Source organism: Lygodium microphyllum, chromosome 5, assembly GCF_053477565.2.
Source record: "Lygodium microphyllum isolate KBCC chromosome 5, Lygodium_microphyllum_v1.1.10, whole genome shotgun sequence".
In the NCBI taxonomy this organism is placed as follows: domain Eukaryota; kingdom Viridiplantae; phylum Streptophyta; class Polypodiopsida; order Schizaeales; family Lygodiaceae; genus Lygodium; species Lygodium microphyllum.
The window spans coordinates 18,243,059-18,315,147 of NC_141139.1; the positions used below are offsets into that span (position 1 = coordinate 18,243,059).

The window sequence follows — 72,089 nt, forward strand, 5'->3', positions numbered from 1 at the left end:
CTTTATGTGATATGGGCTTATTGTCTGCTCTTCCCCATGCTACTTGCCCTCATTGTACTCATGGTCCGTGCAGAGCCTCTTTGGCTTATGGCAATCATGTGAGGCATGCTCCTCTAGATCTAGTCCATATTGTAGTATATGGACCTATGCCTTCCTAGTCACTTGGTGGAGTGTCGTATTTTGTGACCTTCATGGATCATGCTACCCACCGTGTTTGGGCTTACCCTTTGGTACGGATTGAGGATGTTGTTACTATGCTGGACAGGTTTATGGATTCTGTTGGTAGCAGGCCTAGATGCTTGCAGATGGATCATGAGAGTCATGCTATCTCTCCCAACTTACGAATCTCTTGTCAGCAATATGGCATTGATTTCTTATGCCCACGGTATTATGGGATTTCTCATGGCATGTTCCTGAATTTATAAACGAAGGTTGCTACTATGCTTACCACAGCTGGATTGTCTTATGGATTTTGGGATAAGGCCCTTATGACAACAATCTACTTGGTTAACAAGATGTCGTGCTTGACTTTGGACGGTATTACACCGCATGAGGCATGGAGTGGTATGAGACCCTCCTATGATCACTTGAGGATATTTGGCTACTAGGCCACTGTCAGTATGCCACATGAGTCTATGTCACGCAAATGTCTTCTCCTTGGTTATGGAGGTGGTGACTTTACGGCTTATAGGTTTTGGGATTTGGATGCCCAACAGGTACTACACAGTCGTCATGCTGTCTTTTATGAGACGTAGAAACCTCTCAAGCCTCTTGATGCATGTTCAGTGTGCTCTATGGCTGATTCTATAGTCATATGTCAGTCTTTCACTTTGCTGAGGCCGCATACTGTCTTGAGACCCCGTTTGACTTGTGTCCGGGATGATGGTCCTCTTTCAGTGATTGACTCTGGAGAGTTTGGATGCTCTCCGTTGTCTTGTATGCACCATGCTGGATGCTATGCGCTACTCTGATGATGATTATGTACAACCTTACACTCATGAGTTGTGCTGGATTGCTCCGTTGTATGGAGCTGCGAGATCACTTGCCTCCTGGATGTCTTGGACTCGGAGATTCCCGACACTTATTGCATAGCTCGCTTTTCGATTGGGCGTTGGGTGAGATGTCATGATTCCTCACCCTGTCTCTTTTCTTTTGTTTTGTTTTTTCACTCCCTGGCCCATTGGCCTTTTAGTGGAAGGTTTTTGGGGTAAAAGGCCATTGGGCCTGTCCGTGTACAGTGACTACCCATATTCTTTATTCATATATATATGAAAGTGTAATAAGGCTGTCATAATATTGTTGATAGCACCTACATTGAGTGTGCTCTTCTCTCCTGTGTCTCGTGCACCCCTTTCAAAGATGAAGACATAGTGCCACCTACTTATCTTAGGGTCAAACTCACCGCAAAAAGAGAGCATAGTATCGATGCTCTCATCATGAAGGAGAAATTTTTAATATCTTGACCTATGAAGCATGGACTCTACTAGGCCAACCAAAGCTCACACCAACTCATGCAACTCTTAATCCTTATGGGGGACACCCACAAGCACTTATCGAGAAGTGCAAAATCCTTGTAACTATTGAAATTGAAAGCTTGCCTATCCTATTCCATGTTCCTCCAAATAGTGTTAATTGTGGAAAGGAAACCCTCCTAGGATGACCCTTCAAAAGGGCGATGAAGTGTGAGGCCGATTACGTAGCACAGAGGATACACTTGACATTACCGGGTGTGAGGATAATCACAACCTTTAGTAAGGGTGACCTCATCAAACCTCAAGGGAAAAACAAGGAACATTCTAACATACCAAGCAAGCCTAGTAATGAGGGCAAGGACTTGTTGAAAGAGTTGATACAAGCGCATGTTGAACAGAGAGAACCAATGAGTGAGGCCATGCTTGAAACCAAAAGGTTAGGAGACAATGCCGAGGATAGGATTTGGACTTACAAATATCGTAGAAGGCCACAAAAGAAGCCCAAGCCATATAGACGAAGGTATAGATGGAGAGCCAGCACAATGCCGCAATGGATATCCAAATCATTGCTACGTGCTCAAGGGTATTACGTAGAAAACCAATGGATTTAGGTGCCAAAACCCCCGGCTAAACCACCTCTGTCAGTTGAAGGCCAGATCGTATAAAAAACAAAGAAGTGTAGGAGGAAATCTAAATGAAAATCCAAGTCTTCACTCAACAAGGTTGGAGTGACTAAACCCCTCACAATTGAAATCAAGAAACCAAACACGACTATTCGAAAGGTAGATCCTCAACCTAGCATGCTCAACAAGCAGATATTAGATGTAATTGTTGAGGGTGCATAAAAGTCACTAGTGCCCAAGGAGCCTTTGATTTTCCAAGAGGATAACGAGCATAATAGGCACAACATTGCTCATGGTAAGGTTGATTGCTCAACAAAGCAAATGGCAGAATCATCTAACAGCCACAAGCAAATCTCCCAGCCAGTGCCAGGTCCACCTAGGAGTCCCAAATCTCCTATACCCTCTTCCCCTAAACAGACACAGGAAGCACAACAGCAATCATCAAGTGCAACTACTCAATCCCAATCTCTATCTCCATCTAAGTTTCCAAATGTCCAAGAGGTGGGACATGACACCACCCTTAGCTCTCAGCCTAAGGATAGGCCTGTGCAATCCATTGTGACTAGATCAACTGATGCTCTACACAAGTGAATGCACAAAGGGAAACAAAAGAAACTGCCACTTCTGATCTGCTTAAGGACTTGACACTGCAGTCTACCAATAGTGGCTAGTCCGTTGAACTAGTCATTACTACTTCCAATCAGGAATCACAGTAGTCATAGCCTTTGGCTGTGACGACGCCCCTTGCGGAACGTGTCCTTAGAAATTCACCTATGGAAGAGGTGTCACAACCAACATCCTTGATACCTCCAACACTTTCGAAGCACCTAAAGCTAAGGCCTGAGTAGAAATCTCTCAAAATTTTGGCTAAGGAGATGGCACATCTGACCAATGAATTAGAGATGAAGTGCCTAATGAAGCTTGATCACAAGTTGAAAACCATTACACATGCATACATCCATGTGGACATTGGAAGGCCAACACCAGAGCACACAAAGCTCATAGCTGAACCCCTAACTTGGGATGAGCAACAACATGTTTGCTCCCGCTATGTAATTGTTGCTAAAGAAGTCATAAAGGATATCCCAAAGGCCACAGCTAGAGAATTGTGCTTGATACCCTCACCCTATATTGCTCAATGTGAGATAAACAAGGAAAAGCTTGAAGCAAGCAAACAGAAAGGGAAAGGACAAGGCATCTTTGTGCAAAAATGGTACTCCAATCAGAGTCTAGTAGCCAAAATTGGCCATCAACTGATGACACTCACTGAGCAAAGGAAAGCCCCTTGGACATCAATACATGATCCCACGTACGTTGCCCCAACCTATTACGAGTGTTGGTAGCAGTCCATGAGGTCCTACTTTCTACCATTGTCTAAAAACATCCCTTGTACGATAAACAGCTTCCAGAAGAAGATCTACACGTGGCTAGCAAGCAAGGAGTAGGGAGCATGGTACTTGATGTTAGCGCATATATCTTCTACCTCACTCAAGACCGTGCAATCCTAGATCCCTATGCTTCCCATCAATACAACCTTGACTTCTTCAGTTGGTTTCATCCAAGCCTATATGGTAGGAACCCTAAACCGTCTCTTGGCTCTACATTAGAGTCACCCGAACCCCTAGAGCAAGAGAAAAACAACTCTAAATACAACACCCACTCTGATAAGAAGCAATGGAGGCATATTCCAATGGGTAAGGGCAAGAGCCTAGAGCAAACGCCCCCCGACCAAGAGCAATTGCCAACGCAATTGGATGAGGGGCTAAAGGAAAGAGAATTGGCCAAAGAACTAGAATCTCCACAAAGAGAGGTAGTTGTACCCTCTCAACCTAGCGAGGTTATTCAACTAGCCATGGCTATGTCCCATGAGGACACACCAAAAAAAGAAAATGTTGAGGGCCAACCAAGCACATCAACGGTTGACCTAGTTTAGGGTCCTAAGTCTTTAAAGAATACACCTCAATTGCCCAAGAAAAAGAGGAGAAAACAACGAAAACAACAGTAATTGCAAGTGGCGGTAGACGCTAAGAAGATCGAGACCAAGAGCAATGAAGAGCTGAGGAATAAAACATCAAGCCCATCCACCAATGAACCCATTGCCATCTCTCCTAACAGCAGTGAAACCTCAAACACATACGTGTGTTCTGATAAGTCAAAGCAACCATTACCATCAATGGTTTCTTGCAACACTCAATCCACTGACAACAATAGAACTTGCATTGACCAATCAAGATACAACACTGTCACAATAGGGTGACAAAACTATACCAGTCACATCCGAGGAGAACCATGACACAATAGCAGCAAAGCCTCAGAAGAAACATGGAAACCCTAAGGACGTAAGAAATCCTAGCATTGACCAATCTTGTTTATCTAGGCCTGAGCCCCCAGCTATGCTAAAGCCTAGGGAAACTCCCATAACCTTGCATTAGATAGCAACCGAGCAAGCCCTCATTGAACATAGAAGTGTCACAGAATGCTTAACTGAGTTGGATGCTAAACTCAAATTATTCGCACGTGTCTACATCCTTGCAAACATGGGTACATTCCCTAAGGAGCATCTTGCGGAATACTTGCCATATCCTCTATCCTAGGAAGAGCAAGAACATCTTAACGACCACTATGACAAGCTCCTACATGAATGCATGCAACTCATCTCTGACAAGGAGGCCGACAAACTACGCCTAATTGCGACATTCAATGAAGCAATTTGCCAACTAAATCTCTTAGAGATAGAGCAACTAAAGCGACAATCAAAGGGCCCAAGTCAATTTGAAAAACGTTGGTTTGAAAACCGTGCTACAATGGCCGAACTTGGAGCCCAGCACTCTTAGAGGAGCGATTGGCCAAATGGCGGTCTCAAAGAGACCCAACCTATGTGACGCCAACTTCCTTTTGAATACTGACTGCCATTCAGGGTATGGACTTAGTTGGAACTAGCCAAGAGAACTCTCTAGTTGATAAGATTCTTACTAAGGAGAAGCTACATGTTGCGAGTATACTCGAACCAGGTACCATGCTGCTCGATGTTGCAAAATATCTATTGTTATTGACCAGGCCGCCACGAGTATTGGATGCGTGTGCCACACTCTAGTACAATCCTGAGTTTTACGATTGGTTTTTATCGTCACAAAGTGACGTGGATTCATAAAAGTGTACATGAATAAACAATGAGTTTGTGACTATGTATAAATAATACCAACACACACAAGCAATGATAGTAGAGTGCAGGAAGAAAAGTTCGTGTTTGACAAGCTGAGCTCCTCAAGTCCTCCTCTCACCACGCATCTAGAAGTTGTGTGACCGTTTCCACCTCCAAGTGGAGGGCATGTAGCCCTCATTGTTGCCATTGGAAGCCCTGGGGCCAATACCTCTGAGGGTGCAAATGGGGCATCATCCCCTCCTACATGCTTTCCCCCTTTTTTGGTATATTCTTCTGGGGATGAGCCCTGCTCCATTCCATCACAGCCAGTCCACACAACTTGGCATGAGCGAAGATTTGCTACTGGCTGGAATCTGCCCCACACTTGAGGTAGGACGAGTATCATCATAGGGGCCATCCCGCTACAACAAATACTACACGCCTCGCCTCACCCCTCCTCATCATATGCGCATGTTAACCTACTATTTTATCCCTCTCATGTGAGTAGCTCTATCCTGCCTTAGGGTCTAACCCTTGGTTCACATTTTGTAGGTTCCTCAACAGTCACCAATCATGGAGCACCCCATGCCACTGGTCTGCAAGGAGGCTCTCCTCTGCAGAAGGGAGCACATGGCACAAGCTCCACCGCCGGAATGCTATGTGCCCACCCTGAAGCTGTATTTGCCGAGACACGGCCCAAAGTAGAATCGCCTAGGATGCAGGTCAAACGCAAGAACTCCTCCCCAAACCAAGGCGAGGAAGGCTCAAAGGAAGGTAGCAACCCCTGATGTGTTGACCTTTCCCAGACGCTCAGGCACCAGATGCTCAAAAGAGGAAAAATAAGCAAAAATCAAGAATGAAATTTCTTAACTGTTCCAAAGCATTCTTGATACGGCAATGGCCAGGAACTACACCATTTGGATCCCGATCGACACCTCCATTGCCCTTGGCCGGAATCAAGATGTGCAACTCTCCCCGACTGTGACTCTGGCCCCTAACATGATGGATCATGATGAGGGTTCGCATGCAGTACCTCAGTCGTCTGGTCACCCGAACTCACCCCCCCCCCCCTCTCATACAAATAGAATAGTCCCTATTTTGTATAAGATGCTTACCAAGTGCTATCTTGCCATGACTTTTGGTCTTTAAGTAGTTAAAGGGGCGGCCTTTCCAATTGTACAAACTTTCCTTACCTACTTCTAATACATTTCACATCCTTAACAAAAAAAGATAATCAAGCACTGGTGATATGCATCGAAGTCAACACCATAGGATTTAGATAAGTGATGTCTTTTTACATTGCACTCGTTCATTATAGTTGAAACATGTGACTTGCAGGTACTCTCACGAGTTGTCAAGTGGATACAAGACAACACATGTCTCAGTATGAAAGCATTCAAATGTCCAAGTTACCACAAGACCACCAACCCCACAAAGGGCTATGATGGAAGCCTCACTACTGGAAGAGAAAATCACTTTTGCAAAATGCCCACATTGCATTTGAGCATGGCCCAAAGCATAGTCATTGGCTATTCTCTCTTTCTTGGCCAATGGCTCACTGCAGTTGCTACCTCAATAGTACCGATGTCTCACACATTACAAAGAGGTTTGCAAAATCTCAAGTGTATCTCTCCATCTCAACAACTGTTCCTCTAGCAGCGAGGCTAGTAACACAATCTTCCTTGTAATATCCATTTTTCACAGCCTTTGGATCTCAACAATTCTCAGTCCAAATGAAAGGCTAATTGCCTCAATGTATTGTAGTGGTTGTATTCACACACACACACACACACACACACACACACACACACACACACACACACACACACACACACACATATAAACAACGAAAAGAAAAGAAAAGAAAAAAGCACTTATGATCACAGCACAACACCTAGGGGTTCTCAAATTGGGTAAGTCTAGTGACCTTAGTCGGTTGGCTCCGTCCCTAATCCCCTAGCCCTTTTATACATCCCCCACAATTGCTCAGGGCACATCAAGGGTAGGACATACCTAGCGAGCTTGTCTCGCCTATGGTTAGACCTGTCACCTTGACCCATTTGCACGATTCCTTTTTCACACTCCTCTCAATACCATTGCAATCAATAGTGGTAAGCAATGCATGAACGACCATGGGAAGTACATTGTACTCTTCAAACAATACAATTAGCCCCCGGCTACCAAAAGTTAAGGTGTCAATGAGCTCAATTATGCCAATCATGTTGTAAAAATCACAAATGATGTCTCCACAAACCTTTGGGTGTACTCCTCCTCAACATTGATGACTTTTTCCACCATATTGAACCCTTGCTTCATCCACACATCGCTACAAGGAACTGGACTAGCAATCTTCTAACTAAGTAATATCTAAGTATGCACGGGCACTCACATACTATCTAAACCAATCGATACATAGTTTGGGTCCTCAAGTGCAGGACATTACTCTCAGCTTAGAGTTCAACCTGTCTCCCAAACTAATCAAACTACGTCTTGTGCACACAATAAGAAGACTAGCACCAACCCCTAGGGAGAGACCATATGAGAGGTTTTCAATTGCAGGCATTGACGACTCCAACGAAAGTACCAACAACTCTTCATCACCACTCAACTTTGAACTCTTGTCCTTTCTCATTATGCAAGCCACCAAACGATCGTCATGTGTAGAATCCCCACAAACCAACACTTGTGCCAGCCATCAGTGCAATTCTTAACAACAAATAGCCCTATCCCCAACTCCAACAACCCGAACACTAGCCATCCAGGCCAACAACATGCCCCCAATGACCTTCATCCACACCACCACCAAAACTCCTCCAAGGCAACAATAGATATCCCTTCCCCCACGTCTTCGGTGCATGCCAACGCCTGCTACCTACGACAGTGAATGCCATGGGACTGGCACTTGTCTAGGAGGGGGTAATGTTAACCCTTGAACCATCAAGGTGGAAAATCCAAAAAATCTAAAGTAGAAGTCAATGCTAAGGCGAAAGTGAAATGGAAGACGAAGGCATGCCAAAGAAGAATCTGGAAACATAAGAAGTGCAAAATAGTTCTAAATCAAGGAGAAAGGCACACAAGAAAAGCACAAGTCAATACTTTTGTAAAAGAGTGCAAGGTGGCGCACCATGATTTATTTTAAGAGCATCATGCAAATTGTAAAGGTAGATGGGCGGTGGGAAGGAAGCTAGGAAGATAGGAGGACAATGGGAAAAAGGGCCTAGGCCACGGCTAGCCGTGTAAAAAAGGGGATAAGGGGATGACCGACCAAAAGGGATTTAGGGTTTTGTATATAAAGTTGAAAGGTGAATGAGAATTTCATTCTTGTGTACGGCCAAAAGTAGCTCTCTTCTTCTTCTTCTTCTTCCTCTTATTCTTCTTCTTCTTGCTTGCTTGAGCTTGTGCTTAAGAGAGGGAGTGTGAGAGTGTGAGGAAGTGAGTGTGTGAGGGTGAGGGACCATGGTGGAGAAGCTCTCCATCTTCCCCTCTCTTCTTTTCTTCTCTTACTCCTTGCGGCAATGGAGGCTAGAGCATGGAGCTTGAGGATGGAGCTCACTTGAAGCTTGCACTTGGATCGTGGAGTTACTGGAGTGCTCGGGAGAGGAGGCAACTCGATCGGGCATGGAGGTAAGCTCACTACAGTTATAGAGATGGATAGCACATCGGCTATATGAGAGGTAGCCATTACTGCTCGGCTTGGAACGCTTGAACAATAAGAAGTCTGTGGGTCTTGGCGGTTGAGATTGTGCTCGCCTCTACAGTGCCCTCTCACTATCAATATGATACCATGAAGAAGAATTTAATGATGAAGAGATGATGCATGATGAACTCATGATAAATAACTAGAATATTGACTTTACAATGGACATTTGATGAAGAATATTAACTATTTTAAGACCAAGAATGTTTGAAAACAAAAAGAAGTAAAAGCAATGTATTAATGTATTGGAGAGGAGACAAACCTTGATATTAACAATTTTTTTTCCAAGTACGTTTAAAAACAAAAAGAAGTGAAAGCAATGTATGAATAATGCCTTGGAGAGGAGACTAACCTTAATGGGTGGAAGAAAAGATTTCTTGAATAGATGACACGAGTAAATCTAACGTATCCCTAAAGTAGAGATGAAGGCGATTGAGACTAAGATTTGAGTGGGTCCCAAGCATGGTACTAAGTTCTAAATGCAAGGGTGAACCCTAATCTTGAAGGGAAGAAGATTTTTAATAGATGCATATTATGTTTAAGAAGATAATTGTGAAGATGAACACTTAGAATATAAAGACTTGAAGCATGAAGAGAAAGGCATGAAGATGAATTGAAGATTTAGATGAAGCTATCTCATATATAAGGGATATTTCCAACCAAACCAAGAGTAAGCAATGCTAGAAGGAGGAGTGGAAAAGTAATTCAAGCCAGCAAGGATTAAGCTTTGAATATCAAGTTATGTATGAAGTCAAGAATCCAACAAAAGTATAGAAACAACAAGGAGAAGAAGGTTATCTTTGAACCCAAATCATCCCTTTAAAAATGAATCCAATGAAAAATGAAAATCATGAGAAATAAAGAATATGGAAGAAGGTGGAGAAAATAAATAGAAGTGGATATAGAAGATCGAGAAAGATACACCTTGCAAAAGAAGATGACTTAGAAAAGGGAGATGATGAGAATAGGATTTAGAAATATTGATTAGTTGAAGAGAAAACTTAAGGGTGAAACTATAGGAATAGCACAACAAATAAAGATTAGATTTAGATAAGGAGGCCAACGTGTTGGATAAAGTGAAGATAGAATCCCCAAAATAAGAAGAGATAGACAAACCAAATGGAAGAGAAGATGTAGCCAAGAGGGAGAATAGAGTTGGATAAAACAAGAGACTTGGGAGAGAGTAGAATAAAGAAGAGATCAAGTCCATAGGAAGCTAAAAGAGAGAAGACCCACAAATAGGACCTCAATAGGTCAAACAAGGAATAGAAAAACAAACTAGACAAGGAATTAAGCCCTTAGTTGAACAAGATGCAAGTCTTCTCTAATTCCAAAATATGGACTGAATATGAATAGTCCACCAAGGCAATGCAAACCCGAAAGGTTAGAGAGAAGGAATGCACAAAGAAGTGCCATCTTGGCATGATGTTATTTATACATAACTCCGCATTTTAAGTTTATATGTAAAAGCATATAACCTAAGCGTGCTTCTATTTTATTGGAAGGGAGCCTAAGACATTGTCTGTTGAGCTAGAAGACTTATCGTTGCTCAACATGCCACCTTCAATTTTAACTTTGCGATGAAGGGGCTCCTATTAATGCTTGGATAATGAACTTAGAAATTCTAGAAACGAGTCATAGTACATCCCAATAATGTGTGTCTAAAAACTCAACCAAACTACTTTAAAGGATGACCCATACTAATAAAGAAAAAAGGAGATGCTTCCATTGAGGATGTGCATTTGAGGTGTGGTAAATAAAAGAAATTGAACATGCAAGGGTTTGCAACATCTCCAAGTAATATTCACACAATTGTGAAATTTCAATCAAAACCTTGTTTCTCAAGTGAATAGTATATTAATAGTTGTACAATTATATTGCTCCATCACATAAAGTGTTCCTCTATGAGAGAGCTTATTTACACAATCATATGGCTAAACTCTTACTTGTTTATCATGTAGAGTCATCCTAATAAGTAGGAAATGGTTGTTATCTTTCAAGCTTTTTTGCTATTTGACTCCACATTTTATAGTGAGATAAGAAAGTGTGCCTTAGCTTCATTCTGACTCAATTTTGCTAGGGTTTTCAGCCGTATAACATCTTTTCTTCGAGTTTATAGTCTTCAACCTATTTACCAACATTTCTAGCCAAAATCTTGTTCATGTAATCATCTACATTGCCCCTCTCTCTTAACTAGCATTTCTATAGAGTTCTAAGCATCATTGGCATGGTCTGCAAGTTTTAGTCTCCAATGTTTCGACCATATTATGGCCATTCACTACAAGGGAATGGGGCAATACAATAGCCATTTGCGACACAAAAAAATGGCATCGCTATTAGCGTCGCTATTTGCAGTGATGCTATTAGCGTCGCAAATAGGTTTGCGATGCTAATAGTGACACCGGTTTGAGAAAAAAGTTTCAAAAACCCGAGCATGACATTTGCAGAGAAAACTTTTGCGAGAAAGAATGAAAGAGAGAGCGAGAGAGCTTAAATCTTTGAGAGGGAGAGGGAGAGGGAGAGGGAGAGGGAGGGAGAGAGGGGGAGCTCATCACCACCGTCACCGCTATACATGAAGAAGAAAGAGAAGTGTGCAAGGAAGAAAGGAGGGAATGTGCGAAGAGAAGGTACAAAGGGTTTCATCTTCAGGCCTTTAAGGTAAGTACATTGCCTCTTCTTGCTTTATTTTTGTGTTCTCTTCTTTTCTTTTTTTGTTTTTCTTTGCAAAGAGATTCATGGAAAGAGAGGGAGGGAGGGAGGGAGGGAGAAGAAGGAAGGGAGAGGAAGAGAAAAAGAGGGAGAGAAAGGGGAGAAAGGAAACAAAGAGAAAGAGGAAGAGAGAAATGAGAGATGAAGGGAGGGAGAGAGGAGGATGAGTGAGAGAAACAACAAGAGAGAGAGAGAGAGAGAGAGAGAGAGTGGGAGAAACAAAGAGAGGAAACAAAGAAAGGGAAATAGAGAGAAAAAGATAGGGGGAGAGAAATAGAGAGAGAGAGGGAGGGAAGGAAGAGAGGAGGAGGAGGTAGAAAAGAAAGGTGAGGTAAAAAGAGGAAAGAGAGTGAAAAGAAGAGAGGGAGAGGGAGAAAGAGAGATAAAGAGATAGAGAGAAAAAAATAGAGAGCGAGAGAGAGGGAGAGAGAAATAGGAAAACAATGAGAAAATGAGAGAGAAGGTTAAGAAAGAAAAGTAAAGGGAGAGGGGGAGAGAGAGATAAAGAGAGATGGGGTGACATTTCTTTCAATATCTTTGTTTTTTAAGATTTTTATTTTCTATATTTGATTGTCTTTACAATGAGATGCAATGAGTGAGCGTGGGGAGGGAAGGAGGGAGAGAAATAGAGAGAAGAAGGGAGGGTAAGGAAAAGAGTCTTGTGGAGAAATAAAAAAGGAGAAAGATAGGGGCTTCACAAAAAAGTATCGAAACCCGAGCATGGCATTTTACAGGTTTGTAAACGAGAGAGAGAGAGAGGCCGCCATCACCACCGCCATCCATGAAGAGAGAGGAGACAAGTGTAAAGGAGAAGAAAGGAACTCGGCGAAGGAGAAGAAAAAGGAGGGAAGTACTTCAAGCTTTGAGGTAAGTGCATGATCTCTTCTTTGAGGAAGTATAAAGGGATTGAGAGAGAGAAAGAGAGAAGCTGCTGCCACCGCCAATCCACCACAAAAAGAGAGGGGACAACTGCAAACAAGAAGGAGGGAACTCGTGAAGGAGAAGAAGAAGAAGAAGGAGAGAAACGCAAAAGGATTCTTCTTCAAGCTTTGAGGTAAGTGCATTCTCTCTTCTCTCTTTGTTTTTCTCTTTTCTTTACTTCTCTCTTTCTTTTTGTTGATGAAGAGATGTATAGAGAGAAGAAGGGAGAGAGATCAATGCAAGGGGGAGAGAGAGAGAGAGAGAGAGAGAGAGAGAGAGAGCCGCTACCACTACCATTGCTACCGCATCCACTAAAAGAGAGGGGACAACTACAAATGATAAGGAGGGAATCCATGAAGAAGAAGAAGAAGGAGGAGGAGAGAAGCATGAAATGATTCTTCTTCAAGCTTTGAGGTAAGTGCATTCTCTCTTCTCTCTTTTGTTGAGAAACATGGATCTTGAACATAGTTTATCTATGGAGGCTTGAACTCATAAGCAAGAGACATGAAGACTGATGACTAGACACAAACTTTCACTCAAGTGAATTCGGTTCCAAGATAGATTAACTCGGACTCATAAACACAATCTTGAGTGGACAAGAACATAGACTCTAAGTATAAAGTACAATAGCATTACATGAAAAGTGAACCAAGTACATGTCTTTATAGCTTTCCAGCTTCTCCACTCTCCTCACTGTGCTTATGGGACACAAGTCTCCTCATCATGCAACATACATCATTTGACTTATTTTCCAACACCCCCCCTCAAATGATGAATTCCTATACTTGTTGGCTTTTTCCCCCCCCACATGATAACATGGCCCAGGAGACTAGCTCATGGGCAGCCTAGTCAAATCAAGCTTGACATTTTACATTTTTTGGTAGAGTTTTTTCAATACAAATCCACTATGGGAAAGAAAATATCCTCTATGGGAAAAGATACCAAAATTTTCTTTAGAATAATCTGTCATAGTTTTTTATGGTGGCGGAAGAATCATCTTCTTCTTTTTCTTCATGCATAAACTAGCTTTGGTGGCGATCTTCTTGCACCTATTGTGCTCTCTTCTTGTGGAAACATTCACTGACTACATGGCCAGTCTTGCCACAGTAATGACAAATAATTCGGTCCTTGTTGCTGTTGGTGGTGAATCCTCGACCATGTCCTTATGCTGCATAAGTACCCTTGGTGTATAAAAGGTTATCCCTTGAGCTGGTTTCTTTTGCATCCTTGCTTTTAAATTTGCTTTTTCCATCAAGCAGAGAGTGCTCAATGTCTTTGAGTGAGAGATTGGGAACATTACTTAGTGTTGAAACAAGGTTCTCATATGGTTCATGATTAACACTGGCAAGTAGCATTGCTATTGCCTCATCCTCGTCAATGTTCTTTTTAAGAGTTGCTAGTTGAGTTTTAAGGCTCTTGAACTTATTGATGTGTATAGTCATAGACAAACTATTTTTAGCATCCAACTTATAAAATTGCACGAGTAATTTTACCTTTGAGTTTTTTGCTTGAGTGCCAAAGATCCTGTCAAGCTCTTCCCATTCCTTCTTTGCATCCTTGATGCCAGAAATATGATGTAATACATCATCGGATAGACCCCAGTCAATAATACCTAGAGCTTAGTTGTTCATCTTTTTCCATGCCTTCGTTTTAGACTGGTCTTTTGCAGCATCTTCCACTTTAGCATCTTCTTTCTTGTCATCTGCATCATCTTCCTCAAAGAGATCCCAGAGGTCTTTCCTCATGAGATAGTACATGGTTTTCTCCATCTAGTCATGAAAGCCTTCACCGTTAAACTTTTCTATCTACTCCAATTAAGTCATCTTAGAAGGAGGTCTTACCATGAGAACACTCGGGCAGTGTCTATCCTTTTACAAAGAAATTGAGACTTACAAATGGATTTGATCAATAGGGCTTTAAATCATTAGAAGTGCTGAGAATGAGCTTTTGAGCAACTGAGGTAAAATTAGTGAATATGTTGAATCTCCTTGTTGAGCTAGATGTTGCTCAATGATCTCCTCCCCTTACTAATTTGGAGTGTTGTGGACTAAGCTAGAACTCAGATTAGAGTGGCAACAACTTGCATTAGTTGGAGGAAGTGAGAGACCGAAGTGCAAGATGAGCTTAAACTACACAAGCTATGGCTACCTTGTATTAGGGTTTCTATACCCGCTTGTTGTTTTTTCTGTAGCAGCATGTACATGCAATCAACTGATGAAAGATTTGATGGAGAGAAGGCTCATATACCATATTTTAAAAGCCCTAAGGTGGCAGGATTGATTTCGACGAGATCTATTTTGATGACGCATATGACCATGACATGTGCAACTTGAGACAACCAGGTACAATTTCCTCAATGCCGACCATCAAAGTGACCAATGTTAGGAATTTCACGATAGGAGGCTACGCCCTAAGGTCCTTGAGATATGCCCAAAAGAGACCCTGAAGAGATTATGCTTATCTAGTATACAGAGGCAGAATACTGGGTTGCAGCCTTAGCGGCATGCGAAGCAGTTTGGCTTGTGAAACTGCTACATGATTTGGGTATTCAGTTAGACAGCAAAGTCACATTGCATTGTGACAATCTCAGTAATGTGATGCTGGTTAGCAACCCTGCCTATCATTCTAGATCCAAACACATAGAGATTCATTACCATTTCATCAGGGAAATGGTACTTGCAGGATAGATTGATCTACTTCATGTGAAGACAGAAGACCATGTAGCATATATCTTTACCAAATCACTTGGTAAAGAGAAACTCTTTCATTTCAGGAAGCTACTTGAAAAATAGCAACTAGTCTGAGCTCAAGAAATGGAGCTTGAGAAGGGGGAGATGAGCTTGATTCTTTTGATATTAAAATACCTCCATCCATTGATATTGAGGGTGAGGCCAAGAAAGAAGATGACTTATACAATAATATTTAGTGCATATAGCTAGAAGGGTGGTAGGGTTGCATGCCTTGCCACCTAATTTTTCCCCCCTTTGTAATCGTTGCTATTTGCATCAGAAATTTACTATGCGACCATCGCTATTTGTGTCGCTATCCAAAATAGCGACGCTAATAGCGATACAAATAGCGACGCTAATAGTAATGCAAATAGTGATGAATTCATCGCATCACTAATAGCACGTAAATAGCGATGACAGGGGTAATTTTTCCATGAATAATTCCATCACTTTAAACGTCGCTATTGGGTCTATATGTTGTAGTGATTGCCCCAAGAGATTTCACTCTTTAGCATCATAAGACAACATGGAGCATCAAGAACCAAGTTGGACAAGCTTGGATTAGGCTATATCAAGCATCATTGTTGCATGAAAGCTATGGGAAACACCTATACTAATCTACCACTCGATAAGAGTGGTAAGTATAAGTATATCTATGTGTATAAATCGATCACTAGTTTAAGTTTCTCATCCCTCTCATTTTAGCCTGTTACATTTCAAGTTGAGCTTATTTCACCTCATTTCCCTACATGCACTCAAGCAATCTCAATTGTTAGGCATTAGACTATGTTGTATTGTATTCATCCTATGGGGGAGGCACATATGATAGTGTACACATGTATCTTGGACATTAAAGGTACAATTACTGTTGCAAGCCTATAGTTGACCACTCTCTAGTTGAAAGTTTTTGCAACAAATTGTGTATTTTGAAAAAAGATCTTATTAGATGGCTCAAAATACGCACTCTTAACTTTCAAATGAGCTATAACATCCTCAAATTGTAGCTATATCAAGGAAAATACACCCATTTTTGTAGCAACATGTCCTAATGGATCGCAAGCTACACTATCAATATGGGATGCCCTAGAAGCAACAAATCAAATGTAGTATGCTAGAGTGGATGGAAATGGTCAAGTGCATGCTAGTGTAGATGTGTAAGACTATGGTTAGCAAGGACCTCATGTATTTGATGAGTAGGCCCAAAATGCACCCCATATAGAAGAGATACATAACCATAGACTAGATCGATCTAAGCATGATGCTAACTCATTAAATGATGAGCTTAAGTATGTTATTTACACATGTTTTGAGGGTTAAAATGATGTCCTTAGTAGCAACATTCATGCTATGTTAAGAATAATGTTGCTTCAATGGATAAGTTGAGCACTATGTTTGCACACTATATGACATATGCTAATGGTGAATCTCATGCTTGAGAGAACCTTCAAAAAAGGGGGCCTCAATTTTGTAAGAGGTATGATGAAGATGGTGGCTCCATGTCAAACAAAGAGCTAGAGTTATTGAAGGACTCATTGGGGCCTTGTTCTTTGACCGCTAATGGGTTTGAGAGTGAGAAAAGGGTAGTATTGGGACATGCAAGATACCCCTTCAAACTAGGGGATCACTTTGCCTCCTATGGTGAAGAGCGGTTGTTATGACTCAATGTTTTCTTCCCCTTTGATGTAGGAGGAATTGGATTATTTTGGGTAAAGGTAATGGGATATGCGTTAATGGACAATGATGCTTAAAGGAGCATACTATCTCAAACATATTTTTAAAAAGTTCTAGATTTGTGATGGAATTATGTAAATGGCTAGAAAGAACACATCATGGGCTTGATTTTGGATCATCTATTCCCTCAATTAGAGATTCCCATCAAAATTTATAGCAATATGAAGACTTTAGGTGGACTACACTCTAACAATCTGGACAACACCCATAATAAGACCCATGTCTTTGCATTTTGTACTTAGCTAAGCTATCACTAGGCTATGCCATGTTTTGCAACTTTTACACCCACCCCAAACCACCATTTACACCCTTGGGAAATGAGGCTTGTTCCAACACCACTTTGATTCTTGGAAGATCTTAAGATCCAACTTTACTAAAGGATGGCTCGACCAAGGCTCATGTTGGATCTTAAACAATTAGAATTTATAAAGTCCCAACCTTAGGCTCAAACTTGAGCATAAGGCAAGGTTCAAACATACTTTGAGCCTAATTCTTTGGAAGATCTTAAGATCCAACTTTACCAAACGAGGCTCAACTGAGGCTCATGTTGGATCTTAAATAATTAGAATTTATAAATTCCCAACCTTAGGTTCAAGTTTGAGCCTAAGGCAAGTTCAAACATACTTTGAGCTTAATACTTTCCTCTCAACTATTTTTCCTCAATGTATTTAGGATAGGGAACCTTACTATGTGAATTTAAGGAGAGATCAACACTAGGATTTCAACTTAAGTTTGAGCTTTGGATTGGATCTTAATAATTAGAATTTGTGAAATTCCAACCCTAGACTTAAACTCAAATTTGAGCCTTGGATTGGATCACAAATATTAGAATCTATGTTCAGTCTAGGGTAAGGCTAATAATTATTTTTGAGCCTTGGATTGGATCTAAATAATTAGAATCTATGAAAGCCTGACCCTTAGCTCAAGTTTGATCCCATGCGCTCTTACATATATCATAGTTTTATGTTCCTCGTCCCCCTCATTTTCATACCTTAGTGCTAGAAATTCTAAAATAAATATTCAAATTAAGCTCCCACCCTCTCTTTTGTATATGCTTTGTGTCTCAAATTTGTTTTGGTAATGAGTTCCCCACTTATACAATGATATTCTACCTTAAACAATATGAAATGATCTTGAGTGTGTACATTGCAACTTGATATGTTTTTGCCACATGAACCACAACTTCTTTGAATCTTTGCCTTTCAAACATGGCTACCATGTTCCATTCTTTTAATAACTTTCTTTTTCTCTACAACCCTTAGTCTTCTCTCCCTTTCCATGGAGCAACGCATTCCATTGAACTTCTCCCCATACTTCTTATTCTCATCTTTAGAATTGGCACTATGTAAATTTAAAATTCTCAAGTGTTCCCTCCATTCTGGATCTTTAATTGCACCTCCTCCTACAACATTGCACTAAAATTGCATCCATTATGGATCTTCAACCACATCTCCTCCTCCTATAGCATGGCACTAAAAGGTGATAGGAGTTTTAACCTTTGCAAGTTTACTACCATGACTGGGCCATTTTACTTAAGAATAAATATAGATGCACTATCTAACCAACTCCTTCACTAGTCTTTGCTATCATGGCCCCGCAACCATCTGATTACATATATTATTGATTATTATAATGGAAGTTCTCGCTACTTATTCTTCACAAAACTTTTCTATTGCAAGTTGAGTCTCTAGGTCATGAATTCTAGTCTAGTTCCGCTTCTCAAGTGAAATATTGACCTTTCAACATGTCCCACGTCTCACTAGCTCTAGATGTGTGCTAAATTAAAGTGACAACAACATTAGATGCATTGGAAACAATGGTGAAAAAAGTATGTATGTTTCTATGTGTATACGTACAAAAAGAGTTACATATAATGGGATTTGATTGCAAGGATTGCTTTAAATTGACATCATTAGGTCATCATGATTAGTTCTATATTGTTTCCAAAAATTGTATCCAAAACTCAAATGAGTCTAGGATGGCACAATTATTGAAACTCAAAAAAATATAGTTGGTCCCATTAAGTTCTCCTTCAATGAAGGCAAGTGGATCAATTCTTAGTGTTTGCATTTGTGTAGCCATACATTTGTTTTGTTGGTACTATTGTTGGCACCATGGAAGATGATTTTCTTGCACTAACATTGCTTTCAGGCCTTTGATACTGATGGAATAAAACACCATATAACAAAAGGCAACAATAAAAGGAAGTGCAAGAGAGAAATAATTGAGCATTGGACATTTGAGTAGCCTTCAACACCCCATATTCTTAGGTTTCCATATTTTACCATTATGAGCTAAGATGACTTTTACAATAGTATACCCAACACATGGAATGCAAGAGTTGATATATGCTCCTAAAAATTTAGAACATTGTGAGCTAAAGACTCTTTTATAATAGGATACCAAACATATGGAACTCATTTACACTCATACAAATAAGGAAGTTATTTTGAAACTTTTATAACTAGTTAGAAGGTTTTTGCACATAAACTATGATGGGCGCTATTTGCATTAAATGCCAAAAAAATTCTCTTCGTGCTCTAAATTGTGCCCCATTTTGTTAACTATTCCTTTAGGGTACAATTAGAATAGGAGTGTATACTTTCTATAATTGCACTTAAATGGTAAGCTTTACCTTGTGCGAAACTCCTCTTAGCTAGCACATACTAAGTTAAGGCTGTAAAAGTTAAATGGAATATGTGTAACTTCTCATTTAGGATGCTATTCAATTATCTTGTTGAAGATACTACCAATGATTTGAACACACACACACACACACACACATAAACCATTTGGGTTGCAATCATATCAAAAGTACTTCTCACTTTGAAGAGACACCTTTTTGATTGGGTAAATAATATGAATAAGAATGACAACAAGAAAGGTGTGACTTGGATGGAGCATTGTTGCTCACATTCACCTAATTTATGTATGGCCATCTAGACTTGTTTGAAAGGCAAAGTCAACATGCTATAAATTGCGATGAAAAATAATGTGCACTAATGGGTATGTGGTCATCCCTTCCCAAAATTTATTAAGTGGCTTAGAGCTCTTTCATGCAAGGGTGGGAAAAAAGAGAAATGCTTTAATAATGGACAAGGGGAATACAAGTCACACAAGCATGGGCGAATGCTTTCATGTTAGTCGTGTCAAGACACTGTTGACGTGTTAGTGTTGGTTGTGACTCAATAGTAGCTTTTTATCATCCCCTCATTGGTTAGTGATGCTTACCCTCCATTGGCATGTCCCTCTTTTGAAAGAATTTTTGGGGTGTTGATTGGTCCAAGCAACACCCATTAAAGGCTTACGGGGAGTTGGTGGGGAAATCCTCACTAACCCCACCATTCAACATGCAATAACAACTTAACCAATCTTGCATGACTTTCACCAGTTTTAATTTGGTGCACACTTGAAGTGTTGAGGCATTGTCTGGGTAGGGAATAATATTGAATGATGCAATATGAGATTCATTGGTGACACACATGTAAACCTATAAATTTAAGTTGTTATGTTTTGATATTAACCCCATCAATGTTTGAAACAAGGTTTTGATGGAGAGTGGAGAAGTGGAATGGAAGAAGGAAAAACGTGGCCTTTAAGAGCCAACATGGCATTAATTTATTGAAGGCAATCTAAAGGTGGTTTGACACACCCTTCTTGCATGCATGTAGGCTGTGAGGTGGGCAATCCATCAAGAATTTTTGGGGGTTAAAGGCCGCCTACCACCTACATTTACTTTGTACATAATGCCTACACACCTATACCCTGCACAAGTGGTGGCCACCCATTGTTGTCACTTTATTATTTATTCTTTCTACGACAATAGAATAAGGGAAGGCAAGTCATGCATTGTGACTATTTGAGTTGTCACATATCATCTTGCTCTCTCTTGCTTAAACTTCCATAATAGCTCTTGCTTCTACTTGTGCTCTCACTCTTGAAACAAGTATTAGAATGGGCATTCAAGGAGCTTCACCAACATTCACTTCACCTCAGGAAAAGAGCTTCATTCTCAATTTTCATTGCAACCACTCATTATAGTATGCATCAATCCCATTGTGTCCTAGATTACTTCCCCACTTTTCAAGCTTGCTCAAGACCTTCCAAGGTTTGCTTTAAGCCTTACCAAATGGTCATTGAGCTCAGCCAATAGCAACAAACAACTAGCAGCTTTGCACCTATCTGGTTGCACTTTGTCCCTAATTGAATCACCTCTTCAAGCTCCTACCTACTGCTCCAATATCATTAATAAACCTTGGCATCCTCCTCGACATTGAAGGCTTCCACTCTAAGCACTATTTGGAGTGTTTGAGGTCAACCATTGACCTAATGTTCAAAATAGACATGTTGTATATTGTCTAAACAACAAGTATTTGATTGTTTAATGCTCTATTGATGCTTATGGGGCAAGTTTGTTATGCCCGGATGATGTATTGATGCTCGAGAAAGGATTTTGGATTTGTTAGAGCTCAAAGAGCTCTGTGATTAAAGGGCTATTTTCTTTTATACCCTATGGACAACAAGCATACACTATGAAAGCTTATGTATTGAATGCCTACAAATGCTTTGCGGTTGCTACATGGATGTATTGATGCTTGGCATTGATTATTGTGTTGAAAATGCTTATCTTGAGCTCTAAGATTTGGATTTGAGCTCCATTGAACGCATACTTGTAATGGCTATTTGCTTTAGTGGTTTCCAATTCACAGGCTTAAAGGCTTATTGTGGGTATACGCTCCCAAATGTATTGCTTCATGTCTTTGGGTACCTGGATGTTATGAAACACATGCATTGAGCTTTACTTTACTCTTGGATATTCCTGATTTACTTCTAGGGTAGCACTTTGATATTTTACATCCCGAGCTTGGTTTATTTAAGGCAATGGGAGTCTCTTGCCTACATATATATACTCAATTGGTTTCAGTATACACTATCCTTATGGACATTGATGATTGGGGGCTGATTTAACCCTGGTTTGTGCACATGGTACTTCCTCTTATCAGACAAGTTTTTAAACTTTGGATGCATGCTTGCTTATATACTTGAGCTTCACTTTTCATATGTAGTGACTTAGTTGTTGATTGGTGGATCATTGTTGATTTTGGAGATCTCTTATTCACAATTGGCTTATGTACATGCTACTCTTTTGCTTGAGATTGTGTCTATGTATCTAAGATCTTTGGGCATGTGACAACGTTTGGTACCTTAGTGCTTTATACCTTTTCTATTGCACTACTAGTTGCATTGTATATCTCGGTTGCTACCCAGATATCCTTGGCAGTGGGAGCCTTGCATTTTGATCTTTTGCCTGTAGTTATACACTGATTTACTTCAGTTTTATGGACAACCATGCTGAAATTCAGTTTTGAGCTATTTCTTTAAGAGCAAACATTTGTATTCAGCACCCTAGTACTTCCTACTTGAGGACATTAATGTATTGGCTCATTCTTTCTCATGTTATACACTTTTGGTATAGTTTTGGAGTTGATTTTTGTTATCATAGTAGCCCATAATCTCTTGGGTTGGTAGATATAATGGCAGGTGTTTCAAATCCTTCCAATGACAATGCTATCTTTAACATGGAGAAGTTGGATGGCAATAACTTCCAATATTGAAAAACCTAGATTGGGTAGGTATTGGTGCAAAAGAAACAAATGAGGCTGTTGAAAACCAAGGAAATAAAGTCAAAAGATTGGAATAGAGATGATTGGGATGAGCTATGCAAATCCACCATTATCTTGTCTTTATCTAAGCATGTTTACTTCAATGTTCTTGCAACTGAAGGTGGTGCTTATGATTTATGGAAAAAGATATGTGATCTTTATGATAAGAAAAGTCCTACTTTAGAGCTATATTTGTTGAAGAAGCATATGGACCTTTCCATGAAGAAGGGCACTCCTATATCCACTCATTTGAAAAAGTTCCACTCCATTTTAAGCGAGCTTATCTCTTTGGAAAATTTGACAGAATTTAGCAAGAGTCCATGAAGCGATGCCAAAGAGATACATGTGAAAGATTGATCAACATATCTAAATACAAGCAAGGGATACATGCTGCCAACCTTGACACCTCTAGTAAAAATAAGGTTGCCATATAATCTTCCATGTAGAATCACCAAAAGATAGGAATCCAAGTAGCACGTAATCAAGATGCATAACTGAGCCATGAGCTAATGCTTGTTTCTTCCAATTTTGCTCCTCACAAACTCCCTTTGGCATTTCTTCTTGGACTCTTGCTAAATTTACAGACAATATGGACACTACCAAAGATTTTCCTAAGGAGAAGGATGGTATTATTGATCCTAAAGCAAATTTGCATGCAACAAAAGCTTTGCTTGTATAGGCAAAGAAGGAAGTAGCAAAGGTGGAGAAGACTAGAAGGAACCTATCAAGCCCCAAGGGAAGCAAGGTCTAAAGTACGAAAGCAAGCCACATTAGGTGCATGGGTAAGGAAAATGAGAATATTGATCCTAGATTTGACGAGTGCAATGGGAAAACATGGAAGCCTCATGTTAAGGTCTCTATTAAGAAACTCACATGTATGCTACTAATGGACCGCAACTATTATATGGTTATTAAAGGAGGTGAAGAGTTGTAGGAAGAAATATTATATTAACATGAATCAAGTGTCTAGGAGGACCGTAGTAGCGATAGCATGCAATGTTAGATGGTTGTGCTTTGATAAGAGAAATTATGTAGAAGTCAAAACTTGATGTTCTTGCATTGCAAGAAATCAAGGTTGATGAGAAAGAAGGATTGAATTTCTATGTGTTTCACTACGGTTACAATAGCTAAAGGGTGTTGTAAAGATCAAGAGAAGAAGGGGATGATGATGCTTGTAAAAGGCTCTCTACTTCTAGCTTTGTAATCATCAGATGAGGAAGCCTCCATGATGACTACTAAGATAATAGTGGACGGGTGAAAAATTAAGCCTTGTCTTTGTATGCATCTATAATGTCTCAATCAAAAGGGATGAGCAGTGAGCTTGGGTTGCAAGTAACTCAAAGTCCCAACTAACTCAGCTCTTAGGAGATTTGAATATGATGATTGAGGAAAGTGATTGCTCATATGGAAGAGCAAGTATATTGGCAATGGAGAGAGAGACTTGGTAGAAACTTTACATCATGCATAGCCTTATAGATGAAAGAATAGCCTTTGCAATGCAACAACTAATTTTCACTTGGTATAATCATAAAAAAGTTGGCCACTGGAGAGCAACACACTTGGATTGTGTGTATGCCAATGATGACATGTTTCTACCGCCCTACCACTCAAATGAGTGTTTAGGTGCTACTCAGTGGTTAATTGTAGGAGCGACCCCCCTCTAGTGAGGATCTGAGTGTGTTCCTTTGGAGGCAGACTTGTAATTCTTAGCTTTGTGCTAGTTCAACCTATTGGAGGAAGTTAGAGAAGATTTTCAAGACCTTTCTCTAGTCTTATGGGGAAAACTAGCAGTGGCATTGGATTGCTTGTTCGAAAAGGCCAAAGCCAAGTTAGGCCTCGAACCCTTTAGAAACAAGGCTAAAAGAGTACATTTCAGACTCATTAAGAGTTTGGATTGCAAGTAATCATGGGCTATGCTTATGAGACATTGGCTCCCAAATAGAAAATTGATAGGTGGCAAATTGATTGGGCTCAATCAGGTTGATGGAATGTTCAACAGATGCATTAAAATGAAGATTATGGGCTTGGAAATGCACATAGAATTAATTTGGAATGGAATGGTGTAATTAATGAGGTTGGATGGTGTGAAAGGATGGAAGGTAGAGGGGACTCAAGCTTGCTTCAAGCAATATGGATGTGTGCTTACACCTTCAAAGATGGCTATCTACTGATTTTAGACAGGCCTCATCAAGCTAGGTCCTTCCATGATAATAGTATTAGAAGGTGGATTGATTTGTGGAATGGCAGCTCCTTCATGTGGCTACTTAGCAGATGACATTGTTGAAAGATGGGAGCTCGATGAGAATGAGGTTATGTGGTTGGGAGCAGTCCTCGTGCATCGAAAAGAGGATTGACCGACCTCCTGCACAGTATAGGACATTAGCCCCTTGAAACACTACAAGTCTGCAAAGGCCAAGTCACTCTCAAAGGCCACAAAGAGAGGGGACTACCGTTTGAGGGATGGCAGGCATATATTCAAGGTATTGGAGGGAGAAGGATCTTGGGACCAAATTAAGAACATGAAGGAGGGCAATAAGGAGGATTTGGGCGAGCATCCCCCTTAAGAATGAAGACGTTCTCGAGAGGGAGGGGTTAGCTAAATTAGGTTTGGTCCTCTCGATTCGTGTGTATGGAGAAGATTCTTATGGGAATGTCGAGAACTCAAAAGGCAGAAGATTGTTATGGGAATGTGGAGAACTCAAAAGGCCTTTGCTGAAACGCTTATGAGAAGGGAGGTGATTAGATGAGTGACCAGTTGGTATATAAATGGAAGGATAGAAATGCTAAAGCCCTTGAGGGAAAGTGTTAGTTGGGCTATGCCGCAATGAATAAGGAAGGGAGAGATCCTGTGAGGAGGTTACGACAGAAGACTTGCGAGGGTCGCGGTGGGAACAGGTCCTAATGCGGCACTTGCGACCCTGTGCGATGCCCTTTGTTTTTTCTGCGATGAATTTTGTGCACTCTTTTTATTTTTTGTGCGCGTTGCTTCGTTCCGTCATGTTCTCTCGCTCGCCTCGAAAAATGGCGGTTGTGTCTTATGCTCTGATTATTCAAGGCATTCCTCGTGGGGTACCTGCTTCACTATATTTGTTTTATGCTTCTAACTCACCCCTGTAGGCTGTAGTGGCTCTCAGCTGGCTCCGGCTGTGGCTGGCTCTTCATGCAGAAGCTCACCTCAAGGAAGGCCATTGATTGAGAGAGAGAGAGAGAGAGAGAGAGAGAGAGCGCCGTCCTGTGTACTTGAAAATGCCCTTTTGATATTCTTTCCCTGTAACAGTAGGAGCTCTGATGTCACTCCTTTCCTTCCACATCTTTTTTCTGTACAGCAGCAGGAATCCGGTTCTATGTCATGTGGTATATGAATCATATGAATATCTGAGTTCATCTGTGCTCCGACTTCAGCAGTATGCATTCTAGTCCAACTCGAGCAAGGGATACCACAGTCATCCCACATTACTGTTTGCGCTTGGCCGCGCTCATAGCTATTCGCCACGACGGATTCATGATCATCCATGGATGCAGATGCTAAACGTCTATCGACGATGAAGCCAGATTGGGCATGAAAGGATTCATGATCATTCATGGATGCACATGCTAAAGACCTGTCAATGATGGACACAGATTGGGTATGAAAGGATCCATGATCATCCACGCTAAAGACCTATCAATGATGGATACAGATTGGGCATACCCTCGTATCTCCTTTTCACAGGATTTTGCCACCGCTTCTGTAGAGGTTGGCTGTGGTGACGGCCTTAACCAGAGCACCAGCAGCAGCCATTCCGTGGAGACTCCGAAATGGCAAGCAGCGTCAACTGGTGGTGATGGTGATGGTGATGATGATTATTCTGCTGAGTTTGAGTTCTCTAAGCATGGTGGAAGCTTGGGCGAATTTCCTCATACCACGGATATCATGCTCTCTGCAGATGAGCTTTTTCTGAATGGAAAGCTTCTTCCTCTGCATCTATCTCGAATGCGGACACTGATGATACCTGCATCATCGCTTGACGATCTCTGCCTACCTTGGAACTCAGAGAAGCAGCTAAAGTTCAGTTCAAAGAAACCTTGTACTAACAATAAGCCTATGGTTAGGCACCTGAGCTTTGAGATTTCAAAGAGTTCAACTTGTCTCAACTTTGATCCTGCGGTCAACAGTGATAGGGCTTGCCTCAGGATTGATAGTTGTTGTGTTTCATCCCCTTTTCGTCCATTACCGATACATGATTCTACTTTCAAGCCGGTCTCACCCAAAACTGCTCCAATCAAATACTCTTCAAAAATCAAGGGTTTTTTCAAGGCCAGGAAGGCCTCTAAAGAATATTTGGCATGTACGCAGATTACAAATGACCACAATACTATGGCTACCTGCAGATTGTCTATTTCTCCCAGATCTTTCTGGCCCTTTTCAAGGAGTAATTCAGCTGGTGAGCCCAAAACCACCACTCCTATTCCCAGCCTTCCACCTCGAAGCAATTCTGCTGGTGAAACAGTCACCTGTAGAGATCGGTTTGTGGCTGAAAGATGCAAAACAGGTGATGAAGCAGTTGAACAGTCCAACTCCGCCATCAAGTCCTCTATGCGTCAAGGTCAGAGGATCCTTGAGTATTCTGGAGGATGTATGAATGTCATATGGCTTTGGCCGTATTTATAATATGAGAGCACATCGTAGGCAAATCTGTAATATTGTGTCTGCAGGTTTACCACTTCCTGATCACAGTTTTACTCTTTGTGCAGTTCCAGGAGTGTCTGCATGTCAAGATGGCGAGCAAGCATCAGTATCAAGGGAACAACCAGCTCAGTGCAGCAATGCCGTAATTACTATTGAGGATGCCAGGAAAACTGCTGTTATGCGAATGAAAGGGTCTGGCAGTCCTGGCCGATATTCTAGGAGGAAAACTGTGTATTCAACTGCAAGTTTTGCCCAGGGTAATCCTGGTAGAAGAGGAGCTTTGAATGGTTCTGGTGTCAATGTGAACTCTGTGAAAATCATATTAAGGAACTTGGAACGATGTTCTGCAGAGAAAAAATTAAGTAGAACTAGCAGGGTTGTTTCTGAAAGAAGGGGCTCTTTTCCTGTGGCTGTCAAAGTTGCTCCTGTGCTAAATGTAGGTGTTCACAAGGCAGAAACCTCTAATGTTGGCCTTTCTGGATTTGTGAACTTGTTTACTTCAAAAAAAGATAGAGAGAGGCCCCTGGAAGGTCCTGTAAACAATTGGAGGAATGGAGCTTGATATGCCTGAATAATTTATTAGTACTATTGAACTATGGATATTAAAGTTGCAATCCTTTGCAGCAGGAGAGCTGATGTGAGTAATGAGTTCATGCAGATACTAGTCTGCAGCTGACTGTGTATCACTTATTCCAATTGACAAGAGATTATGGTGGGTGGTTCAGGATCTGAAGTACATATCATCTTCGGGGTGACTGGTTGTGATGGCATCTCTGGGATGAGCAACATTGGCTTCTCCATACGAATGGGTTGTCTGGGTATGTGCTGTTCTTATAGAGGAATCTACCATGCAATAAAAACAGCAATGACCTTCATGTGCAGAATCCAGATTGTTACATAGATGAGCCATTCAATTCTTCAAACTAGTCTCTTGTTTATTGCCACGTGGAATTCCAGTTTCTCCCTGCTAACTTGTGCAATGGCTAGGAATTCTAGTTGTGAGTGTTGCTTCAGGTCTTTTGTTGCATGTTTCCTTCATAAAGCTTGAGGTTGGTTAAGATAGTACTAATTTACTATATTCATTCTCCAAAATGGATTTAGGGTATTGGTCCTCTAGGGGGAGAAGGGGCCAGGGCTCGTTGTCTCAACACCATGTGACCAACGTAGTTCGTATAAACTCAGTACTATATGCCTTCTTGTGAGTGCACATTGAAGGTAGATAAGATTTCAAAGAAATCTCCCTGGTTACACTTGTTATCTGGAAGTTTGCAGATGGAGTTCTGCCATACTCTTATGGAAGGCATTGTCCTTGCAGTTGGGCTCTATTTTTAATTTGTGCACCAAACAACTGTTATGTTGCACATTAACAAATTTATTTGCCCTTCCACTCTAGATCAACTTACAGATTGTAGATTTGAAGACCATAGAACTGCTGCCATGTGTGATGAGAAACATTTTGAGATCTTTGAAGAGGAGCACCTACTGAGTGCAGTCTTGAATTCCTCCTATTTGTCCATTGCATTCCTTTGGAGAAAAGGATATAAGAGGAGGTATAATATGACTGAAGGAAGCCCTGATCAAAGGCACATATGAGACTAAGCTCGCATTTCAATTAGACCACCAATACACTAATCCTTCTGACACTTGTGACCAGATAATGTAGTGTAGGATTCAGGTCAAGGGAAATGAATGGCAAAGGTGTGTGTTATCATATCTTAGGGTGCACTTAAGCTTCTTGTATAGTATTCAGTTCATAGAAAAGATTATATGTTGGTGTTGCCAATTTCAGATGTTTTATGTTCTTTCCAAACAGAATCTGATCAAAGACTTTATTGAGTATTTGCGATTGATCCTTCCCATCTTACATTTAAGTAAATGACAACAAATTGCAATTCTCTGAGCTCAGACTTCTTGAGATTGTTTGCTTATTGCTTATTGTCACTTTTATTGCTGTCGTATCTATAGAGGATGCAAAATAAAATATGCTAACCAACAAAATGTGTGTTGGTGTTGCCAATTTGCAGCTGTTTTATGTTCTTCACAAACAGCATAACCTTTCCTGAGTTCTAATTGGTGATCCCCAGATTTTACTATTGATCCTTATCATTTCACATCAAATGAAGGACAATATATGGCAATTGGGTCTTGACAGTTGCTCTTATGAAATGATGAGCACCTTGGAATGCAAAGCATCATTATCCTGCTGCAAGTAATGATGGATGATTTGAGACTGTTTGCTTGCTGTCAGTCCCGTTGGTGTAGAACCTAGAGGATGCAAGATATAAAAGGCTATGCAAAAGAGTGTCAATGCGAAGGGGATTTAATTAACGAAGACTTTCTTGAGCTCTAACTATTGATCCTTCTTGTTTCACCATCGGCAATTCTTTGAGTTGGGTCTTAATAATCGGTAGTAGGGCAAACAAAGGGATGGAAAATGCATGATAAGCAGGATAGACGCATTCTACAGGTGCCTGAATGAGAACGAGTCAATCAGAATTTGAATGGTACAATGAGGGGCCTCGAACCTCAGTGTGTCATAATCAGATGGAAAGTAACAATAACAATCACTAATGAAGATGTGGTCACCAATAGAAGGAGCAAATTACAATCCTTCAGGGTGAGCCAGATGATAAAGATCAAGTGGATCAGCAACGTGTACATCTAAGGTTGTAAGATGCAAGGCTAATGTGTGCAATAGGTCCCAATGATGGCGATAGGTACAATTGATGACATCAGTTGTCGACTAGTTTGGAACATAAAGCGTAGCATGCAACATAAAATACAGCTACAATACTTATTAAATGACACGAGTAGGCTGGGAACTGCTTTAGGGTGATGGCAACAAGCTGGGTGATTGCAATATGTCCTTTGATTAATGCCAATGTCCTTTAGTTGGGTGGGGGCAGCTTCGAATGGGGTATAGGCATTAGTGTGAGGAAAGGTAATGGTAGATTGAAGGTAATGGGTGAATGATTTAACATAGGATCAAGGGATGCCCATATCTAGCTCTATTTATAGAGAATTGTGGTGCATTTGTTTCACTAAAAAATAGAATAATCTATTGTTTGTGTCTTAAGCACCATCCATCCATAATGCGTAGTTCAAAATTCTTATCTCAAGAGCTACAGTATTGTTTTGGTAAATGTATGTGAGAGCTAGTGCTCTCCTATGTAGAATCCCCCCATGGCATAATAAGTAAATCCATTCGCTTTAGATGGTTTAGGTCATATTTGTCCGAGTGTGCATTCAATATTAAGAAAGCCCAACCAAGGAGCCTCAAAAAGTGGATAGGACTCCCACTTTTTAATTCTATGTATAAAAGCCAAAAAGTGATTGAAAGAGCTTATTCTTGTGTGTGCCATTTTGTGAGTTCAAGCTTTTTCATTCCTTGCTTTTTGTGAGCTTATTCTTATGTGTGCCATTTTGTGAGTTTAAACTACTTTCATTCCTTGCTTTTTGCCTCTCCATTGTTGTTTTGCAAGGTTGATTGACCGATTGATTGATTGATTGATTGATTGAGTGAGTGAGTGTGGAACCATGAGAGAAGTACTCCAATGCATCAGCCCGTCTCTTCCTCTTCTGCCTCTTACAACTTACATCGCTCAAGTTTGGAGGGAGGCTCAAAGGCATGGGATCAAGAGCTTGTGTAAGGTTCTACCATGATGATTGTGAGACAACCCACTTCTAGTTCAAGTAAGGACTACCATGAAAAGATGAGGAAGAGGTGTGTATACTACAATCTTGTAAATTATTGAACTTTCTTCTTATATAGTCATTGTGAGAGGAGTGTGCAATGGTTTTGAGTTGGAGAGTGAGCGATTAGGTGAGAGAGTCTACCAAGGTGGTCAAACTCTTGAATCAATAATATGTGTATCCATGTCCCAATGTTGAGCACTTGTAGAACTTGATATTTTGGTTCCAATGCAAGATAACTGTAAACCCAACTAACTAATGTGCTCACTCTGTTGTTGTGTATAGAAATAGGAGGCTTGTATGCGTACACAAGATGAAATCGATTTCTTGATTGCATGCCATGCTTTATTTGAAACATATGTGGTTAGATTAGAATGTAAATCAATATATATATAGTAGCATTGCATTGTTAAGCTTGGTGTAAGGGAATTATCGAAACCAACAAAGAAAAAAAAACACAAAATAATAGAAAAAAAGGGCGAAGGGTTCCATGCCATTAATGTTTGTGATCAATTTCTATTGCATAAAGGATTAGGTAATGTGTGGCCATGATGGTAGGGTTAGAATGGATCATTGATTCACACATCAGAGAAAAGTAATTTGGAGTGGAGTAGTAAACGAGGCTTTGTTGAGATTTTCAAGTCTTTAGATTGTCAATATGCTACTCAAACCATCGTGGGTTGAGAAGGCACTCAAGTGTGAGGTTGTGTCCACTCAAGTCATGAGAGGAGGATTCATTAATTAAAAGACACGTGTATTGAAGTATAAACATGCAAAGGGAGTAATAAATATCATCTAGCCATTAAAAGTTAACGTTATGTGAGAACCCACCTCTCATCAGGAAGAGTTGATTTAATAGCTAAATTTGAGTATATCACACATATAGTATGATTGAGTGGCCCAAGAAGAGGAAGTAAGATTGGTTGTGCCTCAAATTAGAGAGTACTCAAGTTAAAGGAAAGGAGGTGTGGAGCACTTGAGTTAGAGAAGAGGAGTGGAGCACTTGAGTCCTATAGCTGAGTAGCCAAGAAGAGAAGGAAATAATTGGACATGCAATAGAAGAAACGTAGCATGAACCATGCATTAGAGAGCATCCCACCACTTGAGTGTTATTTGAAACATTAGAGTGGATAAGGAGTTTGGAGGAAAGAAGTGCAAACATGAGGAGGATTTTTATAGCCACCACCACATAAATAACCCCAAAAAGTTGGCATGGAAAGTTAAGTCAAATTGCACATGGGTGAGGTTTGGAACTTACTAAAAGCACAACTAGCTAGACTCAAGGATCCACAAAACGATAGAGTATAAATTGCATACACTCAAGCTCATGCATGATTATTGATATAAATGCATTTAAAGTAGCACATGTAAAGACAAGAAATAGACACCACCATGCATGTTGAAAATAGATAATATGTAATGAACATGCCTCTTTCCAAGAAACTTCCACATGCCATACCTACACACAAGTTAGAACATTGAAAGCATCCATTGTTGCATTACTTGAGTGCAGGAGTAGAACGTAGTAGAATGTAAGTGCAAAAGGCTTTGAAGGTCTCTTTGAGACAACCATTTGGCCAATCGCTCCTCTAAGACTGTCATAATATGGGCTCCAAGTTCCGCCACTGTAGCGCGGTTTTCAAACCAACGTTTTTCAAATTGACTTCAACCCTCTAATTGTCGCTTTAACTGCTCTATCTCAAAGAGATATGGTTAGCAAAGCATTTCATTGAATGTCACAATCAAGTGTAGTTCGGGGGCTTCCTTGTTAGAGATGAGTCGCATGCACTCATATAGGAGCTTGTCATAGTGCTCATTAAGATATTCTTGCTCTTCCCAGGATAGCAGATATGACAAATATTCCTCAAGCTACTTACTAGGGAGCATGTCCATGTCCGCAAGGACGTAAGCACATGCGAATAATTTGAGTTTAGCCTCCAACTCAATCAAGCACTCTGTGACACTTCTATGCTCTATGAAGGCTTGTTCAGTTGCTATCTTATGCAAGGTTCTAGGAGTTTCCCTAGGCTTTAGCATAGTTGGGGGCTCAAGCCTAGATGAGCAAGATTAGTCAATGCTAGGATTTCTTATGTCCTCAGGGTTTTCATATTTCTTCTGAGGCTTTGCTGCTATTGTGTCATGGTTCTTCTCGGATGTGACTGGTATAGTTTTGTCAACTTGTTGTGACGATGTTGTATCCACTCTTGATTGGTCAATGCAAGTTTTGTTGTCGGTGGATTGAGTGTTCCAAGAAACCGTTGATGGTAATGGTTGCTTTGACTTATCAGAACACACAAATGTGTCTGAGGTTTCACCATTGTTAGGAGAGATGGCAATGGGTTTATTCGTGGGTGGACGATGCTTTATTTCTCAGCTCTTTAGTACTCTTGGTCTCAATCTTCTTAGCATCTACAACCACTTGTAATTGCCGTTGTTTTCTCCTCTTTTTCCTGGGCAATTGAGGTGTATCCCTTGAAGACTCGAGACCCTGAACTAGGTCAGTCGTTGATGTGCTTGGTTGGGCCTCGACATTCTCTTTCTCTAGTATGTCTTCATGGGACATAACTGTGGCCTACTGAACAACATCGCTAAGTTGTGAGGATATAACTGCCTCTCTTTTTAAAGAGTCTAGCTCTTCAGTTAATTCCCCTCCATTTAGCTCCTCATCTGATTGCATTGGCAGTTGCTCCTGGTCAGAGGGCATTTGCTCTAGACTCTTGTCCTTACCCATTGGAACATGCCTCCATTGCTTCTTATCAAAGCGGATGTTGTGCTTAGAGCTATTTTTTTATTGCTCTGGAGGTTCAGGTGACTCTAATGTAGAACCAAGAGACGATTTAGGGGTCCTGTCATGTAGGCTTAGATGGAACTAGCTGAAGAAGTCAGGGTTGTATTGATGGGAAGCATAGAGATCTAGGATTGCAAGGACTTGAGTGAAGCAAAAGACATATACACTAACATCAAGAACCATGCTCCCTACTCCTAGCCAACTAGCCACGTGTAGATCTTCTTCTAGAAGTAGTTTATCGTACAAGGGATGTTTTTGGACAGTGGCAAAAAGCTAGACCTCACAGACTGTTGCCAACCCTTGTAACAACGTTGGGGCAATGTACTTGGGATCATACATTGATGTCCAAAGGGCTTTCCTTTGCTCAGTGCGAGTGTCATTAGTCGATGGCCAATTTTGGCTACCAAACTTTGGTTGGAGTACCATTTCTGCACAAAGTTACCTTGTCCTTTCCCTTTTCGTTCGATTGCTTTGAGCTTTTCCTTGTTTGTCTCACATTGAGTAGTATAGAGTGAGGGTATCAAGCACAATCCTCTAGTTGTGACCTTTGGGATGTCCTTTATGACTTCCTCAACAATAGCTACATAGCGGGAGAAAACATGTTGTTGCTCGTGTCCCAAGTCAGGGGTTCGGCTATGAGCTTTGTATGCTCTGGTGTTGGCCTTTCAATGTCCACATGGACGTACACACATGTGATGGCTGTCAGCTTGTGATCAAGCTTCATCAAGCACTTCATCTTTGGCTCATTGGTTAGATGCGTCTTCTCCTTGGCCAAATCTTCAAGAGATTTCTCCTCAAGCCTAGGCTTTAGATGCTTTGAAAGTGCTGGAGGCATCAAGGATGTTGGTTGCGACACCTCTTCCATAGGTGAATTGCTAAGGACACGTTCCGCAAGAGACAACGTCACGGCCAAAGGATGTGACTGCTATGATTCCTGATTGAAAGTAGTAGTAACTAGTTCAATGGACTGGCCACTATTGGTAGACTATAGTATCAAGTCCTTAAGTAGATTAGAAGTGGTCCTGTCTTTTGTTTCCCTTTGCACATTCACTTGTGCATCTGGAGAGCATTAGTTGAGCTAGTCATGGTGGATTGCACATGCATATCCTTAGGCTGAGAGACAATAAAGGGTGGTGTCATGTCCCGCATCTTGGACATTTGGAAGCTCAGATGGAGATAGAGATTGGGATTGAGCAACCCCACTTGACGACTAGTGTTGTGTTTCCCTGCATCTGTTTAGAGAAAGAGGGTGTAGGAGATTTGGGACTCCTAGGTGAACTTGGCACTGGCTGGAAGATTTGCTTGTGGCTATTAGACAATTCTACCATTTTCTTTGTTGAGCAATCAACCTTATCATGAGCAGCATTGTGCTTGTGGTGCTCCTTATCCTCTTGGAAAGTCAAAGTCTCCTTGGGCACTAGTGGTTTTTGTGCACACTCAACAATTACATTTGATATTCGCTTGTTAAGCACGCTAGGCTGAGGATCTACCTTTTGAACAGTCATGTTTGGTCTCTTGATTTCAATCGTGAGGGGCTCATTCACTCCAATGTTGTTGACTAGAGACTTGGTTTTTCATTTACATTTCCTCTTGCGCTTCTTCACTTTTGATACAACTTGGTCTTCAACTGACAGAGGTGGTTTAACAAGGGGTTTTAATACCCAAATCCATCGATTACCTGCGTAATATGTCTAAGTGCAAGCGGTCATAGCCTTTAGCAAGCGACAAGAAGGTTTGAGTTCCTTGTTAATCACAAGCAATTCTCAATTTACAGTCACTCAATGTGTGCGTATACTCTTTTCCGTGTATTGTGCGCAATCATGCTTTCATCTTTTCTTATGTGTACTAAGTGTTGGAAAACAATACGAGTGTGAAGACAAGATGACTATTCAACTTCTGCACTCTCACTTGTGTTCGTGGCAGCTTGATGGGGCTTTAAGCTCGGTTTGTGGCCTTTCTTACTACTTGCTAGGGTTTGTGCCGTGTCGTTTAGTTTGTTCAGGGCCAAGTTGGGGTTTGTTGGTTAGCTTATGGCTCTAAGCATGCCGAATTTACTGCTAAGTGAATCAGCATTGTTCTCGATTGTTTGGCTACGATTTCCCTGAGCATGTAGCAACACTTTGGATATCTATCGTGGTGTTGCATTGGCTCTCCATCGATATCTTCACCTATAAGGCTCGGGCTTCTTTTGTGGTCTTCTACGATATTTGTAAGTCCAAAGCCTATCTTTGGCATTGTCTCCTAACCTTCTTGTTTCAAGCATGGCCTCACTCACTGGTTCCCTCTATTCAACACACACTTGTACCAACTCTTTCAACAAGTCCTTGCTCTCATTACTAGACTTGCCTGGTATGTCAGAATTTTTCTTATCTTTCCCCCGAGATTTGATGAGGTCACCCTTACTAAAGGTTGTAATTATCCTCACACCCGGTAGTGTCAAGTGTATCCTCTGTGCTATATAATCGGCCTCACACTTCATGGCCCTTTTGAAGTGTCTTCCTAGGAGGGTTTCCTTTCCACAATTTGCACTATTTGGAGAAACATGGAATAGGATAGGCAAGCTTTTCGTTTCAATAGTCACAAGGATTATGCACTTCCCTATAAGGGCTTGTGGGTGTCCCTTGTAAGGATTAAGAGTTGCATTAGTCGGTGCGAGCTCTAGTTGGCCTAGTATGGTCCATGCTTCATAGGCCAAGATATTAAAATCTTCTCCTTCATCGATGAGAATATCGACACTATGCTCTTTTTTTGCAATAAGTTTGACCCTAAGATAAGCAAGCGGTACTATGTCTTCATCTTCCAGGTCTTGGCTTATAAATTCAAGCATTCTGATACATGCCCTTGAGTCCCCAACTACACAGCCAGATGTGGATTCTCCACTAAAGTTTTGGGTCATCTATTTAGTGCCATTGAAGGTGCATCTATCATCAAGACTGTCATGTCTAGTCATCCTTGCTAGATGCAACCCGAATGCAACATATACATGTTTTTGTGGTGTGGTCTTTTTGTCCTTGTTGGCTAGATTGGCCCATTGAGGTTCTAGGGTCTATGTTTGGGTATGGGCTTTTGGTAGTTTTATAAGTGAGAATCTATGCTTGTGTAGAGCCATTACTACACTAGGATCTAATTTTGGAGGACTTATCACGGCGTGTGTTTTCTCTCCAACCTACTTGGGGGAGGTGCGGAGGGGGTAGAGCCCCCTCTACAAGGATCTTGGGGAAAGGGGGGGGGGGGGGGGGGAGCAGTCCCCCCTAGCCCACAAGGCCATTACGCTAAACACCATGTGCGATTTGAAGGACCATTCATAGCCACATTTTGAACTACTTGCTCTAGATTTCAGCTCAGTGATAGATCTATGATGTGCTTTCGGCTCTATACGGTCTCTAGGTCGGCTTCAGGGCTTAGATGTGTCAAATTTGTATTATTGTCACATGTCTGATTTTGACAGTTTTCTGTCCGATTCTCAAAGGTCCGATTATCAAAATCAAACGTTGAATTATGGGTTGGTCCAATCGGCTGATCGGACGGGTCCAAGTCCCAATGGTCCGATTCAGGTGGTCCGATTATAGGTTGGTTTGATTTTAGTATGTCTGATTTTAATGCATCCGATTCTGGGAATTGGATGTTCGATTTGATAGGTATCCGATTTTCGTACGTCCGATTTGATAGGTATCCAATTTTCGCACATCCAATTCTGAGGTGTCCGATTTTCGAAATCGAATAGGTTATGTCCGATTGGACAAGATAGGTTGATTCGAGTTCGAAAATCGGACTGTCCGATTTTGGGAATCGAACTATGGTAATGGTATCCGATTCATGTAGATGATTTTCCATGGATAATGAAAATCACTCGATTCTAACAATTTTGATCATGAGGAGTTGCACAAATTTTCAGAATGTAAAAATAGACCCTAATGAAGGATTGTGTATACCTGGAATAGCAAATAAACTCCAAAATACAAATTAGCAAACAAAGCAAACCCTCTTGCCCTGTTATGATAGCAAAAACCCTAATGTCTGTTTTTCTTTTTTTTCTTTGTTTTTTCCTATCCTAATGTATCTGAATGACAAAGTAAATACCTACACTACTCTAGCATGCTTTCCCAAATTCAAAAAACCAAGAACTTACTTGATAAGGAGATCGAATACCTCTTCAAACTCCCTCGCTTCCTATCTATCTACCTCAAGCACCAGTTTGGGAAAAACCCTACTTCAATGCTCAATTCAGAGCGCACAAGCGCTCAAGCTTGAATCCGTTGGTCTCGACAACAGAACCAAAATGTAGAGGTGACCTCAAGCTCCAACCACCAAGACCCACTGACCTCTTATTGTTCAAGAGTTTCAAGTCGAGCACTAATGACTACCTCTCATATAGCCGATGCACTCTCTCTCTCTATGAGTATAGTGAGCTTGCCTCCATGCCCAATCAAGTTGCCTCCTCTCTCGAGCACTCTGGTAGCTCCATGATCCAAGTACAAGCTTCAAGCAAGCTCAATTCTCAAGCTCTACGATCCAAACTCAATTCTCAAGTGCCACGATCCAAGCTCCAAGAGAAGAGAAGAGAAGAAGAGAGGAGAAAATGGAGAGCTTCTCCACCACGGTCCCTCACCCTCACACACTCACTCCCTTGCACTCTCTCTCTCAAGCACAAGCTCAAGCAAGCAAGCAAGCAAGCAAGAAGAAGAAGAAGAAGAAGAAGAGGAGGAGGAGGAGGAGGAGGAGGAGGAGGAGGAGGAGGAGGAGGAGGAGGAGGAGGAGGAGGAGAGCTACTTTTGGCCACACACAAGAATGAGCTTCTCATTCACTTTTCAAATTTATATACAAAACCCTAAATCCCTTTTAGACAGTCATCCCCTTATTTCCTTTTTTACGTGGCCGACCGTGGCCTAGGTCATTTTTCCCATTTTCCTCGTGTCTTCCTAGCTTTCTTCCTACCGCCCATCTACCTTCAAAATTTACACGAGTGAGAGCCCGGTGCTCTTATAATAAATCATGGTGCACCTGTCAGAAGTGGTGCAGCAATGGAAGCATAAACAACATGCTAAAATAAACTGCTGAAACACAAGACAAGAGAAAGAATGAATGAATGAATATAAATACAAATGAGAACTCAGATGTATGCTCAGGAAACGGAATATCCATATTGAACACAAGACAGTAACATACAATAATGAGTCACTGGCTGTGTGGGCACCCTAGCATCGGCTCTTCTCTCCCTAGAAGAATCCACAAATGATGGCTGAAATACACTAAGGAGGAGGAGCCCTAGCAATATATAGGCATAAAATGGGGGGAGCAATAAATGCAATCGGCCAGCATTAAATGCTCCCCAGCCATAAAAAGGGCACCAAAAAATGCCAAACAAAATACTACAAAAAGTCCATAGCCTCTATAGCACATACTCACACCTGAGCTGACTAATCTACTAACACCCTCTCTCAGATTAGGGGTGATCTGATACAATACAATAGTACAATGATGAGGAATCATAAACTATACAACATAGAACCACCAGAAGAACCATGCATATCCAAGGAGTGAGTGGCCAGCCCACCACCAAGATGCCTCGGAGAGTATCTGACATCAATGTTGATCATAACATCACCACCTGAAAATAGAGAAGAATCATAGCAGCTCTCTGTGTTATGTCACTCAGGACATACAAGACCAATCTGCCAAACATGTCTCTGAACATGTGACCAGGGAATCCCCGCCTTCAGCCAGAACCGCCAAAAGTGTCCCCTCATGTGGGCTCTAGATGAAAGCCTCCCACTCTCTGTCAAGTAACCAGCCCATCATGAACTTGGATGCCAATCCTAGCTCCAAGATTTGTACCTGCCAGACTTCGTCGATGCATCAAGGATGTCCCTCTCTAGATCCTGTGCATCTCTGTAGACATATAGATGAGGCACGATTGCCCCATCCCACCACCCTCTCACACTCCCTCTCTAGCACTGGAGAGTCGTGAGGGATGTCCACATCACCACCACTAGAAAGTAGTTGAGGAAGGGGCCACTAAGCCCTTCCCACAATTCGAAGAAGAGGATCCCTTCCGTGCCTTGGACTTCGCCTTGGCTAGAGGATCTGAGGCAGAGGATCTGAATCAGAATCTGAGGCAAAGGATGACTCATCGAAGGAGTCTGCATCCCGCTTCATCTTCTGCTCCTTTTTCTTCCTGGAAGTCGCTAACTCTTTGCAATCCTTCCTTAAATGACCTTTCTTGCCACACTGTAACACTGGGCCTTCGACTTCTTCATCTTTGAACCCCTCTTTGAAGTTGCAAGAGCCTCACATGAACTTCCATAATGTGACGAAAGCCTCCCTTGCAGTCGCAAAATAGCCTCATGCTCAAGTAGCATGGAGGACATGTGAAGAAAACTGACAGGAGTCGTAGATGTCTGCACCTGTAAAGCATTCGCTACTCCATCAAACTCCCGAGAAAGCTTGTAGAGTACCATACCAACAAGATGTGTCTCTGATAGGTCAGACTGCATAGTGCAAAGCTGGTCTTGGAGTTGGGTAACACGAAGTAGGAAGGATTGAATTGTATCTATGGATTCAAACTTCAATTGCTGGAGTTGGCCATAGAGAGTAACGGCCCTCATGATGGAAGGAGCCTCATACATCAACTGTAACTTAAACCATACATCTGAAGCTGTCGTACAGGAGGTAACCACCGATACAACTTCTTTGGAAATACACTGAAGTAATGCCGAATAAGCATTGGCATCATTTGAATCCCATGTAAGCACTACCTCCTCATGCTTCATCAAAAGCAAATGGAATAGGAGAAGGTTGTCGAGGACGTGCCACAGCTCCGTTAACCACGTACCATAACCGCTTCTGAATAAACCAAGCCTTCATCACCGCACTCCATGTGTAATAATCGGGTCCATGGAGCTTGTCATCAATGGATATGCATGGAGGAGCCATCTAGAGAGGATTTAGAAAAGAAGTAGAGAAAAGAAGGGATAAGGAGAGGGAACACATCCAAACCAAGAGCACAAACTGAGCAAGAGTTCACATGCAGTATAACCCAAAACTTGATCAAAATAAGCCAACATATGCTGCACAAAGTCAAAAAATTAGTTCAAATATGCTAGAAACAGCAAAAACGGCCTATTCTACCAATCGCCAACCCAAAATAGTGCTGTGAATAACAAAACGTAGGTTGCACATTACCTAAAAAGGTGTAGGGAACTATCGCCAATAGCCTGATGAGGAAAACACAGGCAACAGGAGGTGTTGGACAGGTAGGCGATGCATATGCTGATCAAAACGCAGAGTATGGAAGCCAAAATCTTGTCGCAATCAAGTTGACAGCAATTGCCAGGGCAGCAAAGGGGTAAATCAGTCTTGACAACAATAATAAAACACAATACAAGGTGTGCACAACCTGAAATTTGATACCATGTCAGAAGTGGTGTAGCAATGGAAGCATAAACAACATGCTGAAATAAACTGTTGAAACACAAGACAAGAGAAAGAAAGAATGAATGAACACAAATACATATGAGAACTCAAATGTATGCTCGGGAAATGGAATCCATATCAAACACAAGATAGCAGCATACAACAGTGAGTCACTAGCTGTGTGGGCACCCTAGCACCAACTCCTCCCTCCCTAGAAGAATCCACAAATGATGGCTGAAGTACACAGAGGAGGAGGAGGCCCAGCAATATATATGTTGGGGGTAAAGGCGCCTCCGCCATGCCGCCCCGTGTATTACTACACTGACAGTACCCGCCACTGCACACTGCAGGTGGCGGGCGCCCGTCACGTCACTTTATTCTTTATTCTTTTAGTGACAGTTTGAATAAAGGAAGGCCCGGTCACACATTGTGACTGTTGGAGTTCCCATTTCTTGTCTCTCTCTTTTCTTGCTCTTGCTCTCCCGCCATAGCTCGCGTGCAAGCTTCGATCCTTCTCACCTTTCAACTGGTATCAGAGCTTGGCATTCTCTTGCTCGAGCTCGACTCGGTGCTTCCCGACCTTCGCATCGACTCGCTTCACGCATTGGGTCTCCATCCCGGCAGCCATAGCCGACCTCTTGAGCTCCCGACTCTCCCCGGCTTCCCGAGCTCCATCCTGGCCTTCTTGAGCTTCATCAGGGCCTTGCCCTTGAGGTATTGCTTCAGCATTTGCAGGCATTTGAGTGTATTCTCAGATTGAAACAGGGCAGGAACAAAGGGCAGCCACTCTTCTTGAGCTCCATAGCTCATATCTTCCCTCCCCTTTGCATTGGGCCTTCATGGCTTGGTATGTGCCTACCTTGGGCCATCATTGAGCCCCCCATTACCCCCTTTTCAGCCCATGTGGAGCAGCAGCAAGTTCAGCACCAACAGGGCAGATTGCATCATTTTTTCCAGGCTGTGAGCACTCATCTACTTCAGCTCCACACTTGGCCATTGCTTCTTGCTCTCTACCTTGATCAAGAGGGCTATAGACTTCATGTTTGATGTCATTAAAGCTTTGGGCATTGGTCTTGATCTTTCGGGGCTGATTTCTTCAGATTTGGGACTGTCATAAACTGTCATAACAGGCTGAAAACAGGGCAGCACCATTGGCATTAGCATTTGTTGCTTATACTCCATTCCGATTGTGCTATTTGATGCCCGTATGCGGTCTACATGATGCCTAGTGCCTTGGGAATGTATGCACATGATTATGCCATGATTTTGGCTTGAAATATTGGCTGATTTGGGACTGTTATTTACTGTTATACAGTGCTGGAAACAGGGCAGCCACACTTGGCATTGGCATTTAATGCTTATACTCTACTCCGGTTACCTTGTTTGATGCCCGTATGCGGTCTACTTCCTACCCGGATGTATTGGGGATGTATGCATTTGGTTTGACCATGATTTTGGCTTGAATTTGGGGCTGAAATCTACTGTTTAGAACAGTAAATACATGCTAGAATAACAGTGGGCTGAAGGTACTTTACATGCTTTGGCACTTACCTACCGATACCGGATGTATGCTTTGAGCTTTGGCATGATATCTCTGACATTTGGGGACGACTTGGAGCATATGTATGAGATTATGGGATGCTTTTGAGCTTCGCATTAGCTCCGTCTTCACTGGCATTTGGACCGACTCGGCATGCTCGTGGACCGCCTATGCCTCATGTCTCTGCTTGACAGTTAGGCTTTTGCATTACATGCTTTGGTTCGTGACATATGCTATTTGGTTCGTGTATGCCATACCGACATTTGGAGCTTGGATTTGGATGTATTTGAGCATTCCCGGCTTACTTGATCACTGATCTTGGTTGCTATTTGGATGTCATTGAGTTGACCGAGAGCTTATTTGGGCTTATGTATTGCTTCATGGTTAATACGACCGGTGCTTCATGTATGTCATGCTCTCTCGGATGCGCTTGATGCATTGACAGGGTCACTTATCACTGGTGCTTTCTCTTGGGTTGTTTGAGCTTCTGAGCTCGCTTTGTACGCCTTTTGTGCCAGTGGGAGCATTTTACATGCTTTCTTGACCTTTGACAGTTGCATGCTATTGGAGCACTTACATGTATTTGAAGCAGTTTATGTCTTGAGCAGCTACATACACATTGAGACTTTGGGATCATACTCCGATCTTTATGGATATGCATTGATGTACTCTTGGTTCACAAGATGCTTATGAGCTGAGTCTCATATTTGGATCTTTCTCTTTGAGCAGATACCTATTTGTGTCAGGTTTTGGCAGTTACAGGAACACTTTGCCTAGAGTGTCTGGGGGTGTGCCTTTCACTGGCATATGTTATTTTGACATGCTTGGTGTTGAGCTCATGTTCTTTTCACTGTCATTGGCCTTGCTTATGTCCGTTTCATGCCGGCTTTGGACCTAGCATTGTTTGCTTGACATTGGATCCTATTTTGGGACAGTTTGCTCTCTAGACTGCATACCTGCAATTTATTACAGCAACCAGTTATTGGTGGACTGAGGTGTACTTTTCATGCTGAAATATCCTGGTTTGGTGTACCGCACCTAGTACTAAGTGGGCAGCAACTTTTGGCACACTTTGCTCACCCTTTGGACCCCGTTTTGATCATTTTTGGGCAGTTTCTGCAGTAAAACAGCAAGCAGTTTTGGACTGTTTGGGCATTTCCAGCCTGCATAATGGCGTCATCTTCGCATGATAGTGCCATCTTTAACATTACAAAGTTGGATGGTACCAACTACTCTTACTGGAAGAGTCAAATATGGCAGGTTTTGGTGCAGAAATCTCAGATTAAGCCACTTCGGTTGAGTGGGGAGCAGCCTGAAACTATGGACATTGACGACTGGCTTGAACTTGATGAGCTATGCAAGTCCACGATTGTATTGTCTCTCACTGAACAGGTACATTATAATGTATTTGAGGAAGCACAGAGTGCATGGGATCTATGGAATAAGATCAAGAATCTTTATGATAAGAAAAGTCCGGCGAGTCAGATGTACTGGTTGAAGCAGCTTATGGATCTGCGCATGAAGGATAATGCGACTATGTCTGCTCACTTGAGCCAGTTCCATGCTATACTGAAGAACCTGACTTCGCAGGATATCACCCTTGGAGAGGAAGTAACTCCTCTTTTCTTGCTTGGTACTCTGAATGAGTCATGGGATGTATTCCGCACTGCTCTTTGTGCCTCTAGTGCTACTCTAAAATTGGCAGATGTTGAGAGTGCTCTTCTTCAGGAAGAGGTGAATCGCAAAAACTTGGATGCCTCTCGTGGTAGTCATGCTTTGACAGTTAGAGGCAGGAATGACAGGTATGACCGTGGTAATGGCCGAGGCCGTGACTCGCAGAAGGGTCGGTCTAAATCTCGTGGTGGCAAGTCGCGTAGTAAGTCGCGTGGACGCAATGCAAATGTCACTTGTCATCATTGTGGGAAAAAGGGCCATATTAGACCACAGTGTCATGAGTTGCGCAATGAGAAGCGCAAGGATAAGGGGAAAGATAAAGTGCAGGAGAAGTCCTCTGATCGCAGCATAGTACCTACGAAGTCCAACGTCAAGATTGAGGAAATTAATGTCACGCAGACTGAAGAGTCCGATGGTGGTGATGAGTTTATACTTGCAGCTAGTTCTTCTGATGCTTCACACTTGACTGAGACACCTAGTATGTATGCACAGTGCTGGTTATTGGATTCAGGTGCGTCCTTCCATGTGACGCCTTACCGTGAGTGGTTTCACTCTTACCGTACTGTATCTGGATCAGTCAAACTTGGAGATGACAGGTCTCTTGATATTGTGGGCTGTGGAGATATTCAGTTGCAGTTTTCCACTGGCAGTTCCTTTTTGCTCAGGGATGTACGTCATGTACCTGCGCTTACGCGTAGTCTTATGTCTGCAGGACAGTTGGATGATGCAGGATTTCATGTCTGTTTTGGGGATTCTACCTGGAAGATTACCAAAGGCAGACTTGTGCTTGCTAGAGGCGCCAAGGCTGGCAGCCTCTATCCTCTTGTTGTATCTGGGTCTTCTGTAGACCATGTTTTGGCAGTGGGCTCTATCCCACATGTATCACTTTGGCATGCCCGTTTGGGGCATATGTCTTTGAAAGGAATGAAAATGTTATCTGGTTTGCAGTATCTTCCGCCTTTGGATTATGCATGTTTTGACTCGTGTGATCATTGTCTTTATGGTAAGCAGAATAGGTCTACGCATAAGAAATCGGGTAGGCCACGCATGAGTGAGCCCTTGGCATTGGTGCATTCCGATGTTTGTGGGCCTATGCCTTGCATGTCTATGGGTGGCGCGAAGTACTTCGTTACCTTCATTGATGATTTTTCTAGGAAAGTGTGGGCTTATCCCATAAAGCAGAAGTCCGATGTCTTGGCAGTTTTTCAGAGATGGCTTGCTCTTGTTGAGAACCAGACTGGGTATAGGCTGAAATGCCTTAGGACAGATAATGGGGGAGAATATGTCTCGCATGCTTTTGAGCAGTTTTGTGATGACAGGGGTATTAAGCGTCAGTTGACCGCCCCTTACACCCCACCCCAGAATGGTTTGGCTGAGCGCATGAACAGGACTATTCAGGAGCGTGTGCGCTCTATGCTTAGCCATGCAGGCCTACCCCCGAGTTTTTGGGCTGAGGCAGTTAGTACGTCAGTGCATGTCATAAACCGATCGCCTTCCAGTGGATTGGATTTCCAGGTTGCAGAGGAAGTTTGGGCTGGTAAGCCACCCTCTTATGCGCATCTCCGTGTCTTTGGATGTGAGGCATTCTGCCATGTGCCCAAGGACAAGAGGAGTAAATTGGATCCAAAGAGCATTAAATGCATATTCCTTGGCTATGGTGAGTCAGGAGAGATGGGCTATCGCCTATGGGATCCGCAGGCGCGGAAAATAGTACGCAGCCATGATGTCGTCTTCCATGAAGACAAGATGCACAGGCAGCCTGAGAAGGTGGTTGAGATCCGCAGAGTGATCTTTCAGGAGGAGCCTAAAGCTCCAGCACATCCAGTAGTACAGCCTGCAGCAGTTCCTCCACAGGGCCAGGATGTTGGACAAGTAGTTAGACAGGCAGCAGAGCCTGCGGTGAGACGGTCTGCTAGAGATAGACGTCCACCTGACAGATTTCAGCCCTCTATGCATTATGTTTTGGTTACAGATGCAGGAGAGCCTTTCACTTATGATGAGGCTATGCGCAGGGGTGACAGTCACTCCTGGGAGAGGGCTATGCAGTCTGAGATAGACTCCTTGCATAAGAATGAGACTTGGGATTTGGTTGCCTTGCCTAAGGGCAAGAAGGCTTTGCCATGCAAGTGGGTGTACAAGCTGAAAAGTACCCCTGGACACCCCAAGCCGGCATACAAGGCTAGATTGGTAGCAAAGGGTTTTAAGCAGGAACATGGTGTGGACTTTGATGAGGTCTTCTCTCCTGTGGTTAAGATGACCACCCTGCGCTTAGTCTTGGCTTTGGTTGCACAGCTTGACTTAGATCTATATCAGATGGATGTCAAGACGGCTTTTCTACATGGGGACTTGCATGATGAGATCTATATGGATCAGCCTAAGGGCTTTGCAGAACCTGGCAGGGAGCACCTAGTGTGCAAGTTGAAGAAGAGCTTGTATGGCTTGAAGCAGGCACCTAGGGAATGGTATCATAAGTTTGATGCCTTTATGCAGTCACAGGGCTACAGCAGGAGTGCTATGGATCCGTGTCTTTACAGAAGAAAGCCCGTGATGGCAGTTTGCTTATCTTGGTACTCTATGTTGATGATATGCTGATAGTAGGGAAAGCTCATGATGAGCTAGATGCTCTTAAATCTCAGCTAAAGAAGAGCTTTGAGATGAAGGATTTGGGACAGGCCTCACATATACTTGGGATGCGCATTAAGCGCGATAGGCATCAGGGACTTTTGTATCTCTCACAGCGGGAGTACATTCATAAAGTCCTTGAGCGCTTCCGCATGCAGGACGTAAAGCCTATTGGCTGTCCATTACCTTCTTATGTGAAGGTATCACAGGCCGATTGTCCGCAGACAGATGAGCAGAGGGCCGAGATGGCCAAGATCCCTTATGCATCAGCCGTGGGCAGTTTGATGTATGCCATGATAGCCACTCGTCCAGATATTGCGCATGCAGTTGGTGTTGTGGCACGCTATATGGCTACACCTGGCAACAGACATTGGGATGCCGTGAAGGGTATCATGAGGTACCTGAAGGGCACAGCAGATATGTGTATTTGCTATGGCAGCCAGGATACAGGGGTCGTCGGGTACACTGACTCCGATTATGCAGGACATGCAGATAGTAGGAAGTCCACTTCTGGCTATGTATTCACCTATGCTGGAGGGGCTATCTCTTGGATGTCCAGGGTTCAGAAGTGTACGGCTTTGTCTACCACTGAGGCCGAGTATGTTGCAGCCACTGAGGCTTGTAAGGAGGCCATATGGTTAGGCCGTCTAGTTGCTGACCTTGGGATTGATGCTACACCTACACTGCATTCGGATTCTATGAGTGCCATTCAGTTGGCTAAGAATCCGGTCTTCCATGCGAAGACGAAACACATTGAGGTGAGGTATCACTTCATACGTGGTGTCGTGGAGGACAGGTCTGTTGACCTTGTCAAGATCTCCACTGACGAGAATCCTGCAGATTTGCTCACGAAGAGCCTCACTACTGAGCGCTTTGCCTTCCTCAGGAGGTTGATGGGCGTTGGATGAGATGTCACCTTTCCTCACCTATGTACATTTGTACTGTCTTTTCTTTTTTCTTTTCTCTCTCACTAGGGCAGATTCGCCTTTAAGTGGGAGGTTGTTGGGGGTAAAGGCGCCTCCGCCATGCCGCCCCGTGTATTACTACACTGACAGTACCCGCCACTGCACACTGCAGGTGGCGGGCGCCCGTCACATCACTTTATTCTTTATTCTTTTAGTGACAGTTTGAATAAAGGAAGGCCCGGTCACACATTGTGACTGTTGGAGTTCCCATTTCTTGTCTCTCTCTTTTCTTGCTCTTGCTCTCCCGCCATAGCTCGCGTGCAAGCTTCGATCCTTCTCACCTTTCAATATAGGCATAAAATGGGGGGAAGCAATAAATGCAGTCAGCTAGCATTTAATGCTGGTCAGCTAGCATCAAACACTCCCTAGCCCTAAAAAGGGCACCAAAAAATGCCATTAAAAATACTACAAAAAGTCCATAGCCTCTACGGCACAGACTCACACCTGAGCTAACTAATCTACTAACAATGCCTTGCGCTCTTTTACAAAAGTATTGACTTGCACTTCTTCTTGTACACCTCTCTCCTTGATTTAGGACTTTTTTGCACTTCTTGTGTTTCCAGATTTTTCTTGCATGCCTTCATCTTCTGTTTCACTTTTGCCTTGGCCTTGTCTTCTACTTTAGATTTTTCGAATTTTCCACCTTGTCCGTCTGAGGGTTAGAATGTTGGGGCTACAATGAAAATTTTGTAAAGGAAACAAACTCCCAAGAATACATTGAAATTCTCTTCTAAATTGTCTACACTTTGTTTGACACTGCATGAGCTAGAGCCCTTACAGCCAATGAGGGGGGAACCTACACTCTTAGGTGCACTTGTCTCTAGGGTGAGCTAGCACCAAGGGGGGTGTTAGATTGTATGGTGCTAGAGGCACATGAGCTAGAGGCATGTGTAGCAAAATCCCATAAGCGAAGAGAGTTGTGTGTAACCAAGTTGAAAACCTATAAAAAGATGTACTTGCTTAACCATGAGTTAATCAAGTTCTTCTCTATTTCATTGTGGTCTCATTTCCATTCTTCTTCTTTTCTACTTAATCTTCTATTTTTCTTATGCTCTACCATGTTCTCTAACAAAATATATCCATATCTCTTCTAATTAAGAAAATAATTTGACTAGTGGAACAAAAGAAACAAAAACACGTAAATCGTAGCATGGAGATGGAACAACATTTCCAAAATGTCCAAAGGGACTTGCATGAATCCTTAGGTAGTTTTCAATGCTATAATAGAAATGGACTCCATCTAACTATTTTTTAGATTTAGGACGTTGGTACCAAAAATTAGTGGATCAAAATAAGGATACCCTTAACAGATTTATGGACTTGACTATATCATCTCAATGTGTGCGTGCACGCGCTCATGTGTGTGTGTGTGTGTGAAGTCAAGACTATAAGGAGATTGCTACTTAACATGGGTCTAGTAGGATCATCACATGACTCTATAATAATTGACCTTGTATAAAGAAAATTTATTAATAACTCAAGTGCTCTAAAGGTTGGATCTCATGTACCTAACACAATGCTCATAGGAATGGGTGTCACACCTAGAACCAAAGAGTAGGAAAATATCCCCTTGATAGCTAAACACTTGGATAAGCATAAAGCAAGGGATGACCTCTATGAATTTATGGAGCAACTTGAGAAATTATGTGAGAAGAACAACCTCATTGCTAACTCAAAGAATGCACAAGCTTTGGATGTATGTTTAGGTGATAAGGGACACACATGGTTCATAGGATTTGATGCTAGTGAGACCTTGTGATTTTCCACTCTACAATATATTTTTATAATGCACTCCATAAAATCCAAATATAGGGAGAACCTCATTGTATGACTCGTGAATCTTGAACAACAAGAGGGGCAGAACATGAGAGACTATCTCTCAATGTCTCTATAGCAAGATTCATGTTGGCGAGAGATCCAATGCCAAAGTTATCGTGAAGCCTTTTGTCAAGTGTATTAGTGATGAAAGATTTATCTAAAGTGATGGCTAGCAACTCAATGCTAGATATATTCAATATCAATAGTTTGTTGTATGAAGCTATATGAATTGATGACCTGCATATGGAGTGAAATAGAGATAGGAAAGGGTGATGAGCCAATACTCCACGTCAATCAGGTATTACTTGGAGCCTAGCATGATGCATAATTTTGAAACTACCTTTAAGTAGCAAAACTTGTGATATCCATGCTCACATAAGTCCTAAATCAACTAGAGCCCTATCACCAAAATGTACAATGTGTGCATTGTGAAAGTGTCTATTTGCCCTCAAAATATTCTAGACCTTTCCAAGTGTACACAAATTGCAAATGCTTTAGACAAGAGATTGCTTACTTCCAAGCTCCAAGAGGGCTTCCTTACCCAATCTCTTATGGTTTTCAGGGATATCAAAAGCAAACCCGGGGTCCTTACTATCAAAGGCCACAACAATTAGCATTTCCAACACTACCTAAACCAAATTCCCTACACAAAGGGCTGAGATTAGCCCATCTAGCATACCAAGGCCTTTGGGGGGGCTAATTTTTTCTCACCCTTAGTATTTTACATAGAGGAATCAAATAAAGAGGAGGCATGCACCAACCCCTATATCACACTTGATGCAAATGGCAACATACTTCTCATGGACTACCACACGATTACTATGATAATGTTAGGATGGGGACAAGGAAGAGGAACAATTCAACTAAGGGAAACCATTGAGTGCTAGAACCGAGGAGGCCAACTAACTTATGTATCCATGAAATGCCCACAAAACCTACAAGTCACCAAGGATAATTACATGGACCAACAATGTCTAGAGTGTGGCATCACTCACATGTATTCCAAATTTCCTAAACAAAAAGCAAGTGCAAGTAAGGTAATCTTTCTAATGGCATCTTTGAGTCTCTTTGGAGCATAGAGATGATTAAATGATGAGGGCATCATACCAATCCTAGCAAACACCATTACTAGAGAACAAAGCAAAAAGACAAAAGTTGTACTTGACCCTTCTACTACAACTGGATCCATAGTAGAAAAGAAGAACTCTAAGAAGTGGAGAAAGCATATTGAACCTAATGTCACCCTAAAGAGTGAAGGACTTACAATCATACCAAAAAAGAGAGCTACATCAAGTGCATAGAGTGCAACCATGGCACCATGCACTAAGAAGGTAGCCTCAACCAAAGTGGGCAACTAAATGCATTGGGATTGTTGAGTACAACACCGCTGTCCACACCCATAGGTGCTGATACCTTTGGATGGATAGTCTCAAATCCACCTAAACAAGAGGATAGCCAAAACCTAGCAATCTCATGGCAAATCCAAGATGTAATGTCTATCCAATGTGCTTCTTCAATTCTCATGATGGTTTCCTCTCACATGACATGAAAGAAGTGAGCTCCACAATTTTTTTAGTGCCTCTTGGAAGTATTAGTAAATATTTCCCATCATTAAGTTATCTTCACCAACTAAGCACAAAAGGAGTAAAAATGGTTTCACCAACTCAATTATCTAGTCCATTTTCTACCAAAACATATTGCTCTAGATATCCTTAACACATTTTCTCATGAATTTAGTAAAGGAATCTTTACAAGCCAAGCATAGAAAAGTGTGTAGTGGTCTCTTGAAGTGCATCTTTGACCTCTTTTAATTGACTGATGACCAAATATGCAATAGCAAATCGAATAGCACAAAAAATCCTTCAGCAATTATTTGATTGTTGTCAAGACAATGCATATGTTTATTTATGTTCTCCAATAAATTTCACAATATGATTTGCATCCAAAAACAATATGGATTGTATAAATGGAAATTCCCACATTCTTTAACAATAATTTGAGTATGAGAATGACATGAAACCCATGTAATCTTTGGATATTTAGCCATTAATTGTGCTCAATTGCACTCTTGTAATTAAAAGCATTATTAGATACAATAATAATTACATTCTTTAGAACCCCTAACTTTGCTATCGATTGCTCATAGATATTTTCTAATGTGAAGCTAGCTTTAGCTAGTGACATTAAGGTGTCTTGAAATATAGGATTTCAAATGACATTGAAAGAAATGCCACATGCTACAAATGCTTGTGTCCACTTTAGATATAGTGTCAATTTTTTTAGTTTTCAAAACTTTCCTTCAATCCTTCTTGATAAACTTTGTCCTCCACGAAAACTTCTTATACCACTTTCCTTGGAAGTACATTACATCAAGGCATATGTAACACACACAGACACTCGCACATGTAGGCCATAAGAATTGCATTCAAGAGGTCTATCTCTCTCTATCCAATTGTTTCTAGCAAGGGTGGAAGCACCATCATCAATAGTAGCGATCATCCATCCATCAAAAGTCCCCCAAACTCTCTCTCTCTCTCTCTCTCTCTCTCTCTCTCTCTCTCTCTCTCTCTCTCTCTCTCTCTCTCTCTCTCTCTCTCTCTCTCTCTCTCTCTCTCTCTCTCTCTCTCTCTCTCTCTCTCTCTCTCTCTCTCTCTCTCTCTCTCTCTCTCTCTCTCTCTCTCTCTCTCTCTCTGTGGCTATAAGAGTCATATTCAAGAGGTCTATCTCTCTCTTTCCTATTGTTTGTGGCAAGGGAAAAAGCACCATCATCAACTGTGGAAACCCCCCTTTGGTATCCATCCATCAAGAGCCCCCAAACCCTCTCTCTCTCTCTCTCTCTCTCTCTCTCTCTCTCTCTCTCTCTCTCTCTCTCTCTCTCTCTCTCTCTCTCTCTCTCTCTCTCTCTCTCTCTCTCTCTCTCTCTCTCTCTCTCTCTCTCTCTCTCTCTCATAAAGAAATCAATCTAGACATGGGCAAACATGGTAGTAGTAGCAACAATAGGGTTGGGGAGTAGGAGGGTATTTGATGAGGGGAACAATATGATTTCCAAGAATTAGATGCCAATCAAGGCAGTACTCATGCATATAGGGCATGCAAGCACCTAACATGATGCAAGCCTCCTTCTACTTGCACTATTACAACATGTTGATGAGTAGGTAACTTGACCAACATACCTAATTAGCATTGCTTACCATCAAGAAGATCAACAAAGTTCCATGCTCAAAATTCTTAAGTGATTTTATGGATCAATCTCTACATAGCGATGAATATCTAAGAATGGAAGTTCAAGGCTACCTTCTTTTGCAAGGAGTACTCAATAAAAGGAGAGGAAATTTCTCTCATTTCTCATACAAGTTCTCTTCTTTTTGAATTTGTTTTGTGAGTCACTTCTAGGAGGTATGGGGCCTATAGCTTCCAAGACTTGGTCATATTTTGACTTCAAATGTTCATCAAACACTATCACTCTTAAAGCATGAGGCTGTCTTTTCCATTATAAAAAACTATCACTTATTCTTCATGAGGAAGTTGTAGATGAAGATTGAGAAAGAGAGTTATAAAAGATGTTGATAGGGAGGAATGAGAATTGTAAAAGTTGATAACAATAGTGATCTATCATCAAAGCAAGAAAAAAGTATCCAATCAACACAAATTGACAAGCAAAGGAAAAGCGTAGGTGATGATTGTTAGCAAGAGGGTGTGAGTAAGTGCAGATGTACCCTCAAATATCATGAAAGGGATAGAGTAATCCGTCATTTTATGACTTTGAACTAACAAAACGACACCATGCCTAGGGTATCCAATTGACTAATCTCTCCATACTACAATATGAGAAGGCAAGTACACATATAGTGCAAATATCAAAATTACATGAACAATACTTATGAGTTTTTCTAGCTAATTAGATTTGGTTTAAAGCTTGTTGTACAACATGATACATTGAATTGATGAAGAGCGCCTTGCAAAACATAAAATGGAAATCCACAAAGTTTCTTAATCAAAGTCTGCAATCTTGTGGTTTTTAAGTTCTAGTTTTTTCAAAACACATTTTGTTAAGACTTAACTTATAACCTTGTAAAAGCATAATACTATGAAAAAGAACACATAAACATGTTATACAAGCAACATGCTAAAGAGCTAGCACAAGTCTCTTCGTTGCTTCATAATTATACGGGAAGGTGCCATTCCCTGGTCTTTCAAGAAGATATGGAAACTTTGTTGATGGTGACAAAAGGAGAAAATATAGCTTCTAACATTGTGAAAGATTGCATGTATGTAAATTGTAGTTGCATTTGCAAAACTAAAGCTTGCAATGATCAAATAGAAGCAAATGAGTAAAATACATTAGTTCCGAGTAAAACAATTACTAGTTTTGCCTTGAAAAATAACAACAACCAATCTTACATTGACTAATGATAACTAGCTACTAGCTACTTATTCAAAACTAAACTATAATATTTGAATTAATATTAATCAAAATAATTAACTAGTAACTAATCAAAGTAATAACTATTTGAACAATTAGATTTTTATTAAGTAACTAACCAAAGTAATAACTATTTGAATAATTAGATTTTTATTAAGTAACTAATCAATTACTAATAAAATGAACTACTTATTGCTACATTTAACTAATTACTAAACCACATGATAATTGAATTAATACTAATTGAACTAATTAACTACTACTAATTTTAACTAATTATTAAATTTCTAAATAATTGAATTAATATAATAAATAGTAGTCAAATTAATAAATAACTAAGTATAATTAAATAAATAAAAATAATATTATTCAAATTAATTAACTACTAATCAGTCAGATTACTAACTAATCAAATTAGTTTGATGATTCATCAAATAATCACCACTCAAACAAATTAAACACCATTTTTATGAAATTATATTTTTAAAGTTGATACTCTAATTGCTAAATCACTAATTAATCTAATTACTTCTAGTGGAATTAATATACTATTAACTATAATCAAAATAATACTAATCAAACTGCTACTAACTAACTAATTGACTACTAATCAAATGAACTGACGACTAACCTACTAAATAATTGAATTAAAAGTCGTAAAATTAATTAATTAATGAGTATAAGTACTAAATAATAGTATTTGAGTTAATATTCAAATATCTTTTAAGTCAATACACTATGTTAATACACCACCAAGTAAGTAATACTATTTAAGTTAATACAATAAGTAATACCTTAACATTAAGCACTAGTAATGGTAGTTAATTATGATGATGAAAGTAAATTAAATTAAATTAAATTATAATAGTTTATCATTAACTTAGTAATACAGTACCAAGTAAGTAATTTAAGTTAATTATAATCAATTCAATGCAATTATAAATTCTATAATAGTTTATCATTAACCATAATATAATTGAATTTAGCTATAAATTAACTATATTGTAATATACTTGAATTAATCATACTTGTATGTACTATATATTTGACTATATCAACTATAGTATTAATTGACTATGCTATCGTATAGTATAATTGAATTAATCGTACATAGATTAATTGAATTATTCATCATCATAATCAATTGCATAGTATAATTGAATTGATTAAATTAATTAGACATCGAATAATTGAAATGCATTAACTAATTGAATTAATCGTTATCATAATCCACATATCCATCAATATCATCAGAGGAGCCACATGCATCATTGGCAATACAATCATCATCAAGCATCATTGTTTGGGAGCACAATCCTTACATGTGTAGCTTACTGATAATAAAACACAATTGACCTCTTTTAAGATGAGAGGTATCGTCTTACTCATGAGGTCTAGGAACTCAAAGCTTCAATCACCATTTAGAAGAATGAGTTACAATCAGCCAACTCCACTAAGGATGATCAAGCTAAAAAACTAAGAGGTGTAACAATCAATTGGAAAGTTTGGGAGCACAACCCTTACACGTGTAGCTTACTGATAATAAAACTCAATTGACCTCTTTTAAGATGAGAGGTATCGTCTTACTCATGAGGTCTAGGAACTCAAAGCTTCAATCACCATCTAGACGAATGAGTTACAATCGGCCAACTTCACTAAGGATGATCAAGCTATAAAATTAAGAGGTGCAAAGATCAATTGGCATAGTACTATTCCATTCCCGTTACTGTTAATTTTTTAGCAATAGTACCATCTCTTTCTACTATAGCCTTGGCAACCCTTCAAAAAATGCTTCCCTATGTCCTCTCTTTCAAGCGAAGATTGAAGTATCACAGTCTAGAATGGAACTTTAGTAGAACATTTTTGAGCAGTATGTGGAGTATGTATCTCCTAATCATTCCTTTGGATTCATTATTAGTAGTAGAGGTTGGCCTTTTACATGAGATTTTCAACCATGGATCTATCTCCTCCTAAGGACGGATGGTCTGCAACATGGATATCTAATCTTTTGGTTGAAGTGGCCATGATAGTGTTTGAGGATTCTGTAACATCTAATACTATGTTGATGGAGTTTATGTATGTTCAAGGAGATTTACTCATTCTGGATGAGGTCCTTGCTTGGTATGTTGAGAATGTGATTTCTCAAGCTACACTTTATGTTCATCATCTAAAACTACACATGGATAAGATCTTCCATTGATACTCCTCTAAGGTGACTAGTTGTTCTGAGACTACTTAACATTCTACCATGGACTTTGTTATCCTAAACCAACGATAGTTGAAGGCCCTTGTTAGAGCCCAAAATTACAACCAACTAAGGTAGGACCTCTAGTCTTATCTTTCTCAAAATCCATCTTTTAATTCTTCCTTTTTTAAAGCCTATTCACCCCATTCTACCTTAGACCCTTCAATTCTTTCCCTTTTGTATTATCAACATTTTGCCCATAGTCATGGAGCTTATCTTTCCCTATTCACAACTCAATCCCGATTTATTTCTCCTCTTTTATTTCAACCGTCAACAGAACCCCACATTCCAATTTTCACTCATTGTCCATATATCATTGATAGTACATTTTCTCCTACCCCTCATTTTTATATGCCTCTTATCCTAGTCCTTTTAACCTTTCCAGCTTACTTCCTAACCCCATGGTTATCAAACTCTATTCATTTTCTAGATTCCATTTTCTTATCACTATCTTTCTTATATGGTTTTGCTTATTCAATGCTACATCTATTGACTCGTGTTCCCCTTCCTCTTTCCACTTCCCTTGCTCCTAACTTGCCTCAATTGGTTAGTGGATATGCAAGATTTTATTCACAAGTACTTAGACGTCACTAGTGGACTCCAAAAGGTTCTTTGACGGGTCAACAAATCAATTGGCCCATCATTCTAGGAGAATGGGATGCTTCTACCAAGGCTTTTCACACCCATGTTCAGCTTGCCAAAATTTGTTGTCAGTCCACAAATCCCTCAATACATTTGGCTGCACACCTTTCTTGGTAATTGGTGTTTATGCATGAACATTCTCATAGAGATTCAAAGTTTGTGCCAAACTTGTGTCTCAATTTGAACCTAGACATTGATCCTCAATAGCTGGATATATTGTATTTCCATGCCCATTCCTTGCCTACTCATTATATTGTTCTTGTGGAGAGAATGTGTTGCTTGTAGCTTTTGCAAAATCCTCCCATAACACTTGTGGATAAATCTCCTTCTTTGGAAATGTTTAAGAATCATAAGGCTTTCAAGAGAGAACACCTTTATTGATTCTTGATGATTGTATCATTGTTTAGCCATAATGAAACTTTTATTCTTTTCCATAACTAGGGATGTCATTCAGATGTTTGTCTATGTCTTATGCATTAGTGTTGTGTCTATGTGATTTGTTCTTGATTGAGTATGTGAAGGGGTTGAGATTCAAGATTAATGATGAACGTGCTTTGTTAGATGATTTCTTGAAGATGGTTGAGATTCAAGATTGATGATGATCATGCTTTGTTAGATGATTGCTTGAAGATAGTTGAAGTTTTGTGGATTGAAGTGAAGAATCTCTTATACTTTAAGAGTTTATTTTCCACATACATATTTTTAGTTAAGGATTGATTAATGGTTCAACATGTTTTTCTTTTGTCCTTTTTATTAGATCCAAGTTTGATGGGATCGTGAATTGGTGGTGGTTTGGAGTTGAAGTAATGTAGTTATTTTAGGGTTTTGTTCTCATTTTCTAAGGTCGAATTGGTTATTTTGATGCATGAGGTTGGATTTGGATGTTTTGGAGTGTTTTGGTGAGTGTTGGGTTAGATTGAGAATGTTTTGATAACTTGTTAAAGATTTCGTTTGGTTTGAATAAATTTGATGGATTATGTTGAGTGCATGTTTTGTCTTGATGTGTTTGATTTGTCTTTGTAAGGTTCTATTTTTGTTCTATTTGAGCTTTGAGCTTGTGAATAGATATGTTGTAATATAATTGAAGATGTGTTGGGTGGTTTTTGATAAGTTGGAGTGGGGTTTGATCTACATGGTTTTGTTGAGTTCCATTTGTGTTCTATTAGCTTTTGTGAGATTTCATATGTCTTTATAAATGGTATGTATACTCTGTATTATGTGTTCTATTGGATGGGTTTTTATTTTAGGGATGTGTTCTTACCTTGGAAAGAGAATAATGGAAGCTATTTGTATCTCTTTTGAAGAAAAAAGTAGCATGTGAAGATTAAAGCTGAAGTGACAATGTCATTGATGAGATATGAAGGGATATTGTAGTAGCTCTTGTGAGCTTTTGGATCAACCATACCTCTTGGAGGGTAAATTCATTCTATTATATTCAATTGTATGGGTGATAGAGAGTATGTCTAAGAGAGATATTGAGTGAAAATAGCCAATTCAGAGGTTGAAACATTGTACATGAGAGAGATTATGAGAGCGGAAGACATGAATTCACTTGCAAAAGAGATATTATGAAGTTTATATGATTGATTTCATTCATATGATGGTGTATATGATTTCTTCTTCTCTTTTGTTCATTGCGATGAAGACATTGTGATGTTATATTGAAGACAAATCCATGGGAGATATTATATATTATATTGCATATAGGCATTGCTATTGTTCCTATTGTTTCCTTTGTATGATGCTATAAAGATATGGATAGCATGCTTGTTGGTGCTACAAGATAGATTTTCTTGTAGTTTTTCCCCATATTTTTTGTGTTCTCTAGAGAACTTGAGGTGGGGCTTAGCACAAAAAGTAGGGTAGATGCTAAGAATGTAGAGGAGCCAAAGGATAAAAAGGCATGCAACGATGACCATTGAAGAGGGGCTAATACAAGATTAAGGATTCCTAATCAATTTCTTACGAGGTCCTTCTTGAATCAAAATTTTTCCTAATGCATCTTTTGTAAAAGCATATCAGTATAAAAAGAACTCATAAGATCTTAATGAAGAGAGAGGTAAAAGAAATAAGTTATTCTAGTTAGGGATTAGTCATTACAATTTAGAACCAAGGTAAGATAACAAAGATTAATCAAAAAGTTGGCCCACAAAGCCAATTGTTGAGAAAATGGTACACACACATATCTAAGAGATGGGTTGACCCTGGAGTATTATCCTAGTTGGAATGCCCAAAGTATGTATAGGTTACATTACAGATAATGTGCACATGCACATGCACACATGAGCTTCATTTAGTTAGAAGAAAGCCTTGATACCTTTTGATATTTTTGGATTTTAACCTTACCTCCATGCACACCTGTGAAGTCAAGTAACTCCTTGATTTTCTTCATAACTACTTAGTTCCGAAAAAGAGGTTTCATTATATACACATAATTGATGTGCACCTTTAAGACCTAGTTAAAGGTGCACATGAGGCAATGTAGAGTGCATAAATGGATGTTATCGATACCAACAGAGAATATGAGTCTCCACTTCTTATCCAAGTGTGACCTATTCAATGGCATTTCTATCGTATGCCAATGCTCTTTCCTTCCATGTGACATGTTCTAATGACTTAGAACAATTGTTTGTTTTCATGCAATATGGATAAGGTAGCAATGCTAATGTCTTAGTATCACAATTCAATATACACTTGAGTGTCTTGAGATCACCACATAAGTGCCGCTTGACATTAAATTCTTAAACTCCCTCCACATAGAGCTAATACTATTTGTATGTTTGGCAATTATGTAAGGATAAGGGATTTACTAAAAGATTCATGAAATCACATTGTGCTACTCCTTAAGCACCTCAACTATTGTTAGCTACCGAATTTCATTTTTTGACTACACACTAAATGGAGAAACAAGTGTTCTATCTTTGGCATAGGCCATTGCATAATTCATAAGTATAAGACCTACAATTTTCAACTTGCATCTCTTTACAATTTGACATTCATTAAGATTTACAATGAACTCCAAAGTTGAACCATTCTTAATAAATATACTAGCCTATAAACACATTAGAATATAAGTCCATCGCATGACATTATCAATATTATATCACAAGTTAATACCTTCTGTGCATTACATCTTTTGTAGAAAAGGGGCAATGGCAGGTTGTAATATAATTAGGTCAATAAAAATATTGTTGAGCTCAACATACTCATAAAATAGTTTTTTTGGGTTTTCATTCCTTCTACTTTCATATGCTCCTTGATAGAATAGTACTATCATAATGACTCCAATTGTTTTGATGTGTTTGATTTTTGTTGAATGGATCTAAGCTAAAATGGATGAGATAAGAACATGTGTTTAATCTTGTTGTAAGCTAGTGCATTTACTATCATGTTATGTATGGTCTCGTAACCCTATTGACTAACCCTAGCTATATCACACACGATTTGAACTTCTTCCATTGATAAACTATTAAGAACACCCATAAGAATTTCATTTAAAGTAGCAAGGTAGAATGTTTGTCAAGAATCTCTCAAAATGGCAACCAAATGTTTGTGTTTTAAGAATGCCTTTAGAAGCTCAAATTGTTGACCCTCATCTTGGCCTCTTGCATCATCGAAAAAGTTTGTTTTGAAAAAAGAAATGCATTATCAAGAAATGTAGTAATTTAGGTTGTCTTATAGTCAATAAGAGATCATGAACCTCAATGCTTGCAAACATGTTTTCATGCTCCACTAGTCAAGGATAGTGACAACATTGGTAGTAGCTGATGTTTTCTTTCATTATAACCCATGGGATTTTGCTTGCACCTTTACAACTTCACTCCTACAATATTCTAATCTTTCTCCATTTACTCCAAAAGTGATTTTAATGAAGCACTTTCCTCCTCCAAGGTCAAATTTATTTGCATGTTGTGTGCTATCTCTTGTTCCTTATCTTTGAATCGCTTCAATTCTTCCTAAAGTATCAGCACTTTGTTTTTCTAATCTTGTCGGGCTTTTTGTAACGCATTTAAAGAACCCTGGGATTATAACAAAGATTAGTGAGTGTTATATAATATCAATTGATACTATTGATGCACATGAATATTGCTATTTAAGCATTTGCAATAACCTAGTAGACCACCATCCCCAACAAAAGTGAGCAACAAATAAGTGGAATTAAAAATGTGGAGCTAGCCTAGTACTAGTATTGTCAGGATACAATAAACTATCTATCCAAAGATCAATATTTTTTTCTCTCTAAGCGATATTGGGAAGTGGTTGTTGTGTCTTGACAATGCTTTCTATAAAGGATCTTTGTAGTAACATAATCGTCATCCACATAAACATGCAAATCCACTTTCCTCTTATGATTGCTTGTCTCTAAGCGATTCCATTAGGAAATGTAAGATACTAGAGAAAATGGAATACATTAAGTTTATCAATATAATATTGATTTAGAAGGATTAGAGGGAAAAATAGAGTATGAAAAATGCTTAGATACATATATAATATGGTTAGGTAGCATTAGAGATGGAAAATACAATGTTTTGAGAGGGGAGGAAAAAAGTTGCTTTTTGGGGTCAAAATTAGCCTACCCTATTGATGTGGCACTTAGGAAAAGTAGTGGAGTACAAAGTGGGTGTATAATTACATTTGAAGGTTCCACACACCACATATGTGGGTTTTTTTTTTTTAATGATTTAGAGGCAACTTAATACCAAAAAGTATATTAAAAGTAAATATTTCACTTGCAATATGGTTGGGTATCTTTGGACAAAGAGAAATCCCTTTTCTGTGAACAGTTTGAAAATGTCATTTTTTGGGGCGAAAATAAATTTGACTTATTGATGTAGCACTTTTGAAGAGTGGTGGATCCCATCTTGGAGGATGAAAAGGGTGCTTACTAGGGTAAAATGTAGGGGAAGTCTCCTCCCTTCTAAGTAGTATTGAGGGTTGAAAATACTTGATTTTTAGCTAATTTTTTGTTGGTTTTTTGTGCTAATTGGTCGTTTTCATGCATGATTAGTTGGTTATGCATGGTTTGGAGAGTGTTTTAGGTGAGTATTGGGTTAGTTTGAGAATGCTTTGATAACTTGTTGAAGATTTGGTGTGGTTTGGAGAATTTTGATGGGTTCTATTGAGTGCATGTTTTATCTTGATGTGTTATATTTGCCTCTATAAAGTCATTTTTAAATTCTATTTGAGCTTTGAGGTTGTGAATAGATATGTTGGGATATGATTGAAAGTGTGTTGGATGATTTTTGATAAGTTGGAGTGTATTTGGTTTGATCTATATGGTTTTGTTGACTTCTGTTAGCTTTTCTAAGCTTCTATATGTCTCTATAAATAGTACATATGCTTTTATATGTGTTCTATCGGATGAGGTTTTATTTTGGAGATGTATTTTTACCTTGGAAAGAGAAGCGCATAAACTCTTCATAGCTCATTTGAAGGAAAAAGTAGTAGGTGAAGATGAAAGATGAAGACTAGGAGTGACAGTGTCATTGATGAGCTATGAAGGGAATTTATAGTGGCTCTGGTGACCTTTCCAATCAATCATACCTCATGGAGGGTGTCTCCACAACCAAGAGAGGGTTATGGGCATTCATTCTATTGTATTTTTTTGTAAAAATGATAGAGATATATGTGAGAGAGATATTGAGTGAGAAAGAGCCAATTTAGAGGCCAAAACATTGTACATGAGAGAGATTGTGAGTGCAGGTGTGGATTCATTTGTGAAATAGATATTATAAAGTTTATGTGATTGATTTCATTCATATGATGGTGTATATGAGTTCTTCTTCTCTCTTTTTTCATTGCTACGAAGAGATTGTGATGTTCTATTGAAGATAAATCTATGGGAGATATTGTATGTGATGTTACATGAAGACATTGTTGTTGCTCCTATTGTTTCCTTTGTGTGGTGCTATAAAGACATGGATAACATACTTGTTGGTGATACAATATATTTTATTGTATTTCTTTCCCTATATTATTAGTGTTACCTAGAGAGCTCCATGTTTTGGTATGCAATTGAGGAAAATTGCCATCAACAAGCACCTAAAGAGGCTGAAAATGGAAGAAACATCATGGTTGAAGAGAAAGAGAAGCAAGATTGTAAAATTCCAAGAGCTCCAAAAGAATTGAAAAACTCCATACCCAAAGCCACTTTCTTCAAAAGATTCATTCCCCGATGGTGAAGGGATAATGGCCCATTGTGGGGTGTCTAGAGCCTCCCTTACGAGCGAAAGTTGCTATAGGAGCAAACCAATATTTTGTGGTGGCCTTCATACCACTCGGCCTTTGGCTAGGGTATCAAGTAGTGCTCATCCAAGTCTCTTTCATTTTCCAATATCTTTTTCCATGGTGTGATATTGGAGGTGATCCGCTCGTGCCTTAAACCCTTATCTAATAAGCCTCAAAACAATTAAACTCTCCCTCCTTCGGGGATTTTCAATATTCAAACAAAGACAAGGTAAACAACCTAGCCTCTTTTAGGAAATCAATTATTTTTCCAAGACAATGTGACATCTCTTAAAACATTTCAACAAGCCAACAATTGTTTGAATGATCTATGAGAAGCGATACACTTCATAATGTATTCTTTAGAAAGAGTGCAAGTTATCTAAAAGATAGTGTTTAGCATCTCAATATATAAATATTGTATAACCACAAGTTTGTATTTGTAATTCTACCTTAGCCTCATGTGTTTATTCCCTATTTCTAATGTCATTTCTATTATTATCCTTTCAAGGATTTTCTAATACTTAAATCATATGTGCCTAGGATGGAGATGGGAAAACCTCCATGACCTAACATCTATGGACATTGGAAGACCCTACTCTAAATAAAGGGTGGATTATGGATTGTGTTCATGGGACTTGGACACAATTATCTAGGTGTTTGGATATGAGTCACACTTTAAGGGATGGAATGCTAAAGTAGCATTGAATCTTGGAGAGGGTGTAGATAAATACATTATTGTTACTGTCTTCTAAAGGCTATTCAATCTTGTATTTGTGTTTGTTTCTAAGTTATGTGAATCAACCTTGTGCTAAAGGAAAATTAAGAAAGGTGTATTTACATGTCAAACATAAATGTGTTAAGTTAATTAAATAACAAAAACACACCATCGAAGGAAGCAGAAGGGCGCAACCTTTGTGGGTTCATCCTAAGACTAGGTGGTCTCTATTTGTCAAGAGCTTTCTTCAAAGTTGCATTAGTTATAAAATAACACCTTGACCCAATTAGGAAATCAAGTAGAATCTCGACTTTGTATTGTTTTATGGGACCGGTGTGAGACTATGCCTTATGGCTAGAGAGTTTGACATGCTAGGTTGAACAAGCTTTTCAAAGATTAAAGCAAGTATTCACATTTACACCCATTCTCATCCATGCAAATCCATTGAAGCCCTTTATCATGGAGATAGATGCCTCAAATTATGCACTTGGAGCTGTTCTATCCTAGATCGGTGATGAAATCAAGTTCATCTAGTGGTTTTCCACTCCTTGGAGACCTAGCAACATCTACTTGAAGGTGCCCATCATAATATCACTATCTATACAGATCATAAGAATCTGGAGTATTTTGTAACTTTTTGTGTATTGAATTCTTGCCAAGCAAGATGGAGTGGCTTCCTATCCAGATTTCAATTTGTCATTATCTATAGGCATGGCCACCAACATGGAAGGCCAGATGCTTTATTTCAAAGATTCTACTTGGCACCAAAAAAAGGTGATGAAGGTCGGTAAACTTGAAAGTTAATCAATTGAAGTTAAGGGAAGTTATCAACAAATCCCCATAAGACTTTGGATTCTTATCAAAGGTTAAGAAAGAAATTACAAAAGACTCATTTGCCAAGGACGTAAGGAGGCAATTACATCAAGGCCAAGAACAAATTCAAAGGTATTTTTAGGACATTGATGAGTTGCTCTATTATAAAGGACTCCTCTACATTCCTCCAAATCCTTTGCAAATGGATATACTCAAGAAGAGTCATGATCTCCTCTCAGCAGGCCATTTTGGGGTTAACAACATAATCGAGCTGGTTTCAAGGGATTTCTAGTGGTTGCAAATGTGGAAACTAGTCAAGGACTTTGTGCATTCTCATGACACATGCAATCAAGCTAAAGTGCCTTGTCATTGACCTCATGGCCTTTTCCAACCATTATCTATTCCAAGTAAGCCATGATCATCCTTATCCATGGACTTCATTGTTGAACTATCTTCTTCTAGAGGATATGATTCTATCTTGGTGGTGGTTGATTGATTCATATAAATGGAACACTTTATCCCATCAACCAACAGTATCAATGGAGAAGTTACAACAAGACTCTTACTAGAATAGGTATATCAACACCACTGGTTACCTTATGATATTGTATGTGATTGTAGCCCCAAGTTTATAGGGGTGAATCAAATCTTGTAGCAATACCTTAGATGCACAATCAACTATCATCAAGAAAACTAGGTGGATCTATTACCCCTTGTTGAGTTTGGATACAATAATTCCTCCCATGCCTCCACTCAATTTACATTGTTATTTGCTAGTTATGGTCAACACCCAAGGATAGATAATCATGTAAGATCACAAGAGGAGAATCTTGCTACTACAAACTTAGCTCAATACCTCTTTGATATTCATAAAGAGTTGCCAGCACAGATCAAACAAGCTTAAGAGAAATATAGGAAAATGCAGATAAGCTTCGTCTGCAACACAAGTTTAGCTTCTTCAATGTGATCTGTGTTCTTCTCGCCCCTCCTAGAAACTAGATTATCAATTACTTGGGCCCTTTAAGATTCTAGGCCAAGTAAATCTAGTCACCTATCATCTCTAGCTTCCCTAGTCAATGAAAGTCCATCCTGTATTCCATGTTTTAGTCTTAGAGCCATGTCATATATTGAGTATCCCTAGAAGAATACCAAAGCCGTCACCTCCAATCATAATTGAAGATCACCAAGAATATGAAGTAGATAAAATCTTAGATTTGAGAATTTCAAGAGGCAGATTATAATATCTTGTGCATTGGAAGGGCTATGATGCAAGTGAGTGAATATGGGAAGAACTAGCTTCACATCTTCAAAGAGACCTTGTTAAGGTTTGCAAATTTCATCTTCAACACCCAACCAAGCCAAGGCTTATTCAATAGCACACCACCACCCCTCATGGAACTTGGTGCTAGAGGGGGGTAATGTAATGAAAACTCAAGCATGGACAACCCTTGGTTTGTATGCAAGTTAGGATAATACCTCCCCAACGTTTCTTACTAGGGTTTGCTATATACTTGCTAACAACTCCCACTACATAGGCGATATCTGGACATGTAGCAACCATGGTGTACATTAAGCTTCCTACTACACATGCATAAGGAATTTGTCCAATTCAACCTTGTGCTCATCTAGCTTGGGACTATCCTCTTGGATAAGTTTTAAATATGGAGGCAATGGAATACTTATAGCCTTCCCCCTCTCCATATTGAAGCTTTTGAATACCTTCCCAATATATTCCTTTTGAAACAAATAGAGTAAAATTTTGTCTTGATCTTGCATAATGCCCATACCAAGAATGTGACCACCATTCCCCAAGTCCTTCATGTCAAAGGTTTCATGCAAACTTTGTTTAAGGCATTCACATTCATGATTGACTTCCTAACAATCAACATGCCATCCACATAAAGAATCAAGATCATAAGGCTATAATCCTGAGCCTTTCTAGTATATAGGGAGTGATCGATCTCGCTTTTAGCGTACCCTTGAGATTGCATAATGGCATTGAACTTATTATACCATTCCTTGGGAGCTTGTTTCAAACTACATAAGCTCTTGTGCAGCTTACACATCAACTACTCCTTGCCTTCCACAACAAATCCCTTAGGCTCTTGCATGCAAATATCATCATGCAAGTTTCCATGCAAGAAAAGAATCTTTACATCCATTTGAGCTACCTCTATATCCTCTTTAGCAACCAAAGTAAGAATCGTACAAAGGGTGGTAATCTTGACTAATGCTGAGAATATCTCATCAAAGCCAATTCTTTTCTCTTGCTTAAATCCTTTGGTGCACGAATCTTCCCTTGTACTTAGTCAATGCGTTAGTCAAAGATACCTCCAACTAATACACATCCCTCTCCTCTTCTATGTTCTCCCAAATTGGGAGAATGTGGAGATCAAAATACTCTTAAGGCAACCTTTCAAGTATCAACTTTAGTGGAACTTTGATTATGCTAGAAAAAGTAGTCACTTATAATTTCCAAGTGTGTGATTGATTCTAGTTTCAACTCAAGGGTCATTGCTATAGGGCATATGCAAACCAACACTCCTACTGCACCATCTAAGTCTCTAGTTGGCAAGAACTTTTGGACATACAAGCCTAGAATCTTGAACCTATTAGCAAACCTCAACCACCTTCTTAGCCAAAGAAAATTACTCAATTTCAATCGTAACCTAAGGACAAGTTCCATATATATGCAAGTGTCTTTAGTTAGCTATCCAATATCCTGTCTTTCCATTCAATCTTTGTAACGATGTGAGCCTAATTCTAGGATATTGTATTAGTTAAAAAACAAATTTAAAAAAGAAGAAAATAAATATAGGCATTGTACCATACCTAGGGGTCCTAAAGCTAGGTACGTACAGTGGCCTTGGTCAACCCTAACCCTCTAGCCCTTCTTTTCGACTTTTCTCATTATCACTTAGTGCCTATCAAGAGCACAACATACCTAGGGAGTCTTAACTTTTATTGATTAGACCTATCTTCTTGAGTCACTTACACTTTTCTCCTCTTCATCCCACCCAGTAACTATAAATCAACTTCGAAGCAAGGCATAAAAGGCACTTCTAGTAGACAAAGGACAATTATATCAACTTCCACATGCAATGGTTCAATGGAAAAACATGTCCCTTAAGAGCTACTCGGGTTTGTCTCTAACTTTTGCCATCCTGCTTCTAGTGTTTCCCTATGCTCTCCTTTAAGAATCCCTTTTTCTTAGCAATGACCATCTTCATCACCTCAAGTTTCCTTGCTTCATCTACCATCATCAATAGGGACAACCCCATGGACTTGTCTTCTAACTAAATAATAGCTCATGTATGCATGTGCATGTGTATATTATTTATAATGTAACATATACATGGTTTGGGCCTTCCAACTAGGATAATACTCTAAGCTTACTAGAGTTCTTGACCCATCTCTCAGCCATGTGTGCTTGCCATTTTCTTGATCACTTTTTTTCTTGAGCTTTACTATCTTAGCTTGGTCCTAAATTTAATCACTAATGCTTGACTATGAATAATTTTCTTGAGCTTTACTATCTTAGCTTGGTCCTAAATTTTAATCACTAATGCTTGACTAGGAATAAGTTATAGTGCGTTTACATCTCTTTTCATCAAGGCTTTATGAGTTCTTCCTATATTAATTTGATTTTGCAAAAAATGCATTAGGAAAAATATAGACTCAAAAAGAACCTCATAAAAATTTGATTAGGAATCCTTAATCTTGGATTAATCCCTCTTCCATGGTCATAGTTGCATGCATTTTTGTCCCCTCATTGCCCTAGATTCCTAGGGTCCACCCTACTTTTTGTGGTGGCTCCCACCTAGAAAGGAGGAGGCCTCTCCTACTTTTCACCCTAGTAACTACATTTTTCGTCCTCCAAGCTAGGATCCACCATTCTTCAAAAAGTGCCACATTAGTGACTTAAATTTATTTTTGCCCTAAAAATGACTTTTTTTAAAAAATTCATAGAAAAGTAATATATTTCTCTCAAAAGGTATCCAATCATATTGCAAGTTGTAATGCTCAATTTTTGCACACTCTTTGATATTAAATTGCCTCCAAATCAATTTAGTTGTTTATAATACCCACACATGTGGTGCCTAAGACTTGTGGAGGTAGTTACATGCCCATTTTATATTCCATGACTTCTTCGAAGTGACACATTAGTAGGATAGACTAATTTTATTTCCAAAAATTCATTTTTTTCTCCCCTCTCAAAAAATGGTATTTTCCATATATAATGGTACCTAACCATATTATATATGCACCTAAGAATTTTTCATGTTGTGTTTTTCCATCTAATCCTTCTAAATAATATTATACTAACAAACTTAATCTACTCCATTGTCTCTCCTACCTTACATTTCCTAATGAAACTACTTAGAGACATAAGTAATCATAAGACGAATGTGGATCTACATGTTTATGTGGAGGGAGATTATGTTATTACAAAGACCCCTTCTAGCAAGCATGGTCTAGATGCAACAACCACTTCCCAATATAATTTAGAAATAAATAAAAATATTGATATTTGGGTAGATGGTTCCTTGTATCCTAATGATCCTAGTAGTAGGCTGACTCCACCTTTTAAAAAACTATTTCCTAAGAATATGAGTATTGATCTAATTAGGTTGTAGTGCACAATGGCTTGTTTCTACAAGATGCAATGGATAGAAGGTATTTACTTGTGATATAATATCAATAATATGATATAATGCACTTATATTCTAATGTGTTTATGGGGTTAGTATATTTATCAAGCAATGGTTCAACTTTGGATTTCATTGTGAAGCTTGATGACTGCCAAATTATAAAGGGATGCAAGTTAAAAAGAGTAGGGCTTACACTTATGAATTATGCAATGGCCTATGCCAAAGACTAAACACTTGTTTCTTCATTTGGTGTACAATCAAAAAAGGAAATTTGGTAGCTAGCAGCAGTTGAAGTGCTTAAGGAGTCACACAATGTGTTGTCATGGATCTTTTAGAAAATCCCTTATCCCAATATAATTGCCATGTAAACAAATGGTGAAAAGCTCTATGTGGAGGGAATCAAAGAATTTAATGTCAAGTGGCACTTGGGTGGTGATCTTAAGATACTCAAGTGTATGTTGAATTGTGACACTAAGTCATCGGTGTTGCTACCTTGTACATTTTTCATGAAAACAAACAATTGTTCTAAGTCCTTGGAACATGTTACATGGAATGAAGGAGCATTGGCATGCAATAGACAAATGCCACCCAATAGGTTGCACCTGGACGAGAATTGGAAACTCATATTTCCCGTTGGCATTGACAATATTTATTTCTACACTCTACATTGCCTCATGTGCATCTTTTTGACAAGCTCTTGAAGTTACATATCAATTATGTGTGTACAATGAAACCTCTTCCAAGAACCAAGTAGCTATGAAGAAAATTGAGGAGTTAGTAAGCTCCATAGGTATGCATAGAGGCAAGGTTAAGATCCAAAAATACCAAAAGGTATCGGGGATAACTTAGGATCTAGCCTAGAAGACATTTATCAGTGAGACAAAGGCCAAAAGATTCTTAAGTAGCATGATCAGTAAGTCATCAAAGTCAAAGTGGAAGCTTGTCACTAAATTGATTGCTTATTACACATTCTCTATTTAGTAAATTTATGTCAATAAATTACTAACCCACTTTTCTTTAAATGTTGATGATGATCTAGCATGGCCATGAGACCATTTAGAGACCAGTATTCCTAGTGCATCACTTAATGGGGTGATCAGAGCACTGTGACAGGGATATCTAGTACATGCAGTACAAGTTAAGAACCAAGGAGTTACACGTAAATGAAGATGGGTTGAGTTCTAAGAAGAGGAAGTGCATTAGCATTGTGTATATATATTTATGTATACATCCGAGGACACCTGGGAATGTTTACTTGTGTGTAATGAGCATTGCATTCATTTGGGGTCATCCTCTCCCTTACAAGTCAAGGTTTAAGGTATTTTCTCTCTTAATGAATTAAGAAGAGAAGTAATTCTTTCACTAAGAAAAACGAGAGAGGTAATTTTCTCACTAAGAAAGATGAGAGACATGAATCTGTAAAAGTGATGAGAGAAGTGATTTTCTCTTTATAAGGTCTAAGATGACACAAGCTTTTGTGGGAAGTCAATCTTAAGGTTGAGGCCCAAGGCAATCTAATGAACTCTCCTTATCTATGGCTCAAGGTGGTTGCATGGACCATAAGTTAAGAGCAAAGTTTAAAAAGTTGCTTTTCTTAAAATAGACATGGTGAATCCATTTTTAAAATATCTCACGATAGAAAGTCAATCTCTACATGTAGGAGAGAAAGATCTTGGATCCTATAAAAAGGGAGGCTCTCCTTGGGTGTGGAGGAGATGAAGGAAGTATCACTTTGCATACATCCAAGAGGAGAAGAGAAGGAGCCAGTGCTACAGAAGCTTTGTTGAAATCAAGTTCCAAGAGGAGAAGAGAAGGTGCAAGTGTTGCGAAAGCTCTGCTAAAATCAAGCTCCAAGAGGAGAGCCCCACATATATTGTGTAAGAGAGAAGGAGAGACTCAAGAAGGATTAAAATGTGCCAACTTCCAAGTTGTGCAAGTGTTAGCCGGTTGTATACTGTGCAAGGAACCGTGATCTTGTTCCCAAGATCTACAAGTTAAGAACTGGTTTATGTGTAATAGAGGAGCTTGCTCCTTTTCAATATTATAACTCCATAAGGGGGGGACTGTCCCATCTTCCAATCCCTAGTGTGTTGTCAATCTCTCTCTCTCTCTCTCTCTCTCTCTCTCTCTCTCTCTCTCTCTCTCTCTCTCTCTCTCTCTCTCTCTCTCTCTCTCTCTCTCTCTCTCTCTAAATAAATAAATATATTTATTTATTTATTTATATCTTTCTTTTCTCTCATATGTTCTCTCTCTACGCCAGCATAATATTCACCATATATATTTTAAGTATATAAGAAGGTCGAGCATACATCTCGGATCTTATAACAAAGCTCTAGAAAGATCTACGCAAGTATATGTTGGGGGTAAAGGCGCCTCCGCCATGCCGCCCCATGTATTACTACACTGATAGTACCCGCCACTGCACACTGCAGGTGGCGGGCGCCCGTCACGTCACTTTATTCTTTGTTCTTTTAGTGACAGTTTGAATAAAGGAAGGCCCGG

General features: G+C 40.0%; 1 protein-coding gene across 3 annotated transcripts; it reads left to right on the forward strand.

The window, feature by feature from the left end:
* Positions 1-25,478: 25,478 nt before the first annotated feature.
* Positions 25,479-30,365, forward strand: LOC148035554 (uncharacterized). 3 transcript variants are annotated; one of them, XR_015690837.1, is made up of 3 exons: positions 25,479-27,273; positions 27,422-28,174; positions 29,381-30,365. XR_015690837.1 is itself a non-coding variant. In XM_087677515.1 (3 exons), the coding sequence occupies exons 2-3, from the start codon at positions 26,316-26,318 to the stop codon at positions 27,916-27,918; spliced, it is 1,455 nt and encodes a 484-aa protein (XP_087533641.1). In that variant the 5' UTR covers positions 25,479-25,756; positions 25,965-26,315; the 3' UTR covers positions 27,919-29,302. The 3 variants fall into 3 exon arrangements, 2 of the variants coding, with proteins under 2 accessions (XP_087533641.1, XP_087533639.1); XM_087677515.1 differs by lacking the exon at positions 29,381-30,365 and having other exon boundaries at positions 25,479-25,756; positions 25,965-27,273; positions 27,422-29,302; XM_087677513.1 differs by lacking the exon at positions 29,381-30,365 and having other exon boundaries at positions 27,422-29,302.
* Positions 30,366-72,089: the final 41,724 nt, after the last annotated feature.

What these genes read in the sequence shown, in the direction of transcription:
- LOC148035554 (XM_087677513.1), top strand. Translation starts at nt 26,316, where the DNA reads ATGAAAGGATCCATGATCATCCACGCTAAAGACCTATCAATGATGGAT. An exon ending in CAAGTCCTCTATGCGTCAAG is followed by an intron (nt 27,274 to 27,421) that starts GTCAGAGGATCC and finishes CTCTTTGTGCAG; the next exon opens with TTCCAGGAGTGTCTGCATGT.